Source organism: Phacochoerus africanus, chromosome 1, assembly GCF_016906955.1.
Source record: "Phacochoerus africanus isolate WHEZ1 chromosome 1, ROS_Pafr_v1, whole genome shotgun sequence".
In the NCBI taxonomy this organism is placed as follows: domain Eukaryota; kingdom Metazoa; phylum Chordata; class Mammalia; order Artiodactyla; family Suidae; genus Phacochoerus; species Phacochoerus africanus.
Genome location: NC_062544.1, coordinates 252,244,293 through 252,316,381, shown reverse-complemented (window position 1 = coordinate 252,316,381; position 72,089 = coordinate 252,244,293).

Below are 72,089 nucleotides of genomic sequence, written 5' to 3'. Positions count from 1 at the left end.
TCTATGCCAGAGCCACAGCAATGCAGGATCCGAGCCGCATCTGCAACCTACACCACAGCTCATGGCAATGCCGGATCTTTAATCCACTGAGCAAGGCCAGGGATCGAACCCGCAACCTCATGGTTCCTATTCGGATTTATTAACCACTGTGCCACGATGGGAACTCCTCAAATTCACTTTTAATCAATCGCCAATCACACCTTCCTAGTCCTAAGTGACCACTGATCAATTTCTATATCTATAAATGTGTCTTTTCTAAACACTTCAAACAAAATAGTCTCATAGAACATTTAATATTTTGCATGCAGCTTTTACACTTAGAATGGTAGTTTTTGTGGTTTACCCATGCCAAGGAATATATCAGTATTTTGTTCCTTTGTTAAATGTTATTGTCAATAGATTGTCAAAAGGTATTCATTGTAGGTATTTATGACATTCTCTTTATTCTACAATTGAATAACACTTGCTGTATCCTAAAATAAATTTCAGCATCTGTTGGGAAATTCTTCTTAATCTAGCAATATTTAAAAGAAAATAATTGGCTCTACCACCCTTTATTACTTAACCACAAAAATCAGATTCTTTTAAAGGTACCTCAGAGTTTGCTTAGGAAATTTTAATTTACTTATTTGTTTTCAAAAGATTATATGCATTATTTCTAAGTTAGGCAGAATTTAAATGAATTTTTTTTTTCAGCTGTACAGCATGGGGACCAAGTTACACATACATGTATACATTTTTTTTCCACCCATTGTTCTGTTGCAATGTAAGTATCTAGACATAGTTCTCAATGCTATATGGCAGGATCTCATTGTAAATCTATTCCAAGAGCAATAGTTTGCATCTGATAACCGCAAGCTTCTGATCCCTCCCACTCCCTCCGCCTCCCCTTGGCAACCACAAGTGTATTCTCCAAATTCATGATTTTCTTTTCTGTGGAAAGGTTTATTTGTGCTGTATATTAGATTCCAGTTATGTGATGTGATATGGTATTTGTCTTTGACTTTGTGACATTTCACTCAGTATGAGAGTCTCTAGTTCCATCCATGTTGCTGTAAATGGCATTATTTCATTCTTTTTTATGGCTGAATAGTATTCCCGTGTGTATATATACCACTTCTTCCGAATCTAATCATCTATTGATGGACATTTGGGTTATTTCCATGTCTTGGCTCTTGTGAATAGTGTTTCAATGAACATACGGGTGTATGTGTCTTTTTTAAGGAAAATTTTGTCTTGATATATGCCCAAGAGTGGAATTGTGGGGTCATATGGTAGTTCTATGTATAGATTTCTAAAGCATCTCCATACCGTTCTCCATAGTGGCTGTACCATCTTACATTCCCACCAACAGTGTAGAAGGGTTCCCTTTTCTCCACACCCCCTCTAGCACTTGTTATTTGTGGACTTCTTAAGGATGGCCATTCTGACTGGTATGAGGTGGTATCTCATGAGTATTTTTAATTGAGTACCAAAATAATCAATATAAGGATATCAACATACTTATCATTAATAATACAAAATGGCAAACAAATTCAAAATGAACAGTTACATTATTAGCATCACTGATTCCTATTATCTTCTATACTGTACTTGTACAAATGAGTGAGAGATATATTTTTACAGATTAGTCAGTGACCAGAAAGTCAACAATTAACAAAAATAATGTACAAACAAAAATGCTTCCTGGTGAATGGTAAAAAATAAACTACCTCAAAAACATCTAAATCAAAAAATCAGTTACTAAAACACTTACCAAAAGTGTATGTATTCAAATATAACAATTTTTTTTTTTTTTGCTTTTTATGGCCACACTAATGGCATATGTAGGTTCCCAGGCTAGGGGTCGAATCAGAGCTGTAGCTGCCAGACTATACCACAACTCTCAGCAATGCTGGATCTTTAACCCACTGAGCGAGGCCTGGGATCAAACCTGTGTCCTCATGGATCCTAGTCAGATTCCTTTCCACTGTGCCATGATGGGAACTCCCAACAAACAATATTTTAACAAAGACAATTTGAGTTAAAGAAAAATTAATGGATATTCAATTTAAGCATCTTGTTTTGAATATAAAATCAACAATCAACAAATATCTTGAACTTGGTTACCTTGCTATTTACTAGGAGAGAGAACTTAAACCTGGTCATTTCAGTTTCCAATTCAGGATTTCTGGACTAAATACACTTGAATTTAGATAGACTAGGAGATAAAACAATTAAGATACTAATTTTACTCTATTTTTAATGTCACAAAGGATGTTATAAAAAGAGACTGAGTTTTTTTCTTTAGAAATATGTGTGGCAACAAAATATTCTTGTGACATCTCTCTCTCTCTACCAGATTTTTGTTAGATGGTACTGAGCAGCAGAAAAAAAAGAAAAAGAAAACAAAAGCTTTGGGATGTTGATGTTAAACATTTTCATTTAAAAAAGGACAGGGGGAAAAAAAGGGGACAGGGAGTAAATTGCTTTTTCACTGAAGTGTTCTAGGATCAGAACATTTAAATGTTTGAAATGGGTTGATAATCTTTAAAAAAAAATCTGATTAGCCTAAATTCTAATGAAAATATATCTACTGTGATTTGTGTCCACAGTATTTAATTTAAAATGATAGAAGTATGTTTTTCTCCTGAGTGGCTTAAAATATATATGTTGGTTATGCCAGACTAGATTACAATGGTTTCTCTTTAAGAGAACATATTTACTGATGCAAAGGGTCATTTAGGCTTTGCTGAAGAAATAATTTAATATTGGAATATTTGTGTGTCCATAAAAAAGTCAACGTTGTGCTTCTACTCTGTAGCAGGGAGTAGTCCACATTTTTCTCAGCAAAAAATTCCTGTTCAATGATGCCTTTTTATCGCCTATTTATATCTACCAACATTTTCATTTTTCAGAGGTTTAGGTATGCTAAAATATAAAATCAATGGAATATTGCTTTCAACTGGTTTTAGACAAATCACCACTCTGTTTTAAGAAATTACACTGGCTCAGCATGTGATTCATGTCGCTTTTCTAAATCGATCATGTTACATTAGATTAGGAAATGCATATTAGAAATATGTCACTAAATCACTCAACTTCTCTAGTGAAGTTCAATATTTTAATATTTTTCTATATTATTGTTAAACATTATGATATGGTATGCTTCATTATTTCTAATATTTTTCCTTTAATGAAGTTAAAAGTGTGTAGCAACACAGATACTCATGACATCTGAAGAACATGACAAAATAGCATTCCAACATCAGACTCAACATGTATAGCAAAAGTGAAGAGCTAAGAACCTAAATGAGAATGTGAAATGGATTTCTGTTGAAATATGTTAGATTGCACCATTGGAAAATGGCAGAAACTCTTACTGGAGTCATTTAAAATCTTTCTTAGACAGAATATTTAAGCATATATTGCTTGGAACAATCTTATATTGGAACAGAGAGAAACAAGATGACCTAAAAGTCTTTTCCTTCTCTAGCTTCTAATATTTTATGAATCTGTACACAGAAAAATATATTAAAGTCTGAGGTGCAGTTTTAGACAGCATTAAATTATTTGTATAGTTTTATAATTGTGTACAGAAATATCAGGTAGTGGTCTATAGGCAAAAATACTGCAGAAAACTACCCTGAAATTTACAAATGGATTATGTTAATGTACCAAACACAAGCTTCCCTGAACTGAACCACATTTATAGTCATGCAGCCTAATGTGGTTCTCTAAAAACAAGGTACTGAAAAGTGTACTGTGTATCGAACCTATAAAATATGCTGATAAAACTTCCATTGAAAATCTAGCTTACAAAATAAACTCCAATTACTCTTATTGATACATGCCTTACAAAAATTAGAAATATCTTTGAGTAGATTTAAAATTATAAATGAATATGAGAAATTCTAAAATACTTATGCTTTTTAAAACCAGTATTATAATTTTAAATAGTCAACTCTTTAAAAAGTGTGAAACCTTGCATTTCTACTTCAAACTCTTGTAAATATGTACTTACTCTGCTGCAGAAAATGTACTTACAGAGCAAAAATGTCTCTTGAGATTGTTCTTAGACACTTCATTGTATGATTCCAATTTGACAAATCTAGAGAGAGACAAAGAGAAGAATATTTGACTTAAAAAAGCTTACCTAAAATAATGACATTCCATTTAAATAGTGCATTTTAGGCAGAAGTATTGGTTATCATTAATAGCACACATTTGTTAAGATGTTTTATATATACGACTTTTTTTCTTTTTATCAAAAGTCTAGCATGAATCAGGTAACAAGGTAGAGATGATGGACGAAGTATAGATAAAAAGAAAGTTAAGGGACACATAACCAATAAAAACGGGTGTGTGAATACACACACACACACACACACACACACACACATAATTGTTGAAGTTGCATGATGGATTCAAAGAACTTCAAGATGCTGTTCTCTCTATATTTGAGTGTGCTTAGAAAATGTTCATTTTTTAAAAATAATATTAATGTTGGCCATTTCAGTTACTCTTCAAGGATTTCTAATGGCATTCCTGCTTAAAGATATAACTCTTTCACCTCTAATAAAATTCTTGCCAATGAAAACTCCTCAAAATTAAGGCTATTGACACCTATCAAATATTTTTCCTTTTGAAGTTAAGGTAGATATTGCAAATTAAAATGTGTTCTATAGATTCAGTTTATAAAATCATTAGAAAACTTTTCTAACAAAATCTGAGAGAGTTACTATTAATCACACTTAAATCATGCATATATTACAGGAAGAAATGCTTCAGTGAACTTTGGTAAGCCAATAACATAACTCAGTATGACTTCTCTAATATTTACTGAGACCTACAATGGGACTCAAATTTCTTAAGAGCTTTTGAAATTGAAATATTAACTAATGGCTGATATTCTTAATATCCCTAATATTTTAAACAAATATTTATAAACAAGTATAAATACATATATGAATATATTTTATGTTAATGCTAATTAATAATAATGACATAGCTTAATGGGGAATATTAGAATATGTGCAAAATATACCAATTGAGAATAAGCAACAATTTTGTAATGAGAGAGCATAAGGAGAGAAAATACATTCTTATCCAATTCAGAAATGCACTTTTAAAAGAGAGGAGATAAATTTTCTTAGGTCACTTATTTTCAAAACTAATCAGATTCACAGTTGGAGAAGTGGCCCACATAATACCCCCAATTCTCTTTCAGTTCCTTTGGGAAAGATTAGTAAAATCTTGAAGTTCTCATCCCCATTGCAATGATCCACTTGTGGGAGAAAATAATGTCTACAAATAATTTGTTACGTGTCAAGTTCATTGAAAACAATGATATACGGATGTTGACTTTAACATGGTATTAAAGAAATATAACAAATTATTTCTGGAAATAATAGAATGGGAAATTTTATCTCTGTAAGACTGGAGGAAAAATACTGTTTCTTCTCAGTAGAGATTTCTTAGTAAATTTTGCTAAAACTTGTCACATACTGTAAAATAAAAGCCTAAAAATTTAAATTATGACTAATTAGTCAGTGAGATAAGTATCTCTGGAGCTCTACATTTACATTTCAAGATAAATCACCCTTTCTGTGGGTTTAAGCTCTGGATTAAAATTTTGTATGTAGTAGTCTCTTCTTTCCTCTGAAAAAATGTTATTTACATTCTAAAAGACTAGGTTAAGAACACAAGATCCTCCCCATTAATTTGTGAAGAGGCTCAAAGGGGGAAAGGAGACAGCTGCCTCTCTTTCCTACAGGAATATCCATATCCATTTTTTTGTATTTCTCTATTACAGTAGGCTACATTTATATAAGATGGCATCTTCTTCTATTTCTTGTCTTACCCCAGGGTGAAGAAGTGGATCAAAGGCAAAAGGCACATTTATTACTTGCTGTATGTATACAGTATTTGTTTTGCCCATCTCCATACACCTTGTGTTAGCATTCATGATAATATTAACACATACAGATATTAAAAATTTAACATCCATATATGGAAATTTACAGGAGATTGACAAAAAATAGACCTTTTTAAGTAGAGTAATTCAAATCTGCACAGGAATTTGAATATTTTAAATTATTAAATAATTTAAATATTCAGTAATATTTTAAGGGTTCAGAAAGAGAAAAAAAAACCTTATAGTTTTAGATAATTTTGATTTCATAGGATCTTACCTCATATACCCTTCCTCCAGATTAACCCATTGTTAACATCTTGCATAACTACAGTGCTATATTAAAACTAGGGAATAGATATTGATGCAAACCATAGATATTATTCAGATTTTACCAGTTATACCTGCACAAATTTGTACATAGTTTTAAGTGTGTAAAGTGCTTGCAATTTTATCACAGCTGAGACTTGATGTGATGGAAGCTTCACCACCAAATAACTTGACGGCAAGACTAACATGCTACCCCTTAGAGCCATATCCTACCCTTTCCCATCTCAAATCCCTAACAGCTAATCTGTTTTTCATCTTTATAATGACATATGGCACATGTTCAACCTCTGGTCCAGGAATTTCCCATGCTATAGGCAAGGCCCCAAAAAAGGTAGTATGAGAATCTCTAATTCCATCCATGTTGCTGCAAATGGCATTATTTTTTTTTATGGCTGAGTAGTATTCCATTGCGTTTATAGACCACATCTTCTTAATCCATTCATCTGTCAATGAACACTTAGGTTGTTTCCATGTCTTTGCTATTGTAGATAGTGCTGCAATGAACGAACATACAGGTACATGTGTCTTTTTCAAGGAAAGTTTTGTCTGGATATATGCTCAAGAGTGGCATTGTTGGGCCATCCATTTTTGAATTGGGTTGTAATTTTTTGATACCTAAGCACACACATGTACAAAAATTTCACATAAATAATATCATATATGTATGTAGGAAGTTTCTGAAAAGTTTCTTTTCTTTTTCTTTCCTTTTTGTATTCTAAAATATTGTCCTACATTTGACATACACTCAATAACAGTCGGAAGTCTGTTTCATATTTATACATCATCATAAACAAAAAGGAAATTTAAAAATATATGTATTTTTTATTACTTGCTTTCAGAAATACATTTATTTACACAGTAGAAATTTCTCTAACGTTTTGGCATTCAATCATTACATAAATACTTTAAAGTCATTTGACATTTTAATTGCTTCTTTTGAATGCTTCTATGAAGTATGAAAAATTAATTAAATTATGCCAGAAATTGTCTCTATTCACTTTGTTGTCTTCTTTTGCTCTTACAAACAGTGTTCCAAGACACATGCATATCCATTAATGGTTCTATTTCATTTGTAAAATCATAGGATGGGATTGAGGAACAGAAGAAAAGGTACATCTCTAAATTTTGATACTGTGATAAAATCTGCATTTGCTTCAAATACAATGAAAAATGCACCCTAAATTTAACTGTGAAAGTCTGATGATAGTAAAACAACTTAGCAACTTTACCCAAATTTTAATTGCTCTATTTGGAAAATCTCTGATAATAGAGATTTTGTATACTTCCCCCCCCCAGATTTATTTGCTTTTGTGAATCACTGATTTTTACTTGCTAATTTTTCTATAGGGTGGTGTAGAATATTTGTAAAGTTTCAACTGGGCTAGGCTTAAGTATATTTTCCAGAATTCTACTTTTGTATGTTTATGGTTAGGATAGACTCTCAAATGAGATTAGTGGAAAACTTGGAGGCTTAAAGGAGCAGAGCAATCCCTTGACAACTAACACCCATTGTTGCTGGTTGGCTGATATAAATTCTTATCATAAAGCAGCAACTGACTTTAAACTGCTCTATTAGCCTTTGTGAGTAGGTGAGTAGAGGGAGAGACAGTTTAAGAAACTGGTTTATGTTATTGTGGAGTTTAGAAATTATAGAATTTATAGTGTAGGCTGGCAGGGTGGGGATCCAGGGAAGTGTTGCTGTTACAGTTTGAGTCAGAAGGAAATATGCTGGCAGAATTCTCTGTTCTTCAGAGGAGTTCAGTCTTTTTCTTTTATTAAGAACTTCAACAGATTTGATAACGTCTACCTACATTACGAGGTGTTAAGAGTTTCCATTGCGGCTCACTGGTAATGAACCCGACTAGTCTCCATGAGGGCACTGGTCCGATCCATTGCCTTATACAGTGTGTTAAGGATCCAGCATTGCCCTGAACTGTGGTGAAGGTGAACTGTGGTGAAGGTCTTAGACATGGCTTGGATCCTGCATTGCTGTGGCTGTGGTGTAGGCTGGAAGCTATGGTTCATTCTGATTCTACCCTTAGTCCAGGAACTTCCTTATGTTGCAGGTTCAATCCTAAAAAGACCAAAAGAAAAAAAAAGGTGTAATCTGCTTTACTGAAAGTCTACTGGTTTAAATGTTAATATCATCTAAATAATGCCTCACGGCAATATCTAGAATAATGTTTTACCAAATATCTGAGTACAGTAGAGAGCCAGGTTAACAACTATGTTTAACCACGGCAAGTGCGCACATATATGATTTCACAGGCCTACAGACAAGGAACCTGAGAACTAGTACTGTCAATACACTCCTAAATCAAAAAGACATTTTAAATTTACTAAATGTGTAGCCAAAATAGGTAGTTTTACCCCAGAATATTTTCTTTCCTTCTTTCTTAGAAATAGAATCCTAGATTTGTCTGGGTACATGACCATTCGGATAAACAATGTATTTCCAAGACTTACTTGGAAATAGTTGTAGTCATGTGACTAATATCTAGCCAATAGAATGACTGTCTTTTCCAAGAAGTATCTTTAATAGGAATGGGAATGTTCTTTATCTTTCTATTATCTAAATTGAATCTGGAGTAAATTAGCATGTTAATATGGCAGACCAAGTAGATACTAGTAAACTGGATTCCTAATATAAAAGCTTTAGACTGTTGTCAGATTCAGTTTGCTTGAGGGAGACAGATGTTTCTATGTTGATTAATTCACTGTTATATTAGGCTTTTTATTACTAACAGGTAGATAATACACTTGATTTAGGAGAACCCTAGTGGCTGTTCACACTGTGCTTTTATACATGCTATACAAATCTTTCTACTTATATAGAATGGCTCACTAGCTTGTTTTCTAACAAAATTCTTAATGATAATTTTTTCCATTCTACCAATTACCTGGCATGATACTCCAATTAATTATGAACATATTTCATTTTCATTAATTAAGGAAATAGAAACTTTTTAAAGGTGCATTTATAAATCAACAATCTACATTATATAATGGCACATTGTGGGAGACTTCTAGAAGTTTCTCAGTTATTTAGACAAAATATCAAATAGTTTAAGACATTTATCACTTATAAAGAGGACTTCTATCTCTGCTTAATTATGATTTTGTTTAAAAAAACAGTGAAGTTAGAGCCACCGCAATCCTTTTGATCTAAAATTATAGACTTTTTTAAAAAAAACCTGTGTGTTTATGAAGCTGGAGTAATGTATCTGCACAATTATTCTTTTAGACATTCGCTCACTTACTTAAGCTATTTATTCTATGAGAGGATAAACAAGAATCTACTGAACACTAACTCTGAGGATAAAAAGTATACATAAGGCAAAGGGTCTTCTTTCAAGCTTCTGGTAATCTTTTGAAGAAGAGAAAAGATATCATACCAGTATCAGATACATGAAAGGAATAAGTATAGGATGTTAGTGTTGCTAACCTAATGTTGGTTTTAATAATTCTCTCTATTGATGTCCTCTATATGAAGCAGAAAAACTGGTGCTGTGATTACTGATTTCTCAATGCCTGGAGTTTTTCTTTTTTAGCATTACTGAAAAACTAAGAGAAGAATGGAGAGTCATTTGGACATAGATTAACGGACACATTGTTAATGTGGATCCAAAGGGACTTTCAAAATTTCTCTGGTCATTATACAGCTAACACCAATTTCCCAGGAAGCTTGTCAGTCATTTTTTTTTCCTTTAAACAACATTTTTGTGATAAGAATAAACCCCTATGGGTGTAGAAGCTGTCAGTTGTTTGTATTCATAAAAATACTCCTCTCAGACTGCAACCGTTAATGTCACACTTTCTCTCTCAAGTAATTCATGCTGCCTGATACTAGGAAGAAATAACATAGACAAGGTTTTGTCAATATCTCCCAGAAGAAAATATCATAGATGTGTCCCATTCTTTTTAATTTCAACTGTACCCCAACTGAATTTATCAGTATTTCAAGTTGATAAAAACAAATGGGGAGAGGATGAGATTTGATCAGACCTCAGTAGTTTTATAGGAGGAAATAGAACTCAGCAATAGCTGATAAAAGTGCTAAATAGCTGAAAATAACCATAAGATGTCCTGAAACCTTTACAGACACGCTTCTGCAGTCTTCGTGATGTTTTGGATGGAAAGGGGAGTTACATGTGTATGAATCATTTTACTTACTTGTTTAGGAAATGTAAATGGATATATTTAGTCAAGTAAATATATTTTTCATTCCATAAATGTAAGTAGCTGTCGTCTAGAAGCTATAACTAATTAGGTGGGCATTTATGAGTAAGATTTGTAGATATAAATATCTCCAGATGTGGAAGTCAAAAATCCCTAGCTGAGAAGAGAAACAAAATATAGATTATAGATACGAGAATTCAAGAAGTCAAGGAATATTGAAAAAAGACACTTGATCAAGCAAATATTATAAAGAGACCCATGCAGAAGAGAAAAGGACATTTTTTAGACTTATGATCATAATATTTTCAAGTACCAAGAAAACAGAAAACCTCTCATCCAAATTCAAGATGATTGCCTGACTTACTTTAATATGATAATCTATAGGTCCACTCATGTTACTGCAAATAGCATTATTTCACTATTTTTCATGGCTGAGCAATATTTCATTGTGTGTATTCAACATCTTCATTCATTCATATCTTGATGGACATTTGGATTGTTTCCACGTCTTAGTTATTATGAATAGTGCTTCTATGACCCTTGGGGGTGCACATATCTTTTCAAATTAGAGTTTTCAACTATTCTAAATATATCAAGGACTGGGATTACTGGATTAGATGGTAACTCTATTTTTAGCTTTTTAAGGAACCTCCTTAGTTTTCTCCATAGTGTCTACACCAGTTTCCATTCCTACCAACAGAGTAGCTGAGTTTCTTTTTCTTCTTACTCTCTGAAGCATTTATTGGTTGTAGACATTTTGATGATGGCAATTCTGACTGGTTTCAGGTAGTAGTTCATGGTAGTTTGGATTTGCATTTCTCTAATAAGTAGTGATGTTGAGCATCTTTTCATTTACTTTTTGGTCATTTGTATGTCTTTTCAGGAGACAAAAATATTGGTCTATACAGGTCTCATGCCCATTTTTTTATTGAGTTGCTTGTTTTCTTTATATTGAACTTTTTAAGGTGTTGGTATATTTTTGAAATTAAGCCCTTGTCTATGACATAATTTGCAAATATTTTCTCCCATTCTGTAGGTTGTCTTTTCATTTTGTTGATGGTTTTCTTCACTGTGCAAAATCTTTTAAGTTTAATTAGGTCTCATTTGTTTATTTTTGCTTTTGTTTCCATTACTCTAGGAGATGGATCAAAAAAATATTCCTATGATTTATGTCAAAGATTGTTCTGCTGATGTTTTCCTCAAAGGGTTTTATAGTATTCAGTCTTATATTTGTCTTTAATACATTTTGAGTTTGTTTTTGTGTAGGGTGTTAGAAAATGCCCCAATTTCATGCTTTTACATGTTGCTGTCCAGTTTTCCCAGCACCAGATATTGAAAAGACTGTCTTTTCTCCATTGTATATTTTTGCCTCCTTTATTGAATATAACAAAGACAAATATCATATAATATCACTTATATGTGGAGTCTCAAAATATGATACAAATGAAATTATTTATAAAGCAGAAATACATTCACAGACATAGGAAAAGAACTTACGGTTACCAAAGGGGATAGCAGGAATAAATTGGGAAGTCAGATTGAACAGATACACAATACTATACATAAAATAGATTAAAAAAGGACCTACTGTATAGTACAGGGAACTATATTTGCTATCTCAAAATAACCTTTATAGAAAAGAATCTTAAAAAATATATATATTATCCATTATTTTCATATATATATGAATAATATATATATTCATTATATATATGAATAATATATATATATTTACTATATATATGAATAATATATATATATATATATACTATATATGTGAATAATATGTATATATTCACTATATATATGAATAATATTATATTCACTATATATATGAATAACATTATATTCACTATATATGAATAATATTTTTTTTTTCACTTTTTGGTATACCTGAAACATTATAAATCAACTATACTTCAATAAAAAGTTAAAACAATAAAATGAAGATACTGGATAAAATACTTAAAAAATAAAAAAAGAAAGAAAGTTTATTGGAAGCAGATAATAATTCTTGGTGCTGCTAGTAAAAAAATACAACCTGTGAATTATAGCTTGATAATATAGAAGAAAAACAACCCTCTGTCATTTAGTTTCAGCTAACATAAATTGCCATTTTTTTGGTTTATAGAATCTAAACTTCTTCCTAAAGCTGATGCTATCTGACTCCAACTTCAGATTTTGTCAAGTCCTAGACCTGGTTTCTAAGGCTGTTCCTTTAAACTAAAGATACTAGAACAAAGTATTAAATTACCCTTTGTTCTCAATTTAAAACCTATCTCTTATAATTATATGCTAGAGTAATAACATAGCCTAAAGTAGGAGTAACCTATTCTTCTACTATTATTCATCTTACTATATTCTAGAAAATAGTCTTATATTTAATCTCAAACCTGGGCTTTGGCTTTATACTAGGTGAAATACATGAAATTTATGTCTGGTGCAAAATTTTGGCTGCCTATATATCTATGTATTATCCTCAAAGTTTCTTTAAACTCATTCACAAGTAATCTGATGAACTTTAATAATATTGAAATGATTAAATCATAACGATGTCTTTTCAAGTTCATTGTATAACATTTTTATACTTGAACTTTCTCTTATTTTAAATTGCATGTGTGCTTCAATTAATTAAAATAAATAACATTATAACCACTTGACAGAATTCTGAGGAAAGTAAATAATTTTTTGTTTTAAAGCACTAAGATTTGGAATGGTTTGTTATGAGTTAATAGGTAACTCTTATAGAAAAAGATGAAATAATGCACAAACTGGCTGGTGCCATAACCAAAATTTAAAATATGTAGGTTAAATTTCATATGAAGCAATAAGTTCAGACTGGTAATGCAATGTGTAAAATGTTAGAAAAGAATCAGAAATGACAACACACATTTGTAATAGTGAAATAATTGAAGGATGTTTACTGTAATAACTTGGGACATTAAAAAAATGCATATCAACTTCTTGTTAATATTGGCAGATGATTTCCAGGTAAAATACGTAAGTATCATTGGCTACCTTTAACTATCAATGATAATATACAAGAAAGATATGAACTTAACCCAAATATTACTCTTTGCAGAAATAATTTAGATGGAATATAGATGACACAGAACTTACTGATTTAGAAAATAACACTTGTTATCAATTCCAGGTTCTCAAGTTTCAGAAGACTTTTAGTCCAAGAAATAGCCTCAAGTTCAAAAGAAAATTAAAAAAAGTAAGACCAATGATTAAGACAATTGAATGACTTACGTTGGTGCCTAGCATACTCATTCAACTAAAAATTAGCTCTAAAAAATCTTAAAAATGTTGTCTCACAGCAGCCTGACATTTCCAAAATTTATAAACACCTGCCCAAATTGTGGGTGTGGTAATTGAGGAATGCAAAGGAACCAGTTAAGTTTAGAGGAAATCCTTAGGATGTTAACGAAAGTTATACTGGTGAAAGTAATGTCAGCTCAGATTAAAAGGGTTCAGATAAAAACAAACAAACAAAAAGGGTCTTTCAGCTCCTAGAATGCTCTGAACAGGAAGGAAGTTGAGAAAGATACTAAGCTACACACAAGACTCATTTTTTTTTTATGAAAAAAAAAAAAGTTTAGATCATAAGATAGAGATCCACATACAGCAATGGACCAGAAACTACTTTGTGGCAGAAAAAAGGCCTAATCAAGAAATATTCCATAACTTCAGATTGGGAGGACTGTGTGGCTGACACATAGTTAGGAATGATGATTTCCATGTACCTATCATTTGTCCCATTTTTAAAATGTGGGTAATTATGACTGTTACTCTGTCCTAATATAATCATTGTATGTTGGTTGTATTATAAATAAATGGGAGCCACATTTGAGAAGTTATCTCTGCACACAATCTTAAAGTATGAGATTCTGGACTCAGTATTTGGTGTCATAATTGAATAAGACTTTGAGAGTGTTGGGAGTTAATTTGTGTGTTTTTTTTTTTTATGATGGAGGGTACATAAATCAACTGGGTGGAAACTATTATAGATTTTCCACATTAAGATGTTTACTCTTTTTTATGTGTATATATTCTGGTAGTTTCCTTTTACATTTACACTAATACAATATGTCTTCAGACTCCTTCAGCCAATGGAACACAAGAAAAATCAAACTATCAGAGAATTTTAAAATATACATTTGTGCTTCCCTGTCTTTTGCTGCTTTTGGTATCATATAACTGCTACATGGAGAAATCTTACTTAGTCTGCCATGTGATAAGAGATACATAACTCTATTTTAACCACTGAGTCATCCAACATTATCCTGACAACTTCTAAGTAAGTAATTAAAACCATCCTAAAATATCTAGAGACGAAATAGACAATTTCAGTCACATCAGCAAGTTCAACCAAGTTTGGCTGAGCCAGTTCAAACTTGAAGAATCAATAATTCAACCCACAGAATCTTGAGATAAATGAATGATTGTTTATGAACTGGCATATTTCAAGATGTTTTGTTATAACCCAAAGATATCTGTAGAAATAACTGGACATGTTTCATAATTTATTTTGAATTAGATAATACAGGTTTCTCTTATGCAATTAACCTGAAAGAACAATCACTTTGTAGTATCCTAGTATCTTTTTTCATGTCAATATTGATAAGATGCACAATAATGAAATAGAATTAGTAGAAGAAAATAGAGAAGTAAATAATTATTTCTTACCTTTATACTTAAAGGGAGATACATTTAAGAAGATAGTTGCATACCATATGAGGTTGGTATTTGTAGGATAATAGTATGGATTAGCCAATTACAAGGACAGTGAGCATATAAAATTTATTTTCCAAGGGATTTTTGAGTTGAAGAAATTTCATAAAGTCAGTATGAAAATATGAACAAGTTGTATAGTACAATCTCTCAGAATATAGTGATGAAGTCAGTAAATTTGGTCTTAGAAGTAATCACTCTGTCACTATTATATCCAAGAATTCATTACAGGTAATGAAGGTACAAACACGTAATCATCTTCCTTAAAGATCCTACTGTCTAGCAGGAGATTAGAAAATATATTTATGAAATATTTAGCTCAAAGAAAGGCTATATAATCCTTACTTTTTTTTTTTTTGGATTTGTAGCCAGAGTTGAACAATCTAATGTATACTAAGTATACATTAGTCTCATTGCTACCAAGAACCTGACATGCAACAGAATAAAATTACAACTTTTAATTTTAACATTTGGTTACTTCTCCACTGACTCTGTGTCTGTGTTTCAGGGGAAAAACTGTCAGGGAGTTATCATACCACAAAGCTACTTGGTCACTCTACTACAGATCACATTCTATTTCTGGTGGTGTAAAGTGGGAAAAAAACTAACAAACTGGCCAAGCAGCTTTAGGCAGAGTAACTCTACTTCAGACTTGTAGATTGATATCTTAGTTTTCAGTGAAAACCACAAATAAGAAACACAGTCAAATGTCCTGCTTCAAGCCTGAAAGAGTTATCAATTAGGAAAAGGTGGAAAAGATATTACAAAACCAATATCTTTAAAAAATAAATAAGGTGAATCACTGATTATGAGGGACACAATAGCAAATTACCTAGATCCTATTCATTGTGGAATTAAAGGTTACCATTTTATGGGTTGGTACCACTTTGTGATTCTAGAAAACTTCTGGAAATACTGTAGACAGACGATGGCTAATTTGGAACAAATGTTTGGATATTCTAAAACTCTCCACACCACGAAAAAAAGACTTAATTGTGACTGTTTTCTTTTAGGACTTGAATTGATTCCACACAAAATGTTTTAAAATCAGGATTTTTTATATTTTATTTTAATTTAATATCTCATTATATTTTAATGAGATACTAATAAACTCCCTTGACTAACTAAATGATAGGATTTATTTTACCGTCATGATTTCAATTGAGCAGTTGTAGGAATGCTTACTTGTTAACCTGCTAAAATTTGTATCATAAACTTCAAACAAAATTTTATGTCTTTGATTGAAATAAAAGTAAGAATGCTTAATTAACATATTTTTATATTCATTATAACATTTCTGAATGTTTGTTGCCTGTGCTTGGAGACATAGAATATAGAGCACCAGAAGGGTTCTAATGTGTAAACAGGTTTTACTATGTTTCTCCTGATAATAATTGACTATTATATATGCCAGAGATGTCCAATGTACATGAGAAGCATTAAAGAACTTGTTCAGCCTCAAAAAGAGGGAGGGGTTTTGTCTAGACTCTGTGGACTTCACTTATTCACTAAGATTCACAAAGGATATCAGTTTGTAAATCCCACCTTGGATAAACAATGGCCTTTTCACACTCACAGACCTAATAAAAAATAACTGTTAATTAGAGTTGCCCGCTGACTATGAGATAAGTGTTTTTTAAAGTCCATGGATCTTCCCTCATGAGATGCTATTGCCAATGAGTTGAGACTCTTCCAATTACCTCCATTTGTTTTCCTTTCCGTAATCCAAGGTCTATCATAAGACTGCTAATATGAACTTCTTTATTGTAGAAAAATTAGTTTTATCAGATTAAGCAACTATTATTCAACAAAAATTCAAATGATATATTTAGATTATTTTGAGTCTGGATCATTCTATTTTTCAAGTAAAAGAGCTGAGAAGACTGGTGACTGCTACTAATCTCTGAGGATGCTTTCTTGTAACCTTCCTTTAGTGACAATGGCAATTGATTTAGCCATGTTCTCTTTGCAGCTGAGTCTCTTTCTTGAAATGCAGGCATCAAAGAAGATTCTGAGCCCTTGTATGAACAGATGCACTGATTTATATTTCAATCCCTATGCTTTCAGCAAGGCAAGATTTTAGTCTCATTTTATTATTTAGTACTACTCTATGATAAAATGGCCTATTGTCTTTGTACTGCATCTTCCTCCAACACAAGAGCAGATTGTCACTGTCACCAAACAGATAACCACACATATAGAACTGTTTCTACAATCTTTAATGAACTTAAAGTCTTCATAAGATCAAAGATGAAAAGTAAAAGCAGTAGGTGTACTCTCTTCCCTTCCCAGAATGATAATTTGTCACAAGCATTGAGTCAATCCCACTCTCAGGACATGAAGGTGAAAAGAGTTAGGGACATGCCTTTTACACACTCTGGACAATAACTACCTTCTCACAATCTGTACACCAACTTAATCAGGAATAGTTTTCTGAAGGTATAATCTGCCTCTTTACTAAGAAAGAGCAAACATAACTGTGGAATGTTAAATACATGAACATCTAGTTTTAGTGTAGTACAGTTAAAAAAAATAATCTCTGAATGACACTCGTATCTCTGTTAAAATAGAAAGGCAATTTCAAAAGGGTAAGCACTCACCAGTGCATTACTATGACTAACAAAAAAGATAACTTTATTTTTGGTGTTGTCAGCCACTTTCTTCATATCCTATTCTTAGATCATTGGCAAACTAACCATCTTCGTGCTGCTTCAGTAGGGCTACCTTACTTCCTTGACATATACATTCAATCAAAAACTTTAAAATTTATTATTATTTTACAGAATCTGTTTGAGAATGTTGAAACTGGTGCCAAGTATTATGTCTCTCAAAGTCACTGTCGCCATTTCTAATGCTATTCTTCCCTCCCCCATTTAACTGCCACATATATTGTTTGTCTATCCTAACTAGATACATCTCTTACCTAAGGAAGTCTTATAATTGAGAAGACCTCTGACGTGACAAACTTTACCATGGAATAATTTTTTTGAGGTGTAAAGAAGCCAAAAAATGCCTGGTGCCTTTTGAAATTTGTGATACATGTTAAAGAAGTAACCTTAGAGAGTTACAGTAGCACAGTAGCATAGACCCTTTAATGTAAAAAAAAAAAAAAAAGTTCTTATTTATTTGCCCTCGAAGCCCCTATCTCTCTAGAATTCCCTGAAGTTGTTACTATTTATATTCTAGGCACAATTCTTGTTGGGGGGAAAAGGGTTCCTGTGCATTGCAGATGTTAAACATCATCCCTGACTACTGCTCTCTGGATGCAGAGAACATCCTCACCCTATAACAGACAAATATATCTCTAGACGTTGTCAATTATTTCCTGAGTGTTAAAATTGACAACCACTGCTATAGAATTTAAGTATCATTATACAGAGCTAATCTAATCCATGGAGAAAATTTGAGTGAAAAAATTTTTTCACTAAAAATTACATTTCCCTCCAAATAGGATTTTATTATTAAGAAAAGTTTGCTGGAGTGATTCTTCTCTTACAGTGCCCAGAGTGTACCTGCCTGTCAGTGAACCTCCCAGTCATGCCTGGACACATCTATTTCATGTGCTGAAAAACTTGCTTTTCAACCTGGGCTTCCTTTTATAATGATTTTTTTTTTCATGACTCTAGTCAACAAATTGAATAGAAAATGCATATGATGAGACGAGCAATGATTTTAAAATTACTACTAAATTCTTAATTGTCTACATTGTCAGAAACATACAATAGTTCCAATTGTTGACACTCCCTCAATCTCTCCAGAAAAAAAAGACAAACTTAAAAAAAGTATAAACATAATGATATTCAGATATTCAGCAAGATGAAATTCAAGAAATTTTGAATATTTTTTTGCAGTGTGTCTTATTTGTGTACTGTCAAAATAATCTCCTAAATCATCATGTGAGATGAAAATAGATATCTTTCAGATATGGAATGTTTTAGAGGTATAATCAATTCATCAGTCAGACATGTGAAAAAAGTACTTTTGGAACATTTTGTTCCCTTCTTGCTTTTTCTGACAATACGTTGATTATTTTAAATTTTAGGTATTATTTTCTATTTTTTTGAAATTGTGTGTGTTCATGTGTACCTAAGCTTTAAGTCCTAGCCTTGGCTTTAAATGAACAATGATAGACTTGAACGGGTGTATAGAATGATTTTTGGTTACACAGAAAAATTGAATTTTAAAAGGCCTATGTTACTTTGGTTTGTCTTTTTTTCTGGACATACATTAATGCTTTGTCACTCCCTGAAACTGAGTTAACTGATCTGCATTAGAAAAAAACCGCAAACCAAAATACCTTCAGTACCTAGTAAGGTCAGTGGTTCTCAAAGTTGAGTCATTATCACCCTAGAACTTTTTAGAACAACAAATTGTCTGACCACACCCAATACCCTCCTCCTTCCCCCTCCTCATATATATATATAAATTACCATGGAATAATTTTTTGAGGTGTAAAGAAGCCAAAATATATATATATATAAAGATAAAAAAGATAAAGATATATATATATCTTTATATATATATATATATATCTTTATATATATATATATATATAAAGATAAAAAAGCATGAGTGTAGGACAAATGATCTGTGGTTTAACAAGTATTTCCAATGCTATTGATGCATGGTAAAGATTGTAATCCATGAGGAAAATAAACTGGAGAACTCCTTACAAAATTAATATGGTGTGCTGAAAACTGAAAACTGAGGAAAATTATTAGAGAATATATATTCTGCTTTTAACACATTATTGTTATTGCTATTTTTTTAATGCCCTGTCAGTTCAAAAATTCAGCAACAAAAACAGCTTTCTTGTAGGATAAATCCTGCCTGTTCTGCCTACTAGCTGCCAGTTTTTAAGGCTTTTAAACAATTTTATGCTATTCTTTTTTTTTTTTAATCCCACAGCATATGGAAGTTCCCAGGTCAAGGATTGAATACAAGTCTTAGTTGCAACCTATTCAACAGCTAACACAAACAGATCCTTTAACCTGCTGTTCCAGGTCGGGGATTGAACCCATACTTCTGCAGCAGTGACCAGAGTGGCTGCAGTTGAATTTTTAACCCACTGCACAGCAGGAACTCCAATGCTATTCTCCTTTAACTTACAGACTCATTTTATAGTAACAATTATGTCACCTTTCCTTCTTTCTCAGTTTTAATTTTACATATCACTTGAAAAATGTGGTTCAGCTAATGACTTCATGAATTAGTTATTTTTAGAACATGTTATGTAATGTGATCTAAAATATTTATACAGAAATTAAAAAGTCACTTTTTATATCCCCAAAGACTCCTGTTAAAGTAATCAATAACATAATAAAATACTTTAAAAATCAATTGAATAAGAACAAAATCCATTCAGTGGTTGAAGGATTATTCTGATCCTCAGCAAAGGAAAGTAAAAAGTCAACTGCAACTCTGATTATTTAAGAATACCTAATAATCTTCTAACAGTTCTGATTTTTAAAAAACTTAATTTCAATTATTTTTCTGGTTAGTAGAATTTTTATATTAACTTTTAACATAGTTTTAATTTCTATTCTGAAAGTAGTATTTTCACTCCATGGAAAATAAGACTTGGAGGTTTCTTGCAAGTCTTTTCAAGTATTCCGGTATTTTTTTAATGGAGAAAAAAAGCGTTTTTTTAACTCCTGGTGATTAGAACAATAGCACATACTGGTAATGAATTACTCATAGGATGATTTGACCAAGGTCACCTGAGCAAAAATTTATAAATTTTCTAAAGCTTGTTTTTTTCCCCAGAAGGCAATAAAATATAATATATAATAAACAAAATATATGAACTCAACACCAGGAATATAAAAAAAATAACTGAAAGCCCCAATTTGGTTTATGTGGAAAGTTTCTTGCATGTAAAATGCCAGGAATGAGTTTTAGATTTATATTAGGTTACACTGCTTCATGAATTTGTTTATTTCAATATTTGCTTTAAAGCTAACATTTTTGGATTATAAAAATAATTAAGGGATGGGACTGTTATGATTCACTAGACACTAAAAAATTATATATCCTGAAAGCATAGATATACCATAGGATGTGAACTTCTAATCTTTCAGGGTTTTTTTATATAATGATTTTTATTTTTTTCCATTATAGCTGGTTTACAGTGTTCTGTCAATTTTCTACTGTACATCATGGTGACCCACTTACACATACATGTATACATTCTTTTTTCTCCCATTATCAGGCTCCATCATAAGTGACCAGACATAGTTCCCAATGCTACATAGCAGGATCTCATTGTTAATCCATTCCAAATGCAATAGTCTGCATCTTTTAACCCCAAGCTCTCCATCCATCCCACTCCCTCCACCTCCCCCTTGGCAATGACAAGTCCAGTCTTGTCTTATATATTTAAGTCTTTCAGCCATTTTGAGTTTATTTTTGTGCTTGGTGTGAAGGTGTGTTCTAGTTTCATTGATGTGCATGCAGCTGTCCAGATTTCTCAAGCAATACTTGCTAAAAAGACAGTCTTTTTCCCATTTTATATTCTTGCGTCCTCTGTCAAAGATTAATCAACCATAGGTGTCTGAGTTTATGTCTGGGTTCTCTATTTTGTTCCATTGGTCTGTATGTTTGTTTTTGTACCAGTACCACACTGTCTTGGTGACTGTGGCTTTGTAATATTGCCTGAAGTCTGGGAGAGTTATGCCTCCTGCTTGGTTTTTAATTTATGGGATGCCACAAAAGCAGTGCTCAGAGGGAAATTCATAGCAATACAGGCCTTCCTCAAAAAATAAGAAAAATCTCAAATCAACAACTTAACCCAGAACCTAAATGAATTAGAAAAGGAAGAACAAACAAAACCTAAAGTCAGCAGAAGGAAGGAAATCATAAAGATCAGAGAGGAAATCAATAAAATAGAGATTTAAAAAACAATAGAAAAAACTAAAAAAAATCAAGAGCTGGTTCTTTGAAAAGGTAAACGATTGACAAACCTCTGGCTAAGACTCACCAAAAAGAGGAGAGAAAGAACCCAAATAAAACAAGAAATGAAAAAGGAGAAGTCACAACAGATACTGCTGAAATACAAAAAACCATGAGAGAATACTATGAATAATTGTATGCCAACAAATTTGACAACCTGGAAGAAATGAACAACTTTCTAGAGACTTATAGCCTGCCAAAACTGAATCAAGAAGAAAGAGATCAACTGAACAGACCAATCACTAGAAATGAAATTGAATATATCATAAAAACACTCCCTACAAATAAAAGTCCAGGACCAAATGGCTTCACATACAAATTCTACCAAACATACAAAGAGAATTATACCCATTCTCCTTAAACTTTTCAAAAGGTTGAAGATGAAGGAACACTCCCAAAGACATTCTATGATGCCACCATCACCTTAATCACAGAACCAGAAAAATATACCACCATAAAAGAAAACTATAGGCCAATATCTTTGGTGAATATAGATGCAAAGTTTTTCAACAAAATTTTAGCCAACTGAATCCAATAACATATAAAAAATATCAAACACCTATATCTTTCACAGTTTTATCTAAACAATTTGCTTCCTAGGCTATGTAGGATTGGTTTCTTTTTAAAAAACGTAAGTACATGGAATTTGTATGTGTATGTGTGTGTATGTGTGTGTGTATGTTGAAAAAAGTTAAGACATAATGTCTTAGCAAGTTTCAGGTATGCAATATTATTGTTGATGATCACCATGCTGTACATTAATTCCATAGAAATTAATCAGCTTCTGACAGTTTGTACTCTTTCTCTCCCAATTTCTCCCACCACCCAGGTTCTAGCAAACACCATTCTATTCTCTGGTTGTGAGTTAAAGTTTTTTAGATTATTAGGTTATTAATAGTTTTTAGATTATTTTTCAGGTTTTAGATCTCACATAGAAGTATTATATACAAAATGATAAAGATATTACTCTAAATATTATATCTCTAAGAATTATTTTACTAGCAAAAGCTTACTTTATTACCTTTTAAAGTATTTAAACCAAAAGCATATTCGTCCTTTCACTTTAAAATATTATACTTTTGACAGTTTTGAATTTTTATTTTTGTGTTTTAAACTTTGGGTGTGAAAATTAACCAAATCTCTAAACAGGTGTATGTTTGTGTGTTTGTGTGTGTGTGACCCATGCAAATCATTTGACCATTTTTTATGTGTTTTGGCTTTATATGTGAGTTTTGTATTACAAGTGTGCTCTATATGTTTTAAAATAATTCCTTTCTCCTATATAAATATCATAAATGTCTTCTTTCAAACCCATTATTTGTTTTGAAAAGCTGAAGATTTTGATCTTAATGAAGTTTACTGTGCATTTTCTTTTTTGATTAGTGTTTGCCTTCTTTTCTGAAATAATTTTATATCACAAGTTACACAAGTTATATAGATAATCTCTTATCTCTTATCTCCATTATTTTTTTTTCTTTAAACTTTGCAAATTTAACTCTATGATATCCCTGGGCTTGATTTTGATGCATGCTATGAAGTAGAAACTTAAGTTCAGTTTTACATTATTTTTCAAATAATTAAGCTGCCTTGTGAATAATTCCTTCATTTTCCTATGCACTGCAGTGGCATGAATAAATAACAAAGATGGATGTAAATATTCAAATTTGTATTTGATTTTAATGGTCAATTTGTGTATCCTTGTGCAAACACCAGATTAACATACTCTTTATATTATAAAATAAAAGACCTCCAACTTACTTATCTTCTTTAAGATGTTCTTGACTCTTGTACTTTCGCATTTCAATGTGTGTGAATTGGTATGTGTTTGTGAAATTTCACTAGAAAATAAATACCTGGAAATTTTATTAGTATTGCTGTCAATCTATATCAATTTGAGGAGAATTACCATCTTTGAAATAATGAATCTTGTAACATATAAATAGTATATTCCTCCAATTATATAAGTATTTCAAAATTTTTCCAGTAATATTTTATATGCTTTATTGGCAAGGGTATTGTAATGGTAAATATTTCATTGGGATTATTCCAAAGTATATACTACATAATGCTAATGTAAATGAACTATTTTTGAAATACCATTTTCTAATTTCTCATTGCCAGATATTGAAATATTTATTTTTATATATTGACCTCATATACCACAACATTGCTGAATTTACTTCCTAGTTGGCTATCTATAAACTTCTTTTCAATTTTTCCATTATAAAATTTTTTCATCCGCAAATGTTTCTTTAATCTTTATATATTTGATTGCCTTTTTCTTCCTTATTATATTGCATAAATCCTCTAGTACATAGTTGAAAAGTAGCAAATACAGCATAGAGTCTTATCTCATTTCTGATCTTAAGGAAATTTTTTTCACTCTCTCCTCTTTACAAATAATTTTAGGGTAGATATTGTATACCAGATTAAAGAATTTACCTAATATTCACAGGTGATTAAATTTTTTATCACATTGAATTTGATCAAAAGCTTTTCTTGAATCCTTTGAGATTATAATATTCTTTTTTCTCTTTTATTTTGTTACTGTGGTAAATTCTATTGCCTGTTTCGCAAACATTAATCCCATCTCATTTTTCTGCAGGAGGAACTTCATTGTGTATATTGACCATTTAATGAATTGTTGGATTTCATTTCCTAACATTTCATTTGAGATTTTGTGTCTATGTGAAAAAATTTGACTGTAATTGCTTCTCTTGGGTATGTTACAAGGTGTATGAAAATTAAGTGGAAATATTTTTTCTATTATCAGGAATGGTGCTGGATCATTTATTTCTAATCACTTTTATTGCTGAGTAACCACTCACAGTTTTGACTTCTTATCTTTAAATAATTTGATATGATTCATCAAATTGGTTTACTTCTCTTAACTAGTTAGATTATAAAAGAGTTTTTTCATCCCTAGGCCAAAAACAAACAAATAAGCAAACAAATTTATCTCTAATTAATTGTCTGATTCAAGTCACTAATCCATTGAATCTAAACATGAAATTCACCATTAATGAAGACACAAATAACATATTATTATAAAAGAAGACTTAGAGTAAATAAATGATCACTGCTGTATAATTTTCTAACTCTGATACACTCTACATAAGAATATGTTGTATATATTGGCAAAGTCAACTTAATATGAGTACAAAATACATTTAAATTGAAATTATTCTTTTATACACAGTTTTTTCAAAATGTCTTCTTTTTATTTTTCTATATAAGATTTTTATTTTTTTCCATTATAGCTGGTTTACCATGTTCTGTCAATTTTCTACTGTACAGCAATGGTGACCCACTTACACATACATGTATACATTCTTTTTTCTCCCATTATGAGGCTCCATCATAAGTTACCAGACATAGTTCCCAGTGCTACACAGTAGGATCTCATTGCTAATCCATTCCAAAGGCAATAGTCTGCATCTATTAACCCCAAGTTCCCCATCCACCTCCCCCTTGGCAACCACAAGTCTATTCTTCAAGTCCATGATTTTCTTTTCTGTGGAAAGGTTCATTTGTGCCATATATCCAGACAAAACTTTCCTTGTAAAGGACACATGCACCCACATATTCATTGCAGCACTATTCACAATAGCCAAGACATGGAAACAACCCAAATGTCCATTGACAGATGATTGGATTAGGAAGATATGGTATATATATACACAATGGAATATGACTCAGCCATAAAAATAACAAAATAATGCCATTCATAGAAACATGAATGGAACTAGAGACTCTCATACTGAGTGAAGTAAGTCAGAACAAGAAAGACAAATACCATATATCAAATCACATATCTGGAATCTAAATTGAAAATTAATTTCAAATTCCTCAATAAATGCTTCCCACTGAGGATGATAATAGTTACAAAGCTCCTGAAACTTGGTGTTTAGATCTCTTTTGACCCTTCATAATTTATTTGTTACTTAGTTATAACTATTACTGTGCCTTCTTTCATTTTTGTTTTTAGATGTCCACTGTGCCTTCTTTTAAAAACTAGATTTTATACCTAACATCAATTCTACTTATTTCTTATTTTTATTGAGGTATAGTTGGTGTACAACATAAGTTTAAGGTATATGATACAGTGATTCACAATTATTAAAGGTTACATTCTATTTATATTTATTATATTACACAATATTTGTAAAATATTGGCTATATTCCTTGTGCTGTACATTATACCCTTATAGCTTATTTATTTTAACATAGTATAAAATACCTCTTATCTTCTACCCCAATCTTGACCTCTCCTTCTCCCCATTAGTAACCAGTAGTATGATCCCTATCTCTTTTTGTTATATTCATTATTTTTGTTTACTTTTTAGATTGCACAGTATGTGATATCATATAGTATTTGTCTTTCTCTGACTTATTTCACTTAGCATAATATCCTCCAGGTTCTTCTATGGTGTTCCAAATGCTAAAATTTCATTCTTTTTTTTAATAACTAGATATATTTCATTATATATACCACAGCTTCTTTATCTATTCATCTCTTGATGGACGTTAAGTTACATCCCTATTTTGGCAATTATAAATAATGCTGCCATGACTATTAGGGTGAATATATCTTTTCAAATTTGTTTTTGGGAGATTTTTTGGATATATACCCAAGAGTGGAATGGCTGAGTCATATGGTAGTTCTTTTTTTAGTTTTTAGAAAAAATCTTCATACTGTTTTCTAGGTGGCTACACCAACTTACATTCCCACCAACAGTGTATGAGAGTGTCTTCTTTTTTTACAATCTAGCCAACATTTGTTACATGTGATCTCTTTGATAGTAGCCATTCTAACAGGTACAGTCGGATCTCACTGTGATTTTGATTTGCATTTCTCTGATGATTAACAATGTTGAGTATTTTTGCTCGTGCCTGCTGGCCATCTGTATGTATTCTTTGGAAAAGTGCCTATTTGGGTTTTCTGTCTACTTTTTAATTGGTCTTATTTTTTGCCTTTGAATTTTATGATCTGTTCATATATTTTGGATATTAACCCCTTATTTATCGTATTATTTGCAAATATCTTCTCTCATTCAGCAGGTTGTCCGTCAATGGCTTTCTTTGCTATGTAAAAACTTTTAAAGTTAACTACATCCCAGAGTTCCCATCATGGTGCAGTGGTTAACGAATCCAACTAGGGACAATCAGGTTGCAGGTTCAATCCTTTGCCTCTTTCAGTGGCTTAAGGATCCAGCATTGCCATGAGCTGTGGTGTAGGTCACAGACACAGCTCAGATCTAGCATTGCTGTGGCTCTGACATAGGCCAGCATACAGCTCCAATTAGACCCCTCGCATGGGAAATTTCATATGCCGTGGGTGTGGCCCTAGAAAAGGCAAGAAAGACTAAAAAATTTTAAAAAATAAAGCTAACTACATCCCATTTCTTTATTTTTGCTTTTATTCCCTTTGCTAAAGAGAGAGAGCCAAAAATATTGCTACCCTATATGTGAAAGAGTGTTCCTCCTATGTATTCTTTGAGGAGTTTTTAGTTTTTGCTCTTACATGTAGGTATTATCACATTTTATTTCTGCATCTAGGATGAGGAAACTTTCTAATCATATTATTTTACATGTAGTTATCCAGGTTTCTCAGAATCAATTACTGAAGGGAAATGTCTTCTACACTATATATTCTTGCCTCCTTTTTTGTAGATTAATTGGCTCTTATATGTAGGTTTATTTCTGGGCTCAAGCAATTATATAAGAATAAGAATGAATTTAGAGGAATCATGCTTCCTGACTTCAGACAATACTATTAAGCTACAGGAATCAAAAACAGACACAGGTATCAAAAGAACAACCACTGATCAAAATATTTTTCAAAAAATTCTAGTAAGTTTCAAAAAGAAAATTCCCCTTATACCAGCAACTATTTAGATAGCATTAAAATGCATTAGTATTATAAGTATTCTAGAGATGGTTAAAAATACGCAGGAGGATATGCATGGGTTACATGAAAAACTATGCCACTGCATATAAAGGACATGATCATCTGTGGATTCTGAATTTTATAAGGGTAAATGTATATTTCAAGTCTTGGGCAACAATTGAACAAAGTGGACAAAAACAGAAATACAACTAATAGACCAAAAGAGGAAAGAAAACAGAATGATATAAAATGTTTAATTAAAAAGACAAAATGCAAAAAAAGGAAGAAAAAACAAGGGCAAAAAATAAAAAACAGTAACTAACATGATAGATATGAATTCAACTATATAAATAATCACTTGGAATATCGATTATCTAAAGAACAATTAAAAGGCAGAGAGTGCTGGAGTGAATCTTATTATAAGATACACTTTGGAGGTAAAGATACATAAAGATTAAAAGTAAATGAATATAGAGAAATATATATTAATAATCAAAAGAAAGCAAGAGGAGCTATATTAATTTCAGACAGATTAGATTTCACAGCAATGAAAGTTATCAGGTTAGAGATGGGAATTACACAAGGATAAAGGTATCAGTTATCCAAGGCACATTACAGTTCTTAATATGCATATATCTAAAATGGAGCATCAAATAATGTGAGGAAAAATCTGGTGGGATTTCCAGGAGAAATAGGTGAATTCGTTATAGCACAATACACATCCCTTCAATCTCACACAAAATATTCACCAAGAGGGACCATATTCTAGGCCACAAAACACACCTTACATATTTTCGAAAATAGAAATCATACAAGGTCTGCTATCAGAACACAATGTAATTAAACTAGAAATAAATATCAGAAGGTAAAAGTAAAATCTTGAAAGCTGTGTAGATTAAATGACACATTTCTAAATAGCATGTGCAAAAATAAATCTTAAGAAACATATTTAAATATTTTGAATTAAATAAAAATAACAACAGGAGGCTAGATAAGGATGGCTCACCAGAGACCACTAAAACTACAACTGCAAAGAGAATAACTATCCCTGAGAGACCAACCGAAAGTTTAGCAAAACAGATATTCTACAATTAATGATATAAAGAAAAGACAACATTGAGTCAGGCAGGAGGGGAGAGATACCATCAGTTCAAAATGCACTGTCATTGTAGTGATCCACAAGTGAGTGGAATATTAGAACCACAGTACTCTCTCAGAGGAATAAAATAAACATTGGCTTCTCCAGGCTTGGATATTTACACCAGGAAGAGAAGCATAGATAATGTCTAGTTTTGAAATCCAGTGGGTTTTATGTCTGAGAGAGCCAGCAGGATGTGAGATACTAAGACTCTGCTCTTAAAGGCCACATGCATAAACTTGCTAAATCTGGTTTCCAGTACAGAGACAGCAGTTTGAAAAGTGCCTGGATTGTACATGAAGAAGCTTCATTGACTTTTTATAGGTTATGTGCCAGATGGCAGGGGCCAAGTGGAACAGAAGCACAGATAGAGATTTTTTTAAAAATTATTATAATGTCTTCTAGCTAATCCAATGCTGGCATGCACCAGTTCCATCACTCTCCATCAACCTGTCTAAAACCAACAACCACATCAAGTTTCTCCTGAGGACCAGCCCTACACAGTACAGCTCTTTGGCTGGCCCCTCAAAAATGGCTCCACCCACCTCATACATACTTTGCAGAAAAAAAAATGTTCCTCCAAAGTGACTTCCACTCCAGAAAGTCACCCCTTCCTCACATAGCAGGCAACCTTGGCTAACATCAGATGGAAAAGATACTCCATGCATGTAAAAACAAAAGAAAACTCAGTTAACAATACTTAGACAAAATTGACTCTAAAACAAAGACTATAAAAAGAGACAAAAAAGTTGCAGAACAAAGTACTAACACAAACATGTAAAGCATGTATATTACAGACATTTTAAAAGGTTAATGAAATAAATTAAAAAAATATGTGTAAGACAAGTAAGGTATACAAATATATTATACAACACATCAAATAGAGTCAATATTTTATAATAACTGCTAGTGGAATATAACCTTTAAAAATTGTGAATAATTGTGAATCACTATATTGTACACCTGAAATGTGTAAAATATTATACATTGATTATACTTTGATTAAAAAGAAGATTTGTTGGAGTTCCCATCGTGGCTCAGTGGTTAAGGTATCCGACTAGGATCCATGAGGTTGCAGTTCGATCCCTGGCCTTGCTCAGTGGGCTAAGGATCCAGTACTGCCATGAGCTGTGGTATAGGTTGCAGACGTGGCTTGGATCCCGTGTTGCTATGGCTCTAGTGTAGGCTGACATCTACAGCTGCGGTTCTACCCCTGGCCTGTGAACCTCCATATGCCACGGGAACGGCCCAAGAAATGGCAAAAAGACAAAAATAAATACATACATACATACATACATAAATAAATAAAAAGATATGTTGGAGTTCCCGTCATGGTGCAGCAGAAACTAATCCTACTAGGAACCATGAGATTGTGGGCTCGATCCCTGGCCTCACTCAGTGGTTTAAGGATCCGACATTGCCCTGAGCTGTTGTGTAGGTTGCAGACGCAGCTCAGATCTGGCATTGCTGTGGCTCTGGCATAGTCCGGCAGCTGTAGCTCTGATTAGACCCCTAGCCTGGGAACCTCCATATGCTGCAGGCGGGGCCCTAAAAAGACAAAACAAACAAGAAAAGATACATTGGATGACAACTGTGATATTTGATCAATAAGCCTTTGGGAAAAGTCTCAATATTTTTCCAAAGAATGCCTAAATAATGTACAGACATGTGCCTTATTTATTTACAATTGTTACCACCTAGAGATCAGGGTGCAAAATAAATACTTATTGAACAAGGTATTTAGAATATAATGGGCAAATTATACCCTGAATAGACATCAAATCAGTAATCATTAAATACAAGATTCAAAATATTTCCTCCTCATAGCTTGATGAAGATGCCAATTTTTTGCATGGGAAGAACACATAAAATTTTTCCTAAGACTGCTTTAACTATAATTACTTCATTTAAAGCATTTCACATAATATAAAATTCTGTGATCATGTGATAGTTTGGTCATGTTAACAAACGATTGCAAATGTAAATGTATACCTAGACTTAAAGTTACAGTTTAAATTTAAAAAATTCTCAATGATATAAGCCAAAAATTCCTAAATATGCCAAAAATTCTGAGTTGACTCTCCATGTAGTAATAATTTTTCTTCCAGAAAGTCATTTAAAAAATTTTAGCAAAAAAAGTTATATCGGTATATACACAACCCATTATTTTGCTCAGTGTTTCTTTTTTTCTAAAATGGACCTCATTTTTAACTCAAATCCTTGATATCTAATTTGTGTAATTTGGTAGAAAAAATTAGTTAGCCTACTTAATAATATAATCTTATAAAATTTAAATGTTCTTATTAAACCAATATTTAGTTGTTTCTTCTTAAGAGTAATGATTTCAAATTCTGCTATATTATTTCTGGTACTATATATGCAATTTGTTTATTATAGTGAATAAACTTCTTTGAATTTTTGCCAATTTATCTGACAATCAAAATTCCATTTTTCACACTTAAAAGGTTTACCTTATTTATTTATTTACTTTATTTTCCTTTTTAGGGATGCACCCACAGCATATGGAAATTCCCAGGCTAGGGTTCAAATCCAAGCTACAGCTGCCGGCCTATGCCACAGGCACAGCAATGTGGGATCCCAGCTGCATTTGCAGCCTATACCACAGCTCACATCATGCAATGCAGGATCCAAACCCACTGAGCAAGGCCAAGGATTGAACTCGCACCCTTGTGCATACTAGTCGGATTTGTTTCCTCTGAGCCATGACGGGAACTGCTATTTGTTTTTTTACCAGTTTTATTGAGATATAATTGGCATTCAGAAATGTGTAATATTATGGTTACAGCATAGTGATTTCACTTACATACATCATGAAGTTATTACTACAATTATTTAATGAATATTCATATCATAAGATACCAAATAATAAAAGAAAAAAACATTTTTCTTAGTAATGAGTACTCAGGATTTAGTATTAACAATTTACATATGTAACATTGAGCAGTGTTGATTACATTAGCTGTGTTGTACATACATCTCTGATACTTATTTATCTTATAAATGGAACTTTGCAGCTTTTGACCACCTTCATCCAATTTCTCTTTCCTGCACCTCTGCAGCTGATAATTATAAATTGGGTATATTTCTCCAAGAGTTTTCTCGCTTGTTTGTTTTTTAAAGTATTATTGGCCTACAATACTATGTTAGTTCCTGGTGGACAATACAGAGATTCAATATTTCTATACATTACAAAATAACCATGATATGTCTTGTTGCCATCTGTCACCAAACAATGTATTATTAGTGTTAACTATATTCCCCTTGCTGTACATTTTATATGCATGACTCATTTACTTTGTACCTGGAAGTTTTTAAACTCAATAGATTCATCACCTGTTTCAAATTTAATTCAAATTAGTTTTACTTTTTTTATGCATTTTTCTCAAATAAAATAAAAATTTAATTATAAACCTACCTATTCACTAATTGAGATTAGAAGTCTTATTTTCCAATGAAATATTTTTTATGATTTTTTTCCACTGGGCTGTGAATTATACAAGTCCTGATTAATCAAATATTTTTTACTCCCTGCCCAACTTTCCAGTGCCTATTATAGTGTCTTTCTGTGTTAATCATTTACTAAATATTTATTAATGAATTGCTGTTAATACCACCCTAATAGTGAAAAATTAAACTTTAGTGTTTTCCACACAGAATATTTATCTTTGCTCCTACTGTCACTTGTGGGTTAATATATCATACACTTCTTTATTGACTGACAATTCTGTCATAATTTTTTTAAAGTCCTATTCCACCAGCAATTAAATGGCATCCATGAAGATATTGGAATCCTCTAATTCTATATTAGCTTGGTTGATTTTTAAATGCACCTATTTGGAACACAATAGCATGACAGAATCGTGTGGACTAACATTATGTGGTGTTAATAATAAGCTCAATGGTACTACTGGATTAAATTTCAAAATATGTGCTCATCCTTTTATTTTTGAAAATATAAATAGACTTCCTATATGTTACATGTCTTGATTTATTCACATTTCTATTTTATTTATTTACTCTATTATCTACAAAATAACCTAAAACATCAAGGATTATAACAACATAGTATAAACACATTATAAAATTATCAGGTAAAATGCATCATTCAATCTTTTTAAAAGTCAAATAGATCAATGAAATATAGATGGAGATGTTTTGTTATTCTTTGTTCAGTAGTGAGTGAATAATAATGAATGAAATGGAAAAAGGTGTATGGTATCTACATTTGCTTGTGTCATGATAAAAAATTCAATGAGAGTTTTTCTTTAGAAAAATTTTGTGTTTTCTCTAGAGTTCACAGTTCTGATGGAATAGATTTTTCTCAATCACTGTCAGGGTTTTCTGTGTATTTCACTAGCAACAATAGCTTTTCTCATATGGTAAAATTTGTGAAATATTCCCAGGTGAGAATAGAAGTGACATGAAATATATGTATATCAATCACAACATTCTTACTTAAAATGATACTAAAAGTAATTTAAAATGAATATGAACATATATAAATGTGACAATATATCTTAACACTATTAAAATAGTGTATTTTTTCTGTATGCCTATATGCATACACACAAATAGTTGTATCTAATGTAAAAAATAAAAGTTCAAAAAGATTATCTTAAAACATATTCTTTAGAAACATATTTTCTTTTTGCCGTTAAAATATAGATGACACAGTAATATTTAAGTTTCAGATGTACAACATAGTGATTTGCTATTTTTATAAAGTATAGATCATACGAGTTTAATATAACCATGACTATTGTCCCTTTGCAGTACATTACATCCCCATGACTTGACACACACACATATATATATATATATATATATTTACTTTATAACTAGTAGTTTGTTCCTTTTAATGCCCTTAGCCTAATTGTGCATCAATAGATGAGTAAAGATGTATATATGTATGTAAGTATATATGTGTAAATATGTACATGTATATGTGTGTGTATATAAATATATAATGAAATATCACTGAACCATAGAAATAATGAAATCTTGCCATTTGTGACAACATGGATGGACCTAGAGGGTATTATATTTAGTGAAATATGTCAGACAGAGAAAGAAAAATTTTCACTTAATTGTGGACTCTAAAGAACAACAAAAAAATCACACCAAATCATTGTGTCACTATTATTTTGGTGCCTATAGCATGAGCACCACCTAACACAATTTTGGGGGCACTCCTGCTCTGCTTTGTACATGTAGTGTGGTAGAAAAATTGATTTTTGCTGTGTCAAGACACTGAGGTTTATGACTGAATGCTACTGTAGCATTTCTCAGCTTTTCCTCAGTCTCAGTCTTAATATTTATTTTTACTTATTTCACATCTTTTCATATATTTGCTGTGCTTGATTAGTCGTGAAAAAATGTCTTTCTTGAAATTTGGGCTTTTGAACTATATTAGCTATTGTTTTCTATGCTTTCTTCATTATATAAATGGATTTTATTTTTAACTCCCTTAAAGAAATCTATAACAATTTTGTACATAGTCTTTGTATAAACACACAAACATATATCACAATGGGTCAAATGTACAGATGGAAATTAATAAATAATAAAAATAGTTGAATTTTATTTTTTGAAAAATTTTTTGGGTTGTCATAGTTAGAAATCCTCAATAAATTTTACACTTTGGAAATAAACTTATAAGTATCCATGGCAACTAAAGTAAAATATAGAAGGCATATTTGCCTTTGTTTATTCTTCCTTATATGAAGAAATAGCATTAAAGTACTTTAGCTGTAGCTACAGACAGCATTCTGAATAGATATCTTGTCAGTAATGATAAATCTCAGGGATATTTAAAGAAAATATAATTGAATGACTGCTCAGAGGGCACACAGCAATAACAGAATGCTGCAGATTGTACCAAATAGAGAACAATGGATTATTAAAAACCTCAAAATATTATACACAAAGTAAGTTATAAAACACTCCTTACCTTTCCATACTGCAAGGTTACTAAGCAACCAATAAAATACATACTTCTTATAAAATATCTGCATTGAACTTAAGAAAAATATCTAAACTCAATCTAAATTTTAATGTTTTATTTCATAAAAATAACTATTTGACAAATTTAATTTCCTGGAAAGTTTTAACATAGACAGGATTATTGATTAAAACATAGAGAAATATGGCATTTTTTATAAAGTTTATAGGTCCTAATTTAAGTTAGAAAATGATTGGAAAACACTGAATGATAACTTGCTTTTTAAGTCATCATGGTCAAGTCAATTCTGATGGGCAGATATCAAAGCTAGTAATTTTCTTGTATTCTTTTTCAAGTAGCCTAAAATTCAAGTATTTGAAACAAAATTAATAACTGGTACAAATATGTCATTCTTGCTCATGATAAAATATTATTTTATGAATGATGATTGGTCTCTCTGAATGCAAATATATTCCCCAAGCCAGGTTTTTAAATAACAGCCTTCCCCTGATACTTTAAAACAATAATAATGAAGGAAAACAATAGGTTAAACTTTTAAATTATTTTTAATATAAATTAAATATTATATTTCTTAGCAGGAAATTAAAGGCAATTTGAAGGCAAAGATTATCAATTGCTATATTTAACAATGCAGCACTGTTTTTTTTAATTTGAACTACTTTCAATATAAAGATAAAAAGTTATTAAATGTAAAAATAAGGAGGAACATATTCCATAAAAATACTAATCCTAGGATGTTTGTGTAGGTCCCTTAATGTCAGGCAAATTAGCCCTTAAAGCAAGAAATATTGCTAGAGAAAGAGAGTGCTTTAATGTGATCTTCGTCAATTTATTTAGATGGTGAAGCAACTCTAAATTTGCATGCATCTAATATAATTTCAAAATCTCTAAGTCAAATTTGACAAAATTAAAAGGAAATAACTAGGCAAATTCACAATCAGAGTTGATATTAATACACTTATCTTAGTAACTAATGAATAAAATGTCTCTTTAGGTAGCCTATAATATGTTGTTTTATAGCTTGTGTAACAGAGTAGTGATACTAAATTTGAATCCTCAGTAACTTTAAAATATTGAGCCTATTTCATACAATTGTTGGGAGTATCAAATAAGAATGCTAGGAAGATTTGTAAGATGGTCTCATGGTAGCACCCTGGTATTATACCCTTTATAAATTTTAAGTATGGGTAGGGTCTGTAACTTGCTTATAAGTAATAGAATATGGTGACAGTAATAGATGCCACTTCTTTGCTTAAGCTATGTTTATAGCAGAGAAAAATGAGAAATTACTCCCTTGATTAGATCATATTTTAAGACAATGGCGATGTGATGTTTCTAGCATGACTATTACATAAAACTATCTTAGAAGACAGAATCAAGGGATTCTTTCTGTCTTTGAGGAAGTAAGCGGCTTTGTTGTGAGAAGGTCTTATAGCAAAGAGCTGTGTGTGTGTGTGTGTGTGTGTGTGTGTGTGTGTGTGTGTGTGTGTGTCCCCTCAAGGAGCTGAGAAATCCCTCAATCTGAAATCCATCAAGAAAACAGGGCACTCACCCCTATAACAACAGTGAAATGCATTCTGCCTGCAATCTGAAGGAGCTTGGAAAGATGTCCTTCCCTCATCAGGAATTAAGTGATAACACAGCTCAACAAACACCTTGTTCAGAGCTTTCTGTAACCCTGAGTAGCAAACACATATATGTTCCACCCCAAATTCTAACATTCATAAACTGAAAATTTTAAAAAATAAACTGAAAGATAAAAATAAATCCTAAAGCTGGTGAATGTGGTGTAATTTGTTACACAGAAATAGAAAAGAGACACCAAAAAAAACTTTAGAAAATGTATAGCCTGATCCTGACTTATGACTCAATGTCATTTTAACTGTGTTTTATCACATTTTATTTATTAACCAAATGCAAATCTTATATTCATCTCTTAATAATAAATATAAACAATTTAAACCTTTCAGTCAAAAAAATGCACATCACAGCTATATAGCAAGAAAGGTAATCATGTAGACATACATAGAAGAGAGAGAAAGGGGGAATAAATTAGGAAAATTAGTACATTAATAATTTTAACTTTACTTAAAAAAAGCTGTACTACCTCACTAAACATTTATCATTCATACACTTGAAAAGTACTGTGAAATATTATTTTCATCCTAGTTTATAAAGAGCATGCTAAGTTTTATAGGATCATCTTCTGTCCCTTCAGCCTTCCTTAACCCTCCTATACTTTTGATGGGAATGTAAGTTGGTAGAGCCACTGTTGGAAACAGTATGGCAGTTCCTCAGAAAACTAAGGATAGAGTTAACATAAGATCCAGCAACCACTCCTGGGCATACATCAAGATGTAACTATAATTCAAAAAGATACATGTACCCCTATGTTCATGGAAGCGCTATTTACAATAGCCAAGACATGGAAACAACCCAAATGCTAATCAACAGATGAATGGATTAGGAAGATGTACATATACACTATGGAATACTACTCAGATATAAAAAGAACAAGATAATGCCATTTGCAGCAGCTTGGATGCAACTAGAAATTTATAATACTAAATGAGGTCAGTCAGAAAGAGAAAGACAAATATAATATTCTATCACTTATATGTGGAATCTAAAAAAAAAGACACAAAAGGACTAATCTATAAAACAGAAATAGACTCACTGACATAGAGAACAAACTTGTGCTTGCCAAGGAGGAGGGGGGAGGGAGTTGGAATGAGTCTGAGATTAGGGTTGGCAGATAGTAAGCTATTATACATGAAGGGTAAAATCAACAAGATCCTACTGTATACCACAGAGAGCTACATTTAATGTCCTTTAATAAACTGTACTGGAAAAATATTAACAAAAAGAGTGTATATATGTATAGCTGAATCACTTTGCTGGTAACAGAAATTAACACAACATTGTAAAGTAATATATTTTAAGAAAGAAAGAAAAAAGCCTCCCTTGTTCCTACCAAACTAGTTTTGTTTTAGCAACCTGAACATGTTAAACATGTTCCCTCCTGAGAGTTTTTTAATGCCCTCTGCTTGGAGTGTCTCAAGTTGCCAACGTCATGGCATTCAAATTTCAGTTTAAGTTACCATCTCAGAAATGTTTTCTTCTTATTCAAAATAGTCCTAAAATAACTGTCTATTAGATTATTCTCTATAGCATCTCCGTATAAACATTTTCAGTAATATATTCTTTTTGAGAGGGTTTTTTTTTTTTTGGTCTTTTTTTTCCCCATGATGCCCTATTTTTTTACATTGAAAGAGTAGGAACATTCTCTGTTTCATTTCCCACTGCAGCCCAGTATGTAGAATAGATTCTGGCCCATAACAGGTGCTGAATAAATTCTATATAAAATGATACATTTAAAGAAAAAAACTGCTAGATTTTCATTCTTCCTTTCAACTAGGCCCTCCTTAGCCTAGTCTTTAAAGACAATTTTATATTCAGATTTATCCATGTTTTCCATCATACTGTCTTTAGTTCTACATCCTTAAATTTTCAGGCCCCCTTTATTATGAATGGTTAAAGTAACACTCAGGAAATATTAATAAATTTAAAGTTTTTTGATTTTTTCAAATAATGTTTATGAATATTATGTATGTTGCTCCAAAATATGACTTCAAATTTTGATAGAGTTGACAAAGAAATTGGTGAATCTGATTCTATTATAGTTTTAAATATTTTTTCTTATTATTTGATTGTAGCTCATAGAGTGTTTTCATTTATTGTATTCCTTTGTAACATCATGTAAGCTCTGGTACTGAATTAATTATTTGTTCTTTTTATTTATCCCAGTGAATTTTATGTGATTATAAAGATTCATTTGATCTTGTTCAAGTAAATTATGATTTTCCACAGGGTTATCTTATAAATTATGTCCCCTCTGTTATTTGCATATTTGTATTAGAATTATTTTTAGGACATGAGTTGTGAAGTATTTGTTTCATGCATCAAACAATCTTATCTGTGTCACACTGAAGATGTAAATATAAATTCTTATCATGAAATGTATTCAAATATGATTCTTATAAACACCTAAAGATTGAAATTACATTTAAATTAATACAAATGCTTTCCTAGCATCCAAGAACAAAGCACTTTTGTTTGTCTTAGTTTGGTGACACAAAGAAAAGGCATAATAATTGATAGAACTTATCTTTCTGTCAATTTTGACATACTTATATTAATAGACTAATAATGTTTGGCATGGCCCAATGATAATGCATACATTTGCATCATTCCGAAATAATAGAACAATCATTTATTTCATTTTGAAGTTTGAAATTATTTAAATTACTGTACTACACCATAGTATATCATAACAGTCCATGGATGCTACTTTTTTTGAAACTCTGCTAAAAATCTCAGAAAAAGGGATGCTGTTATCACTCTATTTGCAAGACATGGATCTTATTTGGATCATAACCTATGCCCAGGGAGAAAAAAGAAGTTAAAGCAACTGACCTGCACCTTGTTTGTCTCTCAATACGAGGAGACATTTGATCTCATTTCTTATAAAAATAACTGAAACTTCAGAGAAGTAGACTAATGGTCTGTACAAGAAGGGATCCTTTTCTATGTAATGCTTTTAGTCCTTGTTTAGCACTGATTATTACAAACAAACCTAGTATTTACTAGTTTATGAGATGCGATTTCCTAGAAAATGTCACCTAAGCTATGGTACTATTCAATGTATAGAATGGAAATATTTTACTATCTAAAATTCCCTGATGTTACTCTTGTCTAGAGATGTGTTTTTGGTGCAGGGACAAGAGGCTTTAGGAGCTGCCCTTACTATCCCAGACATTCTCTCTGCTTCTTAATTGTGTATATTCTACAATTATTAGTAAAACTTGATAATGTATAAGATATATGGCTCATGTGAATCTGAGTTTTTTTAATCCTGTTGAGTTTGTCAACTTATCCGGTTTCAAATACAGAGAAATCAAGTTATGATGTAGTAGCAGTCATTGTATCAGGAAAGTCTGATCTATATCTGTCTGTTCCTAGGGGAAAATAAGGTAGAGACCTTAAAATCTAGATCATATCAGATTAGGCTTTTGTCTTTCTTCTTTGCTCTCTTCTTTTTTTCTTTCCTCTTTTTCTTCCCTACAAATTTTACAATTGTTGCTGTATATTAGTGTGTAAGTCACAAGCAAAGGGGCGCATCAGAAACATCCTCAAAATCAAATTCCTCCAAAGAAGAATGCCTACAACTTGTATGTAACTTTCTTTCTGGGTATTTTATACACAGGCGTGTGTACACATACACAAACACACACAATAAATATGTTGGTTTGTTTATGTAAACAGAATCATAGCCTACATTTTATATTTATGACTTGTTATTTTTCACAATGTATTTAACGAAATTTATAAGAAATTTCTCTCACCTTTATCACTCACATTTTCTATCACTTTTTCCCTTGAAACTTGTCATTTGGCATAGTATTTCATAAAACACTGAAATACTAACCCAAACTATTAAAATGGAATATTGTTTCCAATTTGCCTATATAACAAACAACCACTACAATGACCACTACAGTGAATATAAAACAGTTCTTATAAGAGAGGATATTATCGGCCTGACAATTTTTGTAAATTTATGCATAAAATACCTACTTTTTTTGAAATGTCCTTCTCTTTGATTCCTATGCCATTACATATATAATTTGTATCATTACTAGTCATTTTAATTTTTTAGTTTATATCTTGTCACTGGATTATTTTATTGATTTCTTATTTTTTTATTTTTAAATTTTTGCTGAATTACAGTTGATTTACAATATTATATTTGTCTCAGGAGCACGGTACATTGATTCAGTGTTTTTATAGATTATATTCCATTAAATTATTAAAAAATATTGGTTATAATTCCCTGTACTGAGCAGTATATCCTTTTTCCTTATCTATTTTATACATAGTAGTTTGTATATCTTAATCCCATAACCCAATCTTGCCCCTTCTCCTTTCCCTCTCCCACCAGTAACCACTAGTTTGTTTTCTGTGAGTCTGTTTTTGTTTTTCAATACATATATATTCATTTTTTTATTTTTTAGACCCCACATAGAAGTATCATATAGTACTTATGCCTCTCTGACTTATATCACTAAGCATAATATTTCTAGGTTGATCCACATTGCTGCAAATGGTAGAATTGCATTCTTTTTTATATACCACATCATCTTTATCCATTCATTTGTTGATGGACATTTAAATCACTTCCATGTCTTGGCTATCATAAATGGTGCTGCTATGAATATTGGATGCATACATCTTTCTGAATCAGTGTTTCATTTTTTATATATATATATAAAATATATATATATATATCCTAGACCCGAAATTGCTGGATCATATGGTACTACAAAGCTACATTACTCAAAACAGCAAGGTACTGGCACAAATAAAGACATAGATCAATGAAACAGAATTGAGAGCCAAGAAGTAAACCTATAAATCTATGGTCAATTAATTTAAGACAATGAGGTAAGAATATTCTATGGAGAAAAGACCTCTTCAATAAGTGGTGCTAAGGAAATTGAACAGCTACTTATAAAGCAAGGAGATTAGAACTATTCCTTACATCATACACAAAAATTAACTCAGAAGGGGCTAAATACCTGAATCTAAGACATGACAACATAAAACTCCTAGAAGAGTACATAGGCAGAACACTCAGTCATAAATTGTAGCAATACTATTTTAAAATCTGTCACCTAAAGCAAAAGAAACAAAGCAAAAATAAACATTAAACTTAAATCTCATTAAATTAAAAAAATTTTGCTACTAAATGAGAGAAAATGTTTACAAATGTTGTGACCAACAAAATACATAAGCAGTTCATGCAAGTAAATATGAAAAAAAAAACAGGCAAACTAATCAAAAATAGAGTATAAGACCTGATTAGATATTTTTCCAAAGAAAAGATAAAAATGGCTAATAGGCACATGAAAAGACACTCAATATCACTAATGATTAGAGAAATGCAAATCAAAAGAACAATGAGATATAACCTCATATCTCTCAGAATGGCTGTCATCAAAAAAATCTGCAAATAGCAAATGCTGAAAGAATGTGTAGGAGAAAAACTCTTGTACACTATTGGGTGGAATGTAAATTGGGGTAGCCCACTCTGAACAGCCTGGATGGTTCTCAAAAAAATAAAAAAGAGAACTACCATATGAGCCAGCAATTCAATTTCTTGTTATTTATGTATCACATTTGTCAATAACTCAATTGTTTTATATCTGCATAGTGTGTTTCTTTTTACACAATTTTTTAGTTATTATGTATTCATACATTTTTCTGATAGTCTTGATTTTATGTGCTTAGGAAGGTTTCTTAAATATTACAAAATTATTCTTTTTTGTTTGCTTCTATAATGTCTATAGTTATAATTCCTATATATAATCAGCTGGGAATTTATTTTGTATATGATTTTGGTATTGAGTTCAATTTTATTTTCATTCCAAATAAATTATGAAGTATTTCATCATTAAGTATTGCTTATCTATTAGCTATTCATTAGAAATCCTCACATTTTTATTCTGCAGTCTTTATCTTACAAGACCACGCTTTTGATTGATATAACTTTATAACATGTTTCAATAAACCTAAAAGTCAATCCCACTAATTTCACTTTAAAAAAATTAGGGTATTTTATAAGCTTGTATTTTTAAAATTCTCATTTACATATATTTGTTTATTTAAAATGCCATCATTTAAATATATACTACATATATTTGTATTCTCTTTTTAGTATATTTTGGGAAGAGGACATATTTACAATATTATCTGCTCATCTTCTATATACTACTTCCATATATTACCTCTTATATTTCATCCAAATTTTATTGTCAGTATTTATTTTGGTTAGCTCTTGTTAACTTGATTGTTACTGAGCTGAGAATTTTAAATTTTAGAATGTTAGTTGCTTATATGAATGAGATATTTATTCTATTTCATTTTATAAATGGTTTATTACTGGTGTATATTATATAAATCCTCATTTAATATCTTTATCTTGTAGTAGATTATTTTCTTGATTTCTTTGTTCTGACTGTATCACACTTTGATTTACACTCAATATATTAATTTGTACATCACTTGCCAAAAACACAATATCTCATACAAGCGTGTTTTGTTGATTAGAATTAGACTGACGGAATTTTATTTCTGAAGGAATATTTTGCATGAAAATAGATAAGGTCTGATTATGAGGATTGTCCAATCTATAACTGTAACTAAGCTCAGTTAAGAAGGTCTGTTAATATTATTAGAATTTTTGTTTTCATGTTATTGTTCATATTGTTGAACTATCTGAAATATTTTGCATGCCTTTTCAGTACAAAACCAAATTTATGTCCTGTAATATCTTATCTATATTCTACTTTTTCTGAATTTGTCAAGCTTTGCTTGTGAATTATGCTGTTATTTTCCAGCTGTTTCCATCTTCTTGGTTGGCTTTAAAACGAAGAGAGTATCTTTTACTTCTCTGAATCACACTGCCCTATGATCTTAGCAATAGAATTTGGAAAATAGTTAAAAGAACTTTTTCCCTCTTGTCAGCAGAGCAATTTGTACATTTTTACCAGGGTAAATAACCTGAAATTCTGTCAATAAAATGATTATAACTAAAACATTTTGATATATTTTTAGAATAAACAGTATAATTTTCTAGCATTATTAGCTAAAGCTAGGAATAAATATGCCCAATTTTAACCAATGGGATTGAAATACTTATGATTCAGCCATGTTTTTAAAAACATCTATTCAAATTTTTGATTATAAAAGTTAATTGATATAAACATTAACCATTGCTAATATATGTATTGAGACCAATATTGGAAGAGACACCTATTTAAATAATATAATCATCTAATTAATCATGGAACTAGTCTATGAATTGTCCTATTCATGATCTATTAAATACGTATCTGATTTTATGAAATATGAAACAATTTTGCCTGAATTTGAACTTCATATTTAATGAAATTATTCATTACATATCATTTTATTTTTTTACATGTATCATTATATTTTTCATCTGTCTCAATCTGGGTTGTTAAGCATAGCAGTGGTTCAGTATTACTGTTATTAAGGAGTCCCTATAAACAATGCATTTTATCCATTCTAGTTTTAACAGACACTTGATTGTTTTTCATTTGTAGTAATCATGACTGTATGTAAATTTATAAAGTTGTTTATAGAATAATTTTCTTAACATCTGTGCATTTTCTATATGTATGTTTTACTATAATAGATTTTTAAAATATATTCAGATGGAATGAGAAAGGAAAAATAATTCAAAATTAAAATATTATATTTGATAAGCATCATTTATCTCTTTGGGGTTCTAAGAGGCAAATTTTGTCAACTTACTACCAGAGATACCATGAATTTATTCTTTTTTTTTTTTTTGGCTGCACCCATGGCGTATAAAAGTTCCCAGGCTGGAAATTGGAACCTGTGTCTCTTCAGCAACCTGAGCAGCTACAGTTGAATTCTTAACCCAAGGTGCCACAGTAGGAATTCCTCATTAATTTAGTCTTGACATCAAATACATGTTGTAAAAGCACTGTTCTTGTTCTTTGCAGTTTTGCTTAAGAACACAGTTACTTTAAATGTATTTAAATACATAAAAGCATAAGTCAGAAGACAATAAAGGCATTGGGAAAAATAAATCAGTATAGCATATTACATTTTTTAGATTTTAAAAATTACTTAAAGTACTATCTTACAAATATTATTATTAATAAAATGTATAAACTGATGTAATGGAAGTTGAAAATTATATGATGATTTAAGGTTTAAAGTAATGGTCACTCATTAAAATTTCACATACGAGACCTCTAAGTAAGCCAGAAATGCACAGGTGAAGCATCTTTTAGTGGTAGTAGTTAACTACTCCTAAAAGAACATTCACATCATAATTTAAAAATAATGAATTAAGAGACTATTATAGTAAATTCTGAATAATTGTGAAAAAGACAGAAGATAATTTTAAAATTTCCCAACTCAACCTAAATTGTTCTTTTCCAATAACTTACATAAAGATTTTAAATGCTGAAAAAAACACAAGTGTAGATAGATATTATTAAAGGAAATAAAAAAAATTGCAATTCTAAATGTTAAAAGATTTGTTCATGTCCTCAAGAAAGTATGATAGGACCAGGCAATTTTAGTTCAAACACCATTCAACTATTTGACTATAATACACTGCTTTTAGATTTTTATCCAAGGATGTGTTCAAAACACTTCCAGCATTCTACTTTTGGTCATATCCATTACTCAGTACAATGTCAAAATCCCAGTTTCCAAATGTTTAATCACAGTCATCATCTTTTCATATAACTTATTCTTTAATTTCTTTGCTTTTGCCTAAACCAATATCATTTTTCTAGGTACTGGAGATGGAGACAACTACAGGGTCTTCTTGTTTGTTTGTTTTGGTCTTTAGGGCCGCACTTGTGGTATACAGAGGTTTCCAGGCTATGGGTCGAATCTGAGCTACAGCTGCTGGCCTACACCACAGTCATAGCAACTCAGGATCCAAGCCGCATCTATGACCTACATCATAGCTCACATGCTGGATCCTTAACCCACTGAGCGAGGCCAGGGACTGAACCTGCCTCCTCATGGATACTAGTCAGATTTATTTCCACAGAGCCATGATGGGAACTCCTATAGGGTCATTTTTAAACTGTCTTCTTGTGAAATGTGCACAAAAAATAAGATATGTCTGTTAGGAAAATTATATAAAATGTATTTTGTTAGCATTATTTGTTACACTAATATCAAAATCAAGGTATTTATTTTAATTTAACCAATCTACAGAGCCCCAAAATGTACAAGACATTGTGCTTAGTAGTACAGAATTATAAGCACTATAATGAAAGCACCTTTATCATCAATGAGTGTGTTATCATGAAGAGGATAAATATAGGTATCAAAGTGAATAATGTGGGACATCTAAGATTCAGTAAGAAAAGATGCAAGGAGATTTTAAGTGAATCTAAAATTTGGGTGAGATGGGGAAGAGATGTCAGCAATTGATTATTATAATTTTAGCAAAGTTGCCTCATAAATTTTACTAAAGGCGAATGTTAAAAATTCTAGTGTCACTATACAGGTATTTTTCCCATAATCAATGGTAAAATTCTAAATGTTGTCTAATATAGAATTTCCCAGAAGTAAACACTAGGACAAAGATTAGAGTACATGAAATTTATTTGGGATGTAATCCCAGGCAACACTGATGGTAGGATGGTGATGTGAAGTGGGGAGGGGAGGAGAGTGCCAAAGGAATACATTATGAAGCAAGTTACTGCTGTACAGAAATAAAGCCTAATTTAAGGGTACAATTATGGGGAAATAGAATAGAATGAGCTTTGAGTTATTCCACCAAAAACACAAGTTGGGATATTTATCAAACAAATCAATGTCTGCCATTTTTTGAGAGCTGCTTCTGGAAACATTAAGTCTGGTAATTCATGCTTGTCCAGCACAAAGTCTGGTAATTCATGCTTGTCCAGCACAAAGCCTAAGCAGTGCTTGTCTGATTGCACTGCTTCTTTCACAATGATAGGTCAGGATGAAATACTTTTTCTTTTACCTTAGGGAGGATATTTCAGTAAAATCCATTACAACTGACTCCTATACATTTTTACTATTGTAGTAAACACCTGAATATTTGTCATATGTTTCTCTCACCCTCTACTGTCTACATGTCTAATCATGACATTTAGCTAGAGGACATCCAACCCCTTATTTTTCAGGTCTGCTCAACAGAATGTCATCAACATAGTGACCAAGAGTGAAATTCTTCAGAATTTTCAGACAATAAATACTCCTTCATACTATATTATGACAGAAAGCAGAAGATAATAAAATCCTGGTAAAACTGCATATAATACTTGTCCATTCAAGTGCATGAGGATTGCTTCTGATACTCACCTGTGATGAAGATTAAAGAAGACATATTTCTTAGATCATTAATATCACAGTGACAGTGAGTAACTAAGGACTGGCTTATGGTCAGAAACTGAGTTATCTTCCCTGTAGTAACTTACATCAGCTTCTGATTTTTTTTTCAGTTATAAAAATCAAGAAATGGTCTTATTGTCTGTATATCTACTTTGTCCCTTGGTACATCACGATATACTAACCATCACTATATATCGTTCTCTTCTTGCTACCAATTATGATAATTGTTTCTACCCTGTATCTAAGAGTTTGGTGTCACCATGTAACAACTTTTATTCTAGAATCCTTCCATTCCATTGTCAGGAGGAGTCTAGCTCCATGACTACACTCCTGATTGCATAAACGTTGATATTCAAGGGACAGCTACCTTTGAATTCCTTATCACTTACATAAAGGAGATCCTCTGGGCTAGTAATGACTCTCTCCCTGGCCAGACTTTAGTTAAGTTCCTCTAAGCCCTCTTCTCTACTAGATCTCAACCTTGGTTCCTGGCCTACCTGTGACCCACCCAGCCCAGCTTTAGCCAAGACTTATCTAAGTCACTCCCTCACTCTTAATATATGGTTATCTTGGCAAGAATCCTATTAATTTGGTTTTGCCCAAATCTTCCTACCCTTGTGTCTCCTCTTAGTAACTGACCTCCCATTGATAATACCACTCTGCTCCTTGGCTATAAATCCCCAGCTCCCTCTGCTGCATTTGAAATCAAGCTCAGTTCTATACCGAAATATTTTTCCCCTGTTGCAATAATTACTAATTAAAATTTGTCCTTGATGCTTTAACTATTGTCCATCTCTGGTTCTTTTGGGCAGGTCTTACCTTTGGAATATTGTCAGGTGGTAGATTATCTGGTTTTATGTTTAAAAAAAATATTCTGCTATATGTATGTTTAGATACTTCTTCAGTATTTTTTAAGGCAGGTCCAAAATTTCCACCTTGTTACTCTAAGCCATTTTTTCACATTTTTAGGAACTATTCCAGAGGAAATATTAGGACTAATTTCAGGTTTTATAAATCATGATAATCCTCATATCAAAAACTACCCACCAGCCAACTTTATACTCTATATCCCAACTCCATTTCAGCACCATAAAGATTCATTCCCAGGCATTTCTCCCATTTTTCTGCTAGGACATATTATCCAGGTCCTGAATATTCTTTAAGGTATTAATGCCTTATTCTCCAAAGCAGGGGAAAACTATTCTATTTTAAACACAGTTTCTCAATCTGTGTCATGCATCAGAAAGACCTAGAATGCTTGTTAAAGTATAGATTAATGATACTTCCCCCATTATTCAGTTTAGGAAGAACTCTAAGAATTTGCATTTCCAATATATTTTCAGATGAAACTGATGCTCCTGGTCTACTTTATGAAATTCCTGAGTTAAAGGAATGAGAGAAGGTGGGTGCAGGTTTGGAGTAATTCAAGTAATGCTTTTAAAGGCATCTTATCATAGTTTACATGAAAAGAGAATCTGCTCACCTATACCAAGATGTAGACAGACAACTTTCAGCCTGGATGGTTCAGGTGATCCAGATATTCAAAGTTTTTGGAAACTCTACTTAAATATCGCCATACTATATTTCAGGATTTCACTCCTTCTCTAATAGAGTACTGTTTTATTTTCCCCCAATGACTTGACAGGGTGTGAATTTCACTATTCTTATAATCAGTTCTTATGCTAATTTTACCACACCATGCCCTCCAGGAGATAAAGTTATCTTTAAATGGTGCCTCAGAGAGTTTCTGGATTTAACACCATACTGCTATAATTTGGTATTAAGTTGGCTTGTAGAAAGGTGACCTCTGATTTTCTTTTTCTCAGTATTACAATAGGATGTAAAAGCCATCTACAAGCTCTATGCTAAATGATGCAAATCATGAAATGCCTATTCTAACTTCCTCCTGGAAATAATATATACCATTTATGCTCATGTTTGTTTTTGTACAAAGGAAGTCAACATGTCACACATAACGTCAAGGGTCAGAAAGTTCAATCCTTAAGGTGTCTGGTGATATTTGGAAGTATTTGGTGAAAGCACTAATGGCTTTGTTTCATGCTTCTCATAACTAAACATTTGGTTCACTCTCTTTATACACACACACACACACACACACACACACACAAATACTCTTACTCTCTCACCACCTGAAACTACCGAATTCCTTATACATTCACCCTGTTAAACTCAATATCCTGGATCTGTTTCTTAGAGATACATGGCAGTTTCTTTATCAGAAGATGAAAACTCAAGGCAGCAAATCAAGAAATTTATATTAGCAATAAAATTGGACTTATTCATATAAAAATAACTTGCCCAAACATTTCAAAATAACTGTATTCATTTCAGAATAGATTTATTATTGAAATGGTCGGCTACTACATTTTAGGTAAGGGTTTGGATTAAATGTTCCCAGAAAATTCTATTCTCAGAATCCTTTATACAAAATCCAAGAAGCATGCCCAGTTCTCTCTGGTGATCTCATTATCTTCCCAGTGGGTGTCTGAGGTGAAGAATGATTTTGTCAGTCATTGTCCAGAAGGACTGGTTTAGGCTCTGTGAGAGGATCCCTTTTTATCTTTAGGTCTTTGATCTTCATGGGGTGCAATTATCAGGGCACTGACTCTACTGTCATATTTGTCTTTAGGGAAACACCTGCATGCTTCAATTTTCAGATATACTGTAATTCAGATTTTCCTTTATTTTACTTCATTATAGAGATTTAAATTTAGGCATATCTCTATTTAACAACTTTTTATCAAACCATGTTTTCTGTTATGCTTAACTTGGGTAACATGATAAACTTTGAGATGTTTCATGGTTTGCTACTATAAGCTACAGAAAAAAAATAGAAATGAGTAAAATGCTTCTTTCCAAATCCCTACATTTTACAGAAGTCTTAGCATTTCTTTTTAAAAGGTATTTATGTTTTACTAGTCAAGCAAAAGACTTCAGCCAACAAAAAATAATGCTGTTTGGTAGCACTCACTTAAATAGCAGTACTTATATTGTCCCAGTGATAACAGATACTAGGTACTCATCTAAAAAGCAATTATCACTAGCACAACTTACAAATTATAACCATTTAGTTATAATGTATGAGAGTAATTTACTATGCAACAAAATAGTACCTACTATGCAAATATCCATTCCCATGTATTAACCCAACAATTTACTCCTATATACTCATCCAAAAGAAAGGAAAATGCATATCTACATAAGGACGTGTACATGAATATTCATAATAATCTTATTTATAATAGACCAAAATAAAGAAGAATTGAAGTGCTCATGAGCAGTTAAATAGAAAGACCCCTGTGTTTTATGTATATAATGGGATACTACAGTGATCAAGAATGAACTAATGGCACATTCAATGAGAAGGATAGCTCTCAGAAACATGCTGAGTTAAGCAGATATGAAAGAACATATGCATCAACCTTATGAATATTTTCTCAGGTCAGTCTTCCAAAGCAACAGAAATAAGAGCAAAAATAAACCAATGGGACCTAATCAAACTGACAAGCTTTTGCACATCAAAGAAAACCAAAATGAAAACAAATAGACAACTTACAGAATGGGAGAAAATAGTTTCAAATGATGCAACTGACAAGGGCTTAATCTCTAAAATATACAAACAACATATACAACTCAACAGCAAAAAAGCCAATCATGCAATGGAAAAATGGGCAAAAGACCTGAACAGACATTTTTCCAAGGAAGATGTGCAGATGGCCAAGAACCACATGTAAAAATGCTCAACATCACTGATTACTAGAGAAATGCAAATCAAAAGCACCATGAAATACCCTCACACCAATTAATAAGTCCAAAAATAATGAATGCTGGAGGGGGTATGGAGAAAAGGGAACCCTCCTGCACTGTTGGTGGGAATATAAGATTGTACAACCACTACGGAGAACAGTATGGAGCTGCCTTAGACATCTATACATAGAACTACCATATGACCCAGCGATCCTGCTCTTAGGCATATATCCAGACAAAATTTTCCTTGAAAAAGACACATGCACCTGCATTTTCATTGCAGCACTATTCACAATAGTCAAGACGTGGACACAACCCAAAAGTCCATCGACAGATGATTAGATTAGGAGGATATGGTATATATACAAAATGGAATACTAATCAGCCATAAAAAAGAATGAAATAATGCAATTTGCAGCAACATAGATGGAACTAGAGACTCTCATACTGAGTGAAGTAAGTCAGAAAGAGAAATACAGATACCATATGAAATCATTTATATCTGGAATCTAATATAAGGCACAAATGAACCTTTCCACAGAAAAGCAAATCATGGACTTGCAGAATAGACTTGTGATTGCCAAGGGGGAGGGGAGGGAATCGGATGGATGGGGAGCTTGGGGTTAACAGATGAAAACTATTGCCTTTGGAATGGATTAGCAATGAGATCCTGTTTGTAGCACTGGTATCTATGTCTGGTCACTTATGATGGAGCATGATAATGTGAGAAAATAGAATGTGTACACGTGTGTGTAACTGACTCACCATGATGTACAGTAGAAAAAAAAATTGCATTGGGGAAATAACAATTAAAAAATAAAAAGAACATATACTGTATGGTATAATTTATATAAAATAATTAAAAAGTCAAACATATATAATGACAGAAAGCAGACCAATTGTTGCTTAGTTCTGGCCTAGAGAAAGAAATTAACTACAAAGAAGTATGAGGAGACGTTTGTGCATGATGTGCATCTACATCTGGATGATGACTGTGGTTCCATATATATATTTTATATTTGTCCATACTCATTAAATTACACATTTTAAATGCAGCATTTTATTTTATGCAAATTATGCTAAACTGAAGCCGAGAATGAAAAAGTGGAGAGAAAATACTAAGATACTTATAACATTACTAAATCAAATGGAAGTTATAATAAAGTTATAAGTACTTAGCTGCAACCAAGATGGATGAATAGATTTCCTTTGATTTGAATTAGAGGAAAGAACAGTATACAATTATAGCCAGAACTGAGGAGACCCAAGTAATGAAATTAACTTTTATAATAACCTATAAAATAAATTTTTTGTTTTGTTTTGTTTGTTTGTTTTTAGGGCCATACCTGCGGCACATAGAGATTCCCAGCAATAGGAGTCGAATATGAACTACAGCTGTTGGCCTATTCTACAGCCACAGCAACGCAGGAACCAAGCCATGTCTGTGACCTACACCATAGGCCATGGAAACACCAGATCCTTAAACCACTGAGTTAGGCCAGGGATCGATCAAACCTGCATCCTCATGGTTGCTAGTCAGATTCATTTCTTCTGAGCCATGATGGAACTCCACATAATGGTTTTTCACAATAATGACTACAAAATTATTTGGTATTTCCAATCAGAATAGATCATATGGTTATATATTAGCTCAAATTCTGATAATTATGTCTAAAATTCTGGTAAATACACATCCTCAGCCTACCTAAGATTTTGAAATCATGAATTGTTGACAATAACCAAACCCTTTTAATATATCAGATTTTGATCCTTACCTTAAGGGAGACCTATCATTCCAACCCTATAATTACTTATAATTAAAAATAGATGAAATAAGCAAATTAATATTTATTTATTTATTTATTTATTTATTTGTCTTTTTGCCATTTCTTGGGCCACTCCCGCGGCACATGGAGGTTCCCAGGCTAAGGGTCTAATCGAAGCTGTAGCTGCCAGCTCTGCCAGAGCCACAGCAACGTGAGATCTGCATCTGCGACCTACACCACAGCTCATGGCAACGCCGGATCCTTAACCCACTGAGCAAGGGCAGGGATCGAACCCTCAACCTCATGGTTCATAGTCAGATTCATTAACCACTGCACCACGGCAGGAACTCCTAATTAATATTTATAGTTTTGTTTCAAAACGAGGGGTATATCTAGTATTGAAATTGTAATTTTTAAGGGAACTTGGCATATTAAAGATATAATAGAGAAATAGATATTTTGATTGTAGTTGAAAAATTATAGATTATTCTAAATTTGTGTTTTAAGTAGAAATACATAATTTAAATTTGAAGCACATCTGAAAATTTTTATAATGTTTCTATGTATAAATTAATTATATTTACTTGATTTACTGTATCTCCCATGAAATTTATGAGTTGTTAAATATCTGTATAGGTAGGTTATTTGAATATAAGATTGCTCAATTAGATATCTATGGTACCAATAAGAAATATAATAATATTAAATTTCTGTAAATATGTTTCTGTCCATTTAACAGAATTTTACTAAGATTGAAAATGGAAATTTTTAAGGATTATTTATTCTGTATGTTTTACCTAGAAGCAGCATCAATAAAATTCCATATTTAAACAATTATTTCTATTTCATATAAAACTATTAGGTTACTATTTAAAATGCCAGGACTTTTGAGATAATATTAAATGCATTATATAGAAACTAGATTTTAAAGGTGCTGCTTTGAAATATGAATATGAATTAAAAACACAAATTACTTCAAATAATTTTTTGAATGTCCAAAGTCCCCCAGATGCCAAAACTTCTATCAATACAGTAAAGTGGAGACTCATAAATGTAATTCCACTGAAGAAAATTATGGGAAGATGATAGCTATGCCAGTATAATTTTTTAGACAGAACAATTAGATAGAAAAATCATAAATATATGGACAAAATTTCCCACAAACCAGATAGCAAAGTGTGTACACTACCCAAAAATTCAAACATATGAGAGTAAACCACCAATGGCCACAATCACCTTCATGTGTCAATATTTTTTTGCAGAACGAAAAGTAAATCAAGAGACAATCTCTGATTTGTGATCAGAAAATAACCAACATAAACAATGGCTGTTCAATGTGTAGAATGCAGAAGGTTAATTTGGAAACAAGAGCTAAAAATGAGAAAGGGCCAATATATCAGGTAACTTCAAGAGGTCTGTAGTAAAAAGGACTAATGACTGGAGGATTATATCCCTATTAACTCTCAAAACATATACCTGAACTCCCTTTTGGACATTGCCCCAAGACATTGCCTCGTTGTTGATGAGATACTGTCATAGGTGAGTTCAAATTGATCAAGATAGAGATAGGAGATGAATATAAAGCAGACCATGTGGTTCATAAATACATAGAAAGTATGAACAAGCATTTTATATGGAATAAGAGTGACAGAGGCAGAGTATGGGTTTTAATGGCTATATGCTCTGACAACATAGAGTTTAAACATAAAGGAAACCATAAAAAAGATGACCTACAAAATTGGAGAAGATATTTGCAAAATAAGTGACTTATAAAAGATTAACCTCCAAAATATACAAAATCCAGATTTATATAAAACAAACAAACAAACAAAAACCCAAACAAACAAGCAAACAATCTAATCAGAAAATGGTCAGAAGATCTAAATGGACATTTCTCCAAAGAAAACAGACAGATGGCCAAAAGGCACATGAAAACATGCTCAATATCACTAATGGGAAATGCAAAGCAAAACTACAATGAGGTCTTACTTCATACCAGTCAGAATTGACATCATCAAAAAGTCAACAAACAATAAATGCTGGAGAGGTTGTGGAGAAAAGAATGATCCTCTTACACTGTTGGTGGAAATGTAAACTGGTGCAACCACTATGGAAAACAGTATGGAGGTTCCTCAAAAGACTAAATACAGAACTATCATATGATCCAGCTATCCCACTCCTGGGCATATATGGAGAAAACCATAAATCAAAAAGATGCTTGCACCACACTGTTCACTTTAGCACTACTATTTTTTTTTCTTGTTTTCTTTTTGTCATATCATAGCATGTGGAAGTTTCCTGGCCAGAGATTGAACCTCACCACAGCTGCTACCCAAGCTGCTTCAGGGGCAATGCTGGATCCTTAACCCACGTTACCGCAAGAAAACTCCACTGCAGCACTATTTACAATAGCCAAGACATGAAAGCAACCTAAATGTCCATCAACAGAGGTTTAGATAAAGAACATGTAGTGTGTGTGTATATATATATATACACACACACATACAATAGAATATTGCTCAGCCATAAGATAAGAACAAAATAATGCTACTTGCAGAAACATGGATTGATTTGAGATTATCACACCAAGTAAAGTATCTAATAAAAATGATACAAAATAACTTATTCACAAAACAGAAACAAACTCAAATACTTCAAAAAAATATATGGTTACAAAAGGGGAAAGTTTGAGACGAGGGATAAATTGGGAGTTTGGGAGTAATATATTTACACTATTACATGCAAAATCAAGAAGTAACAAAGACCTACTACATAGCACATGGAAATCTACTAAATAATCTGTGATAATCTATAATCTGAAAAAAGATTATATTCTATAACCTGACGCTAACACAGCATTTTAAGTCAATTATACTCCAATAACTTTTTTTTTAAATTCAATCATAAAAATAAGATAATATGGTAGTTCCTATTGTGGCTTAGTGGGTTAAGAACCTGATTCGTATCCATGAGGATACATGTTCAGTCCCTGGATTCAACCCCTCCTCACTCAGTGGGTTAAGGATCAGCATTGCTACAAGCTGTGGTGTAGATTACAGAAGCAGCTTGGATCTGGCTTTGCAATGGCTGTGGTGTGTAGCCCAGCAGCCACAGCTCTGATTATTTCCCTAGACTTGGAACTTCCATATGCCACAGATGTGGCCCTAAAAAGCTAAAGAGGAGTTCAAGTCGTGGCGCAGCGGAAACAAATCAAACTAGGAACGATGAGGTTGAGAGTTCAATTGCTGGCCTTGCTCAGTGGGTTAAGAATCCAGCATTGGGAGTTCCCATCGTGGCACAGTGGTTAACAAATCTGACTAGGAACCATGAGGTTGCGGGTTCAATCCCTGGCCTTGCTCAGTGGGTTAAGGATCCGGCGTTGCCATGAGCTGTGGTATAGGTTGCAGATGTGGCTTGGATCCCCTGTTGCTGTGGCTGTGGTGTAGGCTGGTAGCTGTAGCTCCAATTGGTCCCCCAGCCTGGGACCCTCCATATGCCACAGGAACAGCTCTAGAAATGGCAAAAAGACGCACACACAAACACACACACAAAAGAATCCAGCATTGCCATGAGCTGTGGTATAGGTTGTAGACGTGGCTCCAATCTGGCACTGCTGTGACTCTGGCATAGGCCAACAGCAACAGCTCCAATAAGACCCCTAGCCTGGGAAACTCCATTTGCCATGGGTGCAGCTCTAAAAAGACAAAAGACAAAATAAATAAATTAAATAAAATAAAATCTAAAGAGACAGAATGTTTAGTGCAATGCACACTTTTTTTCATTATTTTATGAAATCATATTAGGTGATAGTGTTACTATTGTTATTCTGAGACTTTCATTTGGGAACAATACAACAGAGAAAATGAGTAATCTGGAATATTTAAATTCTGTCACATCAAATGTCCTTGATCACCATAATTTTCAGTGTGTAAGAAGAGATACAGATATTGTAAAGCAACTCAAGTAAGCATGTATTCTTGAATTTCATTAAAATGAGTAATATAAAGTCATTGCATATGATATATACATACACATATATCTTTCCAACTCAGACACACACACACAATTTTATCCTCCCAAGAGTATCCACTGAACATAGCAAAACAGTGTAACAGTGACAATCCAATTAGCTGACTATAATGATATTTACAACAGAGGACTTTTGGAGAAATGGCTGATTCCAGAATTTGTATAGGAAATATTGAAGATAAGCTTAGGCAAGATACTTGTTTTCATGAAAGATGTCTAGAAACACTATACAGTTTATGTTGAAAGGTCTTTGATGTCAACTTGAAGAAACTACTAGCCAATGCCAATAATGATAATAACTGCAGTGTATTAAAACCCATCGAATATATTTAAATTAATGTCTGTTATAACACTAAATATTATGTAAAAATGACATGTATACCTTCAAAAGTAAATAGGAATCAATTTAGCTTAACATTGGTTTTAACAAAGGAAAGAATCAAGCATTTATGTTTGTTTTCCTCGATGAACTATACAACTGGATAATCATAAGATGCAAGAGGGAAAGCATATCTATCTTAGTTCAGGCTGCTAAAACATTACCATGGATTTGGTGGCTTAAACAATAAACATTTATTTTTCTGGTGTCTAGAACCAGGGTTCCAGCACAATTTGCTCTTAGTGGGGGAACTCTTCCTGGTTTGTAGGTAATCTTTCTGTATCCTCACTTAGTGGAGCTGGAGATAAGGTGGGGGTGGCAGAGAGGAGCTGGGCGAAGAGAAAGAGCAAGTAAGAAAGACAGAATGGGAGAAAATAGTTTCAAATGATGCAACCGACAAGGGCTTAATCTCTAGAATATATAAACAACTTATACAACCCAACAGCAAAAAAGCCAATCAATCAATGGAAAAATGGGCAAAAGACCTGAATAGACATTTCTCCAAAGAAGATATACAGATGGCCAACAAACACATGAAAAAATGCTCAACATCCCTGATTGTTAGAGAAATGCAAATCAAAACTACCATGAGATACCACCTCACACCAGTCAGAATGGCCATCATTAATAAATCCACAAATAACAAGTGCTGGAGGGGGCTGTGGAGAAAAGGGAACCCTCCTACACTGTTGGTGGGAATGTAAACTGGTACAGCCACTATGGAAAACAGTTTGGAGATACCTTAGAAATCTATCCATAGAACTTCCATATGACCCTGCAATCCCACTCTTGGGCATCTATCCGGACAAAACTCTACTTAAAAGAGACACGTGCACCCGCATGTTCATTGCAGCACTATTTACAATAGCCAAGACATGGAAACAACCCAAATGTCCATCCACAGATTATTGGATTCGGAAGAAGTGGTATATATACACAATGGAATACTACTCAGCCATAAAAAAGAATGACATAATGCCATTTGCAGCAACATGGGTGGAACTAGAGACTCTCATCCTGAGTGAAATGAGCCAGAAAGACAAAGACAAATACCATATGATATCACTTATAACTGGAATCTAATATCCAGCACAAATGAACATCTCCTCAGGAAAGAAAATCATATGGACTCGGAGAAGAGACTTGTGGCTGCCTGATGGGAGGGGAAGGGAGTGGGAGGGATCAGGAGCTCGGGCTTATCAGACACAACTTAGAATAGATTTACAAGGAGATCCTGCTGAATAGCATTGAGAACTTTGTCTAGATACTCATGTTGCAACAGAAGAAAGGCTGGGGGAAAAATGTAATTGTAATGTATACATGTAAGGATAACCTGACCCCCTTGCTGTACAGTGGGAAAATTAAAAAAAAAAAAAAAAAAAGAAAAAGAAAGACAGAAGGCAAGCTCTTTTGGCTCTTAGAAAGACATTAATCCTATGGTGAGAGCTCCACTTCATGACCTAGTTATCACCCAAATGCACCATCTCCTAATACTAACACAATGGAGTTTTGAATTTTAGCATGAATTTTGTGGGAGCATAAACATTCAGCCTATAACAGAATGTTTATTACATTTCTCAACTAATACATGAAAAAAATAGAATATAACTGGTTTACCACATCTAATGGATTAACACATATAGACACTGCTTATTAATGAAAGTTAGCAAAATAAAAGACAACCAGACACCTTTTTCATTATCTTGCCAAAGACCAACTCTAACCTTCCTAAAATGTAGATGATAGTAAAATCAAATTGTCATTTCTCAGTCTTAACTTACTACACAAAACTGTAACAATTGTCTCAATCTCTGTTTCTTGAAATTCTTTATCTCTTGGTTTCTAGGATATCACACTTGCCTAGTTTTTTTTAAAATTTTATTTGAGTATAGTTGATTTAAAATGTTGTATTAGTTTCAGGTGTAAAGCAAAGTGAATCAAATATATACATATATGTGTGTGAGTGTGTGTATGTATATACCTACATCCTTTTTCCCATATAGGTTATTACAATCTATTGAGTAGATTCCCTTGAACTGTAAATTAGGTTCTTGTTAACCATCCATTTTATACAGTAATGTATATATATATATATATATATATATATATATAATTCCCATCCTCCAATTCCTCCTTCTCTACCATGGTTTCCCCTAAGATAACCATACCATTGCTTCCAAAGAAGACAGACAGATGGACATAAAAAAACCCATAAAAAGATGCTCAGCACACTTGCCTAGTTTTTCTCTTCTCTGGTACTCTATTTCACTCACTTTTATTGGCTCCACCCAATTGTTACCACCTCTCAATTTTGGAGGAATATATGACTCTGTACTCAGATATACCCTTTATTTCTTCACTTACTCCCTTTGGAGTATCACCTATTTTAATGTTTTTACATACTGTATATTTACAGAGGACTTAGAAAATCATTCTTGTTTCAAACCCCTCACTGGTATTTAAGACCAGTACATATAATTAGGTAGATGCCTAATACTTAATGTGTTCAAAATTGAGCATTTGATAATCACAAAACTCACATTTCCCCCAATCTCCTCCACATCATTAAACTGAATTCTACTTTACTTTTCAGGCGTGGAGACCAAAAATATCAAACGTAATCCCTGATTAATTAAGCCAGGGTCTATAAAGCCATACTGAAACTATACTTTTTTTTGCCTTTCTGACCTCAACATCTATTTTTTTTTAGGTCTTTTTGTTCATGCCCCACTGGCCCTTCAATCTTCATCAAATATAGACAGGCAAATTCTCACCTCAAGGCTTATGTGGAATTTAAAGAAATATTCCTTACTTCCTTTAGGTTTTTCTGAAGAGTTTTATATAAATTAATTCCTTTTTTATATATTATATCCATGATTGCTGCTTTATATTTTTCTTGATAGTAATTAATATTCAATCCTTTAACTATTTATGCCATTCATCTTCTATTTACTTCAATACAATATAAATTCCATTAGGTTAGACTTTTTGTCATCACTGCTATAACCTATTTGTGATGCAAAGTATATTATATAATATATATAGTGTGATTATATAATTATATATATAATGTGTGTGTGTGAAGTAACATGGTATACAGTACAAGGAAGAGTGTATGGGAAAAACATGATTCTATTATTACCTTTGGGATATTTCTGGAATATGAAAATATAGATGTGCAGTTCATATCTAGAAATATAAAAACAGAGTTCATAGAAAATTTAAGTAATGTATTATTTATTAAATATTCCATTTAACAGGCTCAAACTAATTACTATAGAGTATAAAAGTTACTAAATGCAGCCAGACCATGCCCCTATTGAAGTTATATTGAGACTTTCTGTCTGCTGATTGTAAGGTCTTTATAAATGAGATTACTTGTTTGGCAGATGTATAGTAAAAAATACCTAAATATCACAACATATCCAAGAGAGATATAAAGTTTTCAGGGACATAGAAAAAATGTAATCCATATAAAAAGTAAGAAAAAGTACAAAGGAATAAAAAGAATCATAGACATTAAATTATCTGAAGTGAAAGAGAAGTTTTAAAGAAGAGTGTATTTAACAGTGCCAAATACTGCAGAAGGATTAAGTAGGATGAGAACAAAACCCAGGGATTGAATTTATTGATGAGAAATTCATTAGTAATTGTAGCAAAAGCTCTTTCTATGAAGTCATAGAAATAGGAACCAGATTTAATGCATCAGGGAATAAGGTAGAAATAGAGACGTTGACATTAACTGCTTCAGTCAATGAGTTTTACTGTGAAAGGAAAGAAATGCAGCACGACATTGTGGACATTTCAAAGGAAATATTTTATTTTTATGCTTTCTTTTTATTTATTTCCTTCTTTAGCATAGCAAAGACTAATATAAGGTTGATTAAGGGAAAAACACACTGAGGAGGGAGAAACTGAACAGGTAGGAAGAATAGCATTCTAGACCAAATAAGGTCAAAGCCTTAGAAAGACTGTACAAAAGCACAAAGCTTAGAATGAAGGTCAATCTCTCCTCTGAGTAGGAGGAATGTCCAGTTAAGTAGTTCTAGAGAAGAGGTAAATTTGGAGGTAAGGAACATGTGTATATCCAACAAATTTCTACAAAAATAATGTGTTATCACAATATCACAAAAGCTCTGAAACAGTAAGTTTGTGATATATCCAGTGTTTTTATTTTGGATTATATCTATGAGTCCAATCTACTTTGAATACTTTATAGTCTCTAAAAAGTGGTTGTTATAATTTTAACGAAAACTATTATTTGTTTTTTTGGAAATCATAGTTTAGCATTCTCTAATTTTATATATTATTCTAGAAGTCTCACTGGGATTTTCATGATATTACTGAAGAGCAAGTTGATACCAAATTTCATGTTACTGCACAGCACAAAATAATGAAAATTACCACAATGATGGAAAAATTTGAATGAATATGTTAACATGAGCAGGATGGGGTGATAATTGGAGAAAAGTCCAAAGGCGACCCTGCATAACACCACTAGATCCAGAGATGTTCTTATCCAGAAACTAAGGTAGGACACAACTTAAAAAAAAAAAAAAAGATGGGAATGGTGCCTTTTTTAGGGTATTCGGATATAGAGTGTGTGTGTAAGTAAGCTTTCAGAATTTGGTTGGGCAAATGACATGAATCTATCTCAGGCATCCTTGAATGAGGGTACATTTTAGGAAGAGCAGTCCTGTTTATGAAGAATCATGCTTAAGGTAGCATGTATGTACTTTATTTGTTTGGGATTTTTTTTTAAAGGTGATGCTCTGAGGAGATGCATGACAAATACTGTTATGGCAGAGTTATGTTCCCCTACACACACACACACACACACACACACCCTTGAAAATTCATATGTTAAAGCCCTAACCCCCAGTAGTACAGAATACCAGTTTTCAGAGACAGATTTAAAAGAGGTGATTAAGTTGTAAGGAGGCTGTGAATGTAGGCCTTAATCCAATATGATGGTATCTTCATAGGAAGAGGAAATTTGGACACACAAAGATACTCCAGTGATGAAATGGTACCCTGTGAGGATACAGCAAGAAGATGACCATCTGCAAGTCAAAGAGAGAGGCCTCAGAAGTAACCAAACCTGCCAAGACCTTGAACTTGGTCTTCTGAACTTCATAATTTTGAGAAAAATACTTTCTGCTATTTAGTTCACTCGGTCTGTGGTATTTTGCTAGATCAGCTCTATCAAACTAAAACACAAACCATATCCTTAAGGTTTCTTGGTGAATGGTCCAGACTCTTTGTTAATACTGATGGTGATAACAAAGTAATAATAATTATAAGAATAGTAAGATATAGAATTAGTAGTAACATCTAACATTTTTAATATATTATACTGTGTATGTTATAATGTATTATACTGTATATTTACTAAATATGCATATATATACTATATGTATATATACATGTGTATACATATATTAGATCAACTACTGTTATATATTTTATAGACAAAGATTAAACAATTTCCCCAATGTCACAAAAAGTAGTGGAGAAGCAGTGACTGTCATTGATAAACTAATGTCTTGAAATATCATATTTTTCAAAACATAGTTTGAGCAGCATACAGATAACTCATTTACATCAGATAAAAAAATTGGAAAAAAGAAAACCTGATCAAAACTGTGCATGTTTGGTGGAATAAAATCTAAACTAAATAAAAGGATATTTAAGAGCCATACACACAAAAAAAATATGTTTCTATAAAAAATAATCTGACAGCTCTTCAGCCTGTATTCTCCAGGACAGGTACAGATTAAATGAAAAGTTGGATTAAACCAAAATTCTGCTTTGCCAGCCTAGCATAGTGACATTAAAAAAAAGGCAGGGGAGTCAAGTATAGGCCAGGGAGCATTTATAATTACTGACCAAGAAATTTAAATTAGATCACTGCAGACATGTAGGAGGTGAGAGACACTGAAATGGTGGGAACATAAATGGATAGATGGACAGGAAATTAAAAAAGAGTTTCGGGGAATTAATATCAGAGAGAATGAGCTGGAAAGATAAAAGGTGTTGGTCAGGATGTTGGATGTATAAAGTTGCAGTTATCAAGGGATGGCTATGATCAGTACTGACACTTTCTGGGTTTTGTATCTGCAAGTAAATGACTGAGAAAAGCTGAACTACAAGACTTTTGGAAGAAATAAATCCAAGGGATTGAGAGAGAGTCTGGACATTAGGAGAATCATACACATGAAAATTATACTCCCAAAACACCAAGTATGAAAACAATAGTAGTATTAGAGAGAGTAGATTGGCCTGGAAGTTAAAAATAATGAAAAAATTGGGGAAATGTGCAGGATGGATGGATGGGTACAATAACACATTAGTAATATACTCCTGTATGAGATGCAAAACTAATTGTATATAGCTTTGTGTGTGTCTATATGTCTATGTTTTCCTAAGAGGGAACAAAAAAATAAATCATCTGAAAAGAGCTACTTGAAGCTGCTACTAGAGAAGACTTGAGGAGAATTAGTGTTCTCATTAGAAGAAGTTGAAGATGAAACAAGTATCCGGATAAAGTTAAATGTATATATATATATATATATATATATATATATATATATATATATATATATTTGATAATGGATCATAAATTCCAGAGTATAATAGAGCTTTGGAGAAGTGAGCAAAGGGGAAATAATGAGGAAATAATGAGAGTTGACTTAGGCCTTAGTTCCTGGTATGGCTACCATAATCATGCATAAAATCATAATGATACTGATTCCAGTAGATTCTGGGCAGACAGTGTGGCAAAGGTTTAAGTATGAGTGGATTGGAAGGCACAGACTTTAGTTGTTAGTGAGAGACTGAAAGTACAGATAATAGACAAACTCTGTATAAAAGTAGAATTCTGACAACCTGCAGCATCCTCGCCAGGAAAGTAACACTCTTATCTACAAGCAAGCCCCAGAAGCTAGCCTGCTGTTATGTCAGACTTTGGAATTCATACTGATATCTCAAGTAATAATTTAGGAAGCCAAACAATAGTAACCCCTATTAATAACTGGCCCAAGTGGTCTGCACTTGATTAATAACCAACAGTTTCCCCAATTGTTGTTCCTGGTCTACCAGTGAAAACCAAACGTGCACCCATAGCCAGTCACATAGGATAACCTGCTTCAAGTTTGCCTACAGCTTTTCCATGCCAACAACCTCCAATTAGGAATACATGAAGTCTTCACTTTTTTCCAATACAAAGCTTTCCCTCTCTTCTGTCTACCTTCTGCTAAAATGCAAGTGATGATGGCTGAGTTTGAGGCTCAAGCCTTCACTTATTCAACACTAAAAATCTGGGAAAATGTCTTTGAGGAGTCATGGTCTTAATCTCTGGTCCAATATAATATTGACACATTTTGAGCTCAAGATCTTTTTTTTTTTATTGGTCTTTTGTCTTTTTTGTTGTTGTTGCTGCTATTTCTTGGGCCGCTCACACGCATATGGAGGTTCCCAGGCTAGGGGTCTAATTGGAGCTGTAGCCACCGGCCTACACCAGAGCCACAGCAACAAGGGATCCGAGCTGCATCTGCAACCTACACCACAGCTCAGGGCAACGCCGGATCGTTAACCCACTGAGCAAGGGCAGGGACCAAACCCACAACCTCATGGTTCCTAGTCGGATTCGTTAACCACTGAGCCACGACGGGAACTCCTGAGCTCAAAATCTTACTCTACATATTTGTAGATATACTGATATACTTGAGGATATTTTCAGGAAGCTGGATACACTCTAATTTTATGGACTTTTCTCTGAACCTTCTTTGTGTTAACTGCTTATCCTAATTAAAATCCTCATAGACATCTTTTCAGGGTGGCATCTCCTGAGTACATTTTATACTGTAATTTGTCACTTTTCCCCATTCCTATTGAGAATTCCTTATCTCTTGTTTTACATATTTCTCATATTATTTTTCTTGTTTATTTGTATTGTATCCCTCCTAGGCTAGAAAGAAACATCTTTAAGGATAAAAGGCAAAGATGTTTATTTATTAATGAATGGCTTCCAAGGGTCTACAGCAATGGCAATGTTTAGGCAGATTCCACTTTGTTGAAATCTAAAACATGTTCCTGATAATTTAGTTTCTGCTAATTTAGACAATAACTAAAAACAAACATTGAGTGAATATTTAAACACATGAATACAACCTAAGAAGGTATCTTGACGGATGTACTGATCACTAAATGTTCTTCAGCTATTCTTTCTGTTTTCACCTCTGAAATTCAGAGCAGTAAGTAATAATGGCATCTCATCAGCTTTCCCACATTGATGGAGAAGGCTCTGTTCTTGTCTAGTTTTTGTCCTAGCTGTTCACACTAACACCTCTTCCTTTAATGATTAATATTCATAATCCCACTATTGCTGAGTATAGTATCCAGTCATGACCATTTAATAAGCCTGACCATAAAATCCAGACAACTGTGGAGCCCATTCTACAGTATTATGTGGATAGGGAACCAAGCCAGAAGTCTGATCCAATAGTCCTCAGCCAGTGTCAAACCCCAAACTTCAAGAGTTTGGGCAGTTGCCTGGCCTATACCTTGATAATAGCTCCACCTGCCCAAGATCATTACCAGCAGACACATTCGGAAATCCAAACTGAGCAGACTGGTTGAGAACTGTATATGTCAAAGCAAACTTATGAAGTATGGAGACGAGAAGACTCCCAAATGCAAAGATACCAATGAAAGGAATGAATGAAGGATCGAGAAAAATCATGTAAATATGATATCACAAACTGACACTAAAGAAATGTATATTTATGAAATGTCAAGCAAAGGATTCAAAACAATTATTTTAAAGAAGCTTAATGAACTACAAGAATGTATGGATTTTGACAAAATTAAGAAAACAATGAATGAATTAAAAAATAAATTTAACAAAGATAGAGAAACTATAAAACACACACACACACACACACACACACACACACATTGACAGAAATCCTAGAGCAGAAAAATACAGTGAACAGAAGAATTCAATGGAGAGCTTAAAAAGCATACTTGGACACATAGAAAAATCATAAATTTGAAAGATAGGACATTTGAAATTACGTAGTCAGAGGAGTAAAAAGAAAAACAGAATGACAAATAGTGAGGTAAACCTATGGGACTTATGGGACACAATTAAAAGAAAGAGTATTCATATTATGGGAATTCCAAAAGGAAAAGAGAAAGGGATAGAATATCCCTTATTATTTAAAATAATATTGGCTGGACATTTACCAAATCAAGAGACATCCAGATTCATGAAGCCCAAAGACCCAAAAATAGGTTGAGCCTGAATAGAGCTACACTGAGAAACTATAATTAAATTCACAAAAGACAAAGAAAAATTTTAAAGTAGCAAGAGAAATGAGAGAAATTACATACAAGGGATTCCTCCATAAAATTACTGTTCAGGTCAGTGAGAATATCATAATATATTCAAATATTAAAAGAAAACAACTTTCAAGCAACAATCCTATACCCAGCAAAGCTGTCTTTCAGAAATGAAGGAAGGATAAAGACTTAAACAAACAAAATCTCAGGAATATGCATTCCGTGTTCACAGCAGCATTGTTTACCAGAATCATGACATAGAAACGTACCATGTTCAACAATGGATGAATGGATAATAAAGTTATGGTGTATATACACATAAAACTATGTGTTTTATTTGCGTATACGTATATAATGAAATATTATTCAACCCTTAAAGATTTAGCAAATCTTTCCATTTTCAACAACATGGATGGACCTTGTGAGTATTGTCCTAGGTGAAGTAATCATACAGAGAGAAACGTATACTATATAATCTCACTTATATATGGAATCTAGAAAAAAAAAAACTCACAGAAAAGAAGATTGTATGTGTGGTTACCAGAAGTGTGGGGGGAGGGATTGGTGAAATTGAAGCAAGGTGGTAAAAAGGGACAAAATATCAATTATAACATAAATACTGATGATATAATGTTCAACAAGATGACAATAGTTAATACTTCTGTTTATTTGAAATTTTCCAAAAGAGTAAACCTAAGTTCTCATCATAAGTAAAACAATTTCTTCTGTAAGTATATGAGGTGATAGAAGCTAATTAACTTTTTATAGTAATAATTTTACAATATATGTGTGTTAAGTCAATATGCTGTTCATCTTAGCTTTATAAAGGGCTATATGTCAATTATATAAAGGAAAACTGGAAAAAAGTTATATTATTTCATATTTTCCTACAAATTTATATTTTTCTGGAATAAATTAAATGAAGATGAATGTCAATATGATATTTATACATATAAGATTTATGGGAGATGAATAGGAAATGGAAATTTTATGAAATTCATTTTCTGTCATATGTGTCCTCTGAAAAACACAAATCCCTAAAATATAAGCCCCTAATACCTATCTCAGTAATGTTTCTTACTAGGACTATTGACATTCTGGTGAACCACTAATTTTTAGTATTAAACACAGTAATTCTTAATTTATGACCATCAGAAACACCCACACATATTTCAAATGCCCTTGGAATAGGGCTCAGAGATAAATGGGCAGGTTTGGTAATAAAGGTAATAGATTTAAGTACATAGCCATGACCAATCTCCCAAAAGAAAAACAAACCTGTTTTCTTATAGATAAATTACATCTTTCTCTATTGACTAATTGGTCTCACATATGTTTAACCTTTGCAAGCCTTTCTGGAAGGAGTAAGGAAGCAGCACATTTCTATGATGATAATGAATTCATGTTTCCACTACAGCACCTGTGAAAATCAGAGACTGGTTTTAGACTTTCCAAATATCCCCAGAGTGATTATGCTCTCGTGGAGTTTAGGCAACAAAGCTGTCAGTAAATGTTTCAAGACCTTTAAATATATGAAAGTGCTAGGGAGTTGGAAGATGTGGGAATAAAATTTCTTCTGTTTTGCCCTTATAAATCTTAGACAATCTTTCCTTTCTAAGAACTGCAAGTGAACATTGTGGGAGTTGACAAGAAAGGATCTAAGAGTAACATTTCAACCTTGCTTTATGAGAAGACCTTGAGACCCACTTCTCCCTCAATAAAAGAAAGAGATTTGGTCTCAGAAAAGCAATCAATTGTTAAAACTGTCATTTCCATAACAGAGTAGGATTCTAATTCCTTCTAAAGCTGGTATTATATTTTGCATTATGTTTAAATAACATAGTTTCTTGTGTTTATCTTCCTCTCAAAAATCTTATCTCCCCATCTCTCTAGAAACACAAGATAAAGGAATGTGTGGAACAGAAATGCTACCCTGTGAAAGGGGAACTAGAGAAATCTCACTTTACCATTTTAAATTCCTTGCATATTTTAAATGTAATATAACTATACAAACAAATTGATAAAAACTATAACATATGATGTATTTCCATAACTTAGTGTTTCCAAAATTTCCATGATTTCAGTGCCAAATTCTTAATTGTGGCCATTCTTAGACCAGTGGTAATTATTGATGTAATTTTTTTAATTACACTGTTTCCTAAAAAGAATTTTAAGATTTTTTTTTAATGTTAGGCAAAACTGCAGGAAAATGTAGTGGTTTCCCATATATCCCCTGCCCCACAGATGCAGAGCCTCTCCTGTTATCAACAAATCACTACAGGGTGATACATTTGTTACAAGTGATGAATCTACACTGATAGACAATATCACCTGCAGTCCACAGTTTACAATACTTTGTTGTACATTCCATGGCTCTACAGGTTTAAATAAACCTATAATGAAATTTATTTATCATTATGATATCATACATTGAACCCTTCCAACTCTAAAAATCCTCCAGTTCTCTCTATTCATTCCTTATCCCCTAAACCCTGGCAACCACTAATCTTGTTACTGTCTCCACAGTTCAGACTAGCCTCCATCACTAAGCAATATGGATTTAAGGTTCTGACATGAGTTCTCATGGTTTAATTACTCATTCTTAGTGATGAATAATATTCTATTGTTTTAATATACTACAATTCACATATCCATTTTCCTACCGAAGGGTATCTTTTGGTCCAGCTTTTAGTAATTACGAATAAAAATGATATACATAACCATTTACATAATTTGTCTGAATATAAGTTTGTTTCTTGTTGTCGTTTTCATATTTTGTCTTTTTAGGGCCTCAACCGCGGCATATGGAGGTTCACAGGCTAGGGGTTGAATTGAAGCTGTAGCTGCTGGCATACTCCACAGCCACAGCATCACAGCATCCAAGCTGTTAGTGCAACCTATACCACAGTTCATGTTAACACCAGATCCTTAACCCAATGAGCGAGGCCAGGGGTCAAAACCATGTCCTCATGGATGCTAGTCTAGTTCGATAATCACTGAGCCATGAGGGGAACTCCTGTGTAAACATAAGTTTTTAATTCCTTTGTATATTAACCAAGAATGTTATTGCTCAATCCTATACCAGATTATGTTTAATTTTGTAAGTAACCAGATACTATCTTCTGAAATTGCTACATCATTTTGCTTTCATAGCAGAAACATGACTTTCTGTTGCTTAACATTGTACAAGCATTTAGTATTGTCAGTGTTCTGGATTCGGGCCATTCTAACAGGTGTATAGTGATATCCTACCATTGTATTTTTCAGATGACATATGACATAGAGGATCTTTTCACATGCTTATGTACAATTTGTGTACCTTTTTCAGTATCTGTTAAGGTCTTAGTCCCATATTTTAATCATGCTGTATGTCTTTGCTGAGATAAAATGTTTTTGTACATTTTAAAAGTTCTTTATCAGATGTGATCTTTTACACTAGTTTCTCCTAGTCTGTAGTTTACCTTGTTCTTTTGACATTGTCTTTTGCTGAGCATATATTTCTAATTTTACTGAAGTCCACCCACTTTTTCATTTATTTATTTCATGGACCATGATTGTGGCCTTCTATCTAAAAAAGACATCACCATGCTTAAGGTTGTCTAGGTTCTCTCTCCTAACAATCTTCTAGGAGTTATATAGTTTTGCATTTTACCTTTAGATCTGTGATTTTTAACTTATAAGATTTATAAGCTATGTTCTTATTTTTGCATGTGGATGCCCAGTTGTTCTAAAACCATTTGTTGAACATACTTATATTTGCTCCACTGTATTGCCTTTGCTTATTTGTCAAAGATTAGTGGGCTGTATTTAAATGGGTCTGATTCTGGGTTTTCTATTCTGTCCCATATCTTTTGTCTGAACTTTCAGTATTTCACTACTTTGATTACTGCAGGTTTATACTATTGTCTTAGAGTCAGGTAATCTGTCCTCCTAATCTCTTCTTCCCATCAGTATTGTTTTGGTGATTCTGAGTCTTTTGCCACTTTAGAATCAAGTTTGTGAATATACTAAAAATAAATTGCTGGGATTTTGATCAAGATTGTATTGCATCTATACATCAATTCTAGAAGAATGACATCTTGGCAATATTGAGAGTACCTGTCCATAGACATGAAATATCTCTCTATTATTTAGATCTTTGACCTTGTTCATCAGAGTTTTATAGCTTTTTTTTAATATATATCTTGCACACATGTTGTTATATTTTTATGCATTTCACTTTTATGGGGGTGATAATATAACTTGTACTTTTTTTAATTTCAAATTTCACTTGTTCATTGCTTTATAGTAAAGTACTTGACTTTTGTATATTAATCTTGTATCCTAGGACCTTGCTATAATTACTAGTTAGCTCGAGGATAATTTTTATCTATTCTGTTGGACTTTCTACATAGACAGTCATGTCATTTATAAATAAGACAGTTTTATTTCTTCCTTCTCATCTGTATGTCTATAATTTTTCTTGTCTAATTGCATTATATAGAACTTCCAGTATGATGTTGAAAAGGAATGGTGTGAAGGGACATCTTTGTTTTGTAATTGATTTTAGTGAGAAAACTTCAAGTTTTTCATTAACTATGATGTTAACTCCAGGATTCTTGTAGCTATTCTAATTAAATCAAGGAAGTTCACCTTTATTCCTACTTTGCTAGTAATTTTTATCATGAATGAGTGCTGGATTTTGTCAAATTGTTTTTTTCCATTTATTATTATTTTTTTCTTTTTTAGTCTGTTTTGATGGATTACCTTAATTGGCTTTTGAAAGTTGAACGAATCCTTGCATACCTGGACTAAATTCCACTTGGTTATGGTGTAAAATTGTTTTGTATATTGTGGATTTTATTTGTTAGCACTTTGTTGAAGATTTTTACATCCAAATTCATTAAAGATATTGGCCTATAGTTTGTTTTGTTTTATTTGGAATGCCTTTTAATAGTTTCATTAGTAGATGATGTCCTCATAGAATGAATCAGGAAGTATTCCTCTGCTTCTATATTCTTAAAAAGACTATAAATAATTGGTTCAATTGCTTTCTTAAGTGTTTGATAGAATTTCCTAGTTTATTTGCATGAAGCTGATGCTATCTGTTTTGGAAGGTAATAAATTATTGATTGAATTTCTAAATAGATACAGGCCTATTTGGATTGCCTATCTGTTGTATAAATTTTGGCAAATTGTGTCTTCAATAAATTGATACATTTCATCTAGGTTATTACTTTGTGGGTTTAGATTAGTTCATAGTGTTCCTTGATTATTCTTTTAATGTCCATAGGATCTGTAATGGTGTCCCCTATTTCATTTCTGATATTGATAATGTGGATCCTCTGTTTTCTCTTCTTAATCTAGAGGCTTAATAATTTTATGGATATTTTAAGTGACAGAATCTCTTAAAGAATCTATTTGTTTGACTTTCTCTACTGATTTATTTCTTCTTCAATGCTTTTATTTATATAGATCCAATTTCTTCAACTATATTATTTTCCTTATCTCTAAAAAACTTAAAATTTCTTGCAAGGCCCATCTACAGGCAAAAATTCCCTCAAGTTTAGATTGAAAAAAATATTTATTTCTCCTTTACTTTCAAAGATAATTGTGCTTGCTATAAAATTTTTATGTTCATAGCTCTTTGTCTCTCACTTTTTTTTTGCGTTTTAGGGCTTCATCTGAGGCATATGGAAGTTCCAGGCTAGGGGTATAA